Source organism: Lactuca saligna, chromosome 4 (assembly GCF_052625555.1).
Source record: "Lactuca saligna cultivar CGN05327 chromosome 4, ASM5262555v1, whole genome shotgun sequence".
Classification (NCBI taxonomy): domain Eukaryota; kingdom Viridiplantae; phylum Streptophyta; class Magnoliopsida; order Asterales; family Asteraceae; genus Lactuca; species Lactuca saligna.
The window spans coordinates 141,075,742-141,147,830 of record NC_136420.1 but is presented as its reverse complement, the minus strand read 5'-3'; the positions used below and the strand labels follow the sequence as shown (position 1 = coordinate 141,147,830).

The 72,089-nt window shown below is 35.6% G+C and overlaps 1 protein-coding gene, 2 long non-coding RNA genes and 1 other non-coding gene across 4 annotated transcripts; all 4 read right to left on the bottom strand.

The window, feature by feature from the left end:
• Positions 1 to 11,840: 11,840 nt before the first annotated feature.
• Positions 11,841 to 14,321, bottom strand: LOC145040211 (uncharacterized). Its single transcript, XM_078988170.1, has 6 exons — positions 14,214 to 14,321; positions 13,953 to 14,138; positions 13,380 to 13,619; positions 13,036 to 13,275; positions 12,694 to 12,933; positions 11,841 to 12,239 (listed from the first exon to the last, which is right to left on the bottom strand). The coding sequence occupies exons 1-6, from the start codon at positions 14,319 to 14,321 to the stop codon at positions 11,841 to 11,843; spliced, it is 1,413 nt and encodes a 470-aa protein (XP_078844296.1).
• A 19,753-nt stretch (positions 14,322 to 34,074) lies between these two features.
• Positions 34,075 to 34,181, bottom strand: LOC145044569 (small nucleolar RNA R71). The gene has a single exon (XR_013681518.1). It is a non-coding gene; the product is annotated as a small nucleolar RNA R71 (small nucleolar RNA).
• A 16,687-nt stretch (positions 34,182 to 50,868) lies between these two features.
• Positions 50,869 to 51,478, bottom strand: LOC145038838 (uncharacterized). Its single transcript, XR_013679593.1, has 3 exons — positions 51,319 to 51,478; positions 51,068 to 51,134; positions 50,869 to 50,978 (listed from the first exon to the last, which is right to left on the bottom strand). It is a non-coding gene; the product is annotated as an uncharacterized LOC145038838 (long non-coding RNA).
• A 1,437-nt stretch (positions 51,479 to 52,915) lies between these two features.
• On the bottom strand, positions 52,916 to 53,462 carry LOC145038837 (uncharacterized). The gene is made up of 4 exons (XR_013679592.1): positions 53,351 to 53,462; positions 53,224 to 53,265; positions 53,048 to 53,128; positions 52,916 to 52,966 (listed from the first exon to the last, which is right to left on the bottom strand). It is a non-coding gene; the product is annotated as an uncharacterized LOC145038837 (long non-coding RNA).
• Positions 53,463 to 72,089: the final 18,627 nt, after the last annotated feature.

Here is a 72,089-nt window from a genome sequence, read left to right as displayed (position 1 = left end):
AAGTTTCATAGGTTACATAAAAATGAAGAGTTTTTTTTCATTAAATATTATTATGACTCCATAACTTGTCCTCAAGTTATGGATGTTTAAGAGTCACTCCTTTGAAAGTGTTATTAAAGAATAAGAGGTTACATAAAAAATGAAGAGTCTTCATTTTAATGAACCATTAAACTCATAAGTTATGAATTGAAAAGTTTTGAATAGTATCAAAAACTTTCCCACAAGTTTTGGGATTTGTAAACTTTTTCCATGAATACTAAAATTCCAAGTTAATCCCTTAGAATTTTAAAAGTTAAAATTCAACCTTTATACTTTATAATATTATAAGTTAATAATATATATATATATATATATATATATATATATATATATAAGAGCAAGTCGTATTACCATTAGTAGGCCTCATTCACGAAGTCGGTCTATAAGGGGGGGGGGGGTATAAGGTTACTGCCTATAAAATGGCAGTTTAATGGGTGTCCACTCTCACCCACCGCTTCCTTGACTGGTGGAAGGTTGGTAACCGAATGGGTAGGACAAGGGCTACAATTCTCCCTTCATTAAAAGTATTAATAATAAATATAAAGTAACTAAATGTTTTTTTTATAATTCCCAATCTTAGTTACTTTAGGAAAATGAGAATAAGGTGCTAATCCATGAAATTACACTTTGCACTTTGTTTAAGTCAGTTAGTGGAGCGTGTGTGGTTAACCGACACACTAACTCATATTTAACAAGGTAGGCAAAGGGTAACTTAATGTTTATCATAGTATCGATGGAGCGTGTGCGGTTAGTTGATACATCGATTGAGGGGTAGACACTTAAGGGTACCAAGTAATTTCCATGGTTACTTCACACCTTGTTTTGTGATCCTCGACATCCCAGCCACAAAACCTGAAGGGCACACTCAAGATTGAAACATGCCATTGAAAAGTTCAATGAATCTCAAAAGATCTAGGAGTTTCAAATCCAATTAAAACCTAATAATACATTTCGTTTATCTTGGTGGAAATTGGTGAATCGTCATTTACCCACCTTCAAATATTCTATAGCTTGGATTACGACATCCCTCTTCCAAGTTATAAAAATAATTTTGTTGGGTTCTAGCCTTAATATTTCATATTGAGTGTTATATTAAGGACTTTAAATCAACTATCTTGAATATCTCCCGAAAGATGTCTAATTCATACATCTATGATCTTCCCAAATCTCTTGTAACTTCACTTCCTCCATATCCCCCAATTATTCTCCCTAACCCACAAGTTCAAGGTCACTCAAGTCCTATTGGCAAGCAAAGTCTATGTGTGCTCACATCTTGGAGATGAAGTCACATATTGACAAGCCGGGAGAGTTGGGTGTCAAATTCTTAAGAAAGTTGGACGTTCAATCACTTTCTAGGTCACATAGTGAGTTAACTTAGGGACTACTATGAAATAGACTATGACATGACCCTTAGTGATCTTATCTATTTACTTGGCACTGCTGAATTAGTAATGATTTGGAGCTTTGGTAAATCAAATTTGATTAGTAGATCAACTTCCCAAACCTTCAATGGACATTGATAATGGTTGCATTGGATACCCAGTAAAAGCTTTCTCTTCCCAATTGAAAGGGATTGGCCATAGTCAACTCGGTTGACCAAATGGTAAAGAGAAAGGCTAAGTCTGAGATTGTCTCATTTACCCTTCCCAAAGGGTCTATATGGTTCTATAGCCAAAAGGAAAGGGCATTGGTTGCGAAGCTACCAAATTTACCTGAAAGATCATAAGGCTGGTAAAGTCAATAAGTTTGACTCTACTTCAGGTAAACTCCACTATCTAACTGTATTAACTTTCTATTATGAGATTCTTGTTACATGATGCGACTGGGTCACATGCTTATGTTGTATGAATCAAAGAAACATGAAGAAACTTAAAGAAAGAGTATATTGAATCTGATCGCGTAGATGGATTTCTATCGCATAGTTTGAAGATCGGATTCTTGAGCTACTTCTTAGGAGTTATGATATATTGATTAGGAATAGATAACAACAAAGTTTTCATGTGCTTTTGCACTGTGAGGATAGTTTTTCCACAAAGTTTTTAAAATAAAAGAAAAACATTTTGATTTTGTTTATTTTTTAAAATATCCTTACAATGGCATTTGTGAAAAAAAAAATTGTTGCTTATATGATTCCATTAATAGCAAGAGTGGAAATATGAATTTTTTCTTTCGTTTGTGGTAGTGTCTAAATTTACTAAATAAGGAATGTTTCTCTTCACCCAAGTTTCAATTGGACCGAAACTTGAAATCATGTAAGTTGTATAGTATGATGAATGAGAACTTTCAAGCATTGGAAAATTAAGACTAATTACTTGTTCACATGGATAAGTGAATCAAGTGAAGGACTAAGGGATCGAGTACACACTCTTGTGCACTGATCAAGTCCACCACAAAAGATCTATAAGACTATTCATCATGGTTTACTAAAGTTTAGTAAATATGGTTACACTTACAAGTTTAAGTGTAATTCTGATACATTGGAAAGTTTTCGATGTATGGCAGAACGAATGAGAAGAATCAAAGTAGGCAGAAGGATAAAAGTTTCTCAAATCTGAAAAGATGGGAGAGTACTTTAGTATCATGTTACATGATCATCTTAATGATTAAGAGATCTTATCACAATTTATCCTCTATGTGCATTCAGATAGCTAAAAAGAGGAGCTATGAATTGTTGAAGTGATTAAATCAAGAAGATGATTCATACTTCGTTCCAAAAACAATTCTTAGAGTTATATTCCAAAGAATGTAATCTGAGTGACACATCTTAAAGAAGGTTTATTAACACTTGTCAAACGTATGAGTAAAATGTTTTCTACTCTTGTACATTTGAAATTGGTAAGTTGTATGTTTTGGATAAAACAAAGACCAACTTAGGCCAACTGTGTGAAGTGTTAGTCTTGATACAGAATCTGCACTATCTCTTGAATGTTTGACAAGAGAGTCTTATATGTCAAGAGGACAGTAGGAGTCTTAAAGATCCTGAAAAGAATTTCAAGATCTAATCAAGAATAAAAACCTGTAGTTTAACACTAGCACACAACGTGAGGTTTATAACCTATCGTGTTGACATATTTCTATATCTGTGCCTATTCCAGTTAAAGTTGGCTTTACATATGAGTTCTTAGAGTTCTCAATTGGTTGCATAACAACTTGGAAGCAATGGCAGACCCTTGAGCTGTCAGGTGGCAAGAAATTAAGATTGAGTTCGGTCTATATTAGTTTGGATTTGTCATTATCCCTGTCTTGTGACTAAGGTTATGACAATTCACATGGATAAGAACACATACACCATAAAATCTAAGGGTCATAAGGTTTCTCTCTGATTCATGAAAATGATGGTGAGGAAAGACTTCCACCAAGTAGATTTGAAGCAGATAGCAAAGATCTAAACAACTGAGACTATGATTACGACATCCCTTTTCATAGTTCTAAAATTTTTTAGATACTCCTGTAAGTTATCTAAGATAAAGTGTATGATTTTGATAAAGTCTTATCAAGGCAATCTCGTCTTACTAATTTGAACTTTGTAAAGAAAGTCAGTAAAGTATTGACTTTTAGAAGTCCAACTGATTTCTAAGTACATGTCAAAGCTAATGGGAGCATAAGTGTTATGCTAATAATCATCATGTTAGTGGGCGCATGATAATTATGATATAGTTTGTAAGTTAGCAATGTTAATTATAGAAAACAAAAGTTTCAATTCGTGAGGTTGCAAGGTTTGGAAAAGTTGTTTCGCTAAAATTAAGGGAGAGGAAATTATACTTCATCTCAAGTCTATAAGCTTCGATCGTGAGATTTTCATCAAATTTAGTCAAGTATATATATGAATGTTATGTTGGAATGGTTAAACATAAGGAAATTCTATATATGGATACATATTTGCGTTATAAAATTTGATTATGATTAAGACATCCCTTTTCATAATCTGAATTATGAGAACTTGGAAAATAGATATATTGTAGCAAAAGGTCTGGTCTAGTATCATGTCTTTGTGTGAGACATCATGAATCGATTCCCATTTGCTTCGGATATAGGATCGATTGCATGCGCTATAATATTCATTCTTTCTAAAACTTTCCAAATGCCTGGGGTGTTAAGGAGGGAAAAGGTCTAGAATTGGATATGACTAAAAGGATTAAGCAATTGTCAAGGACAATCTAAGGTTTACCAAAGATTGGTTGCTCAGGGATAGTTGGAAGTATAGTGTTAATTTTTGAAGGACCATATTGACATATTTTGAAAAGAGACAACTCTTGTTCAGAAGTGTTAGTCAAAATGGGAATATGGGAAGGTGCAAGTTGTGTACGATTAGGAAACTTAATGCAAGAAGGATGTTTCCATGGAATTGATCTCCATTGGAATACTCTGTAATGTCTTTTGACAAGTCTTTGTGACTTTGTGCATCATCATTACAAGAGGATCAATGCATATAAGTTTAAAATCTAACAACTTTCGATAAATGATAGGAATTTGGAATTCTTACATTTTCGATAAGGATTTGGGAGTGTGAAATTAGAATCATTGAAATTATTTTTAATTGGTTTATTTCACGAAGTAAGGATTATAGACAAACATAGAGTGCGTACTTAGTGTATGGCAAAGCTATTGTTTAGAAAAACATAGTGTACATGCTTGGAGCATGGGACAACTAGTGTTTTTAATTCAAGTATTAAGTTAATAAACCGAAACAATGAATAATGAGTAATCAGTATGGTGATAAATAAAAAGTGTTCTATTTATATTCATAGGTTTGATACCATACTATATTCAATAATACTTGTATTTCATTTTGCATGTTTTCACTTCCATAATAAACTAGGTCATTCTTCCCGAATGACTGAGTTATTCAAACCATCTACAGTCGGTCATATGTTGGAAATAGATATGAATCAAGACTGTCATGGGTTGGCTTGTAGAGGTCTAAGATGTTAGAGAAAGTGGTGCTACAACACTCATGAGTGATCATAAGTTCTGAGTATTGGATTCAACCCGCGCTCATTGGAATCACTTCATGGATTTTATCACGAGTGATAATGAGACGATAATATCTTATATTCTTCAAACGTAGAGATAGGAGTTGTTACTATGAGTTGGTTATACATTGATTTCACGAAACCGCATTGGTAACTCGATGTCATAAAACGTGCCTTTGTGTATGATTCAACAAGTAGTAGAACAAGCCATATGAGTCGAAGTTTATCCATTCCTTTTACCTTCAAGATAAAAGCGATATATGTGGGTCCCTCGATGATTTAATGATGATACATGTGAGTGCTTGGCCAAGCTAGGACTGATTTGATCTATTCAATCAGTCAGTCGTCATAAATCGGAAATCGGGAAACAACAAATGGACATAGAGAATGATTTATAATCCATGTCTTAGTCAATATGATATCTAGAATAGAGGAATATATGATCCCTTATCTAATGGACAATTCATTGACAAGATCATAGTTTAGTTAACACGTCAGAGTTCGACAGAAGCTTTTGAGAGCTACGATTGGTAGTTGGGTTTTAAAGTCATACTCAATAATAGTTTTAGACTTATCCAAGTGGGAGACTGTTGAATTAATGTCTAAGTCCATAACTATAGTTGGTAAGGCTTGACCAGACCCGACATAGTCCATTTGGGTTGCATGGCATCGGGACAATTGGATAGACAAGATGAGGAAAAAGGATATTAGTGATGTATATTAATATATTATAAGCTTTCATGGATAGTCCATGGAGTGTTTAACCCATGGATCATATGAAATGAAGGGTCATGGGTTTAACCCTAATCTCTACACTATATAAAGATGTCATTGGTTGGTGAATTAGACTAGTGTGTGTACACAAAAGGGCAAGGCCGAGTTCACTAGAGAGAACCAAAAGTATCCTTATTCTCAAGGTTATTCCAAGTGTTCATGGTGTTGTGTGAACCATTTGAGGTGTCACACTTGGGGCACTAGGCACTCAAGCTTCATGAAGACATTCTACATCAAAGAGGTATGTAATTCTAACTTGAGATATTCATATGAATCAATGTTTATATGCTAGTTAGGATGAATACCTTGGAAAGTTCATATTTGCATTTATAATAGAGAAAACATAGATCCAAGGTATTTAGGGTTGCATGTACACTTAGGAGTATTAGAATTCTCAAAACCCATCATGTTGAACATGCCCAAATCGAGTAATCAAAATATTAACAATATGCCCATATGACGCAACACTGTAATCCCAACATTATCCCCCTTTGCGTCAATAGAGGTGAGATCTTAGTTCGACTAAGAAAGAGCAGACTTCTTCACCGTCTTGAACACCTTCGGTATAATGGCGAAAAGAGTGTGATGAAAATGTATATACCACCAAAGCATGTCAGAAAAGTTTTTCTTGTCCGAATCACTATTGTGTTTACATCTGTGAGTGATATCAAGTACGTGCTCCAAGCAGGAAGTGGAGAACATATGTTTGTCAAGAAGATAGAAAAGGAATCTTTCACCTTCGCCTCTTGTGAACATGACAATGAGATGTGTCAGATCAATATTCCCCGTCTTCATCTTGTTGAGATCACTTGGCTTTCCAATGGGCTTAATAGTTGGTTTATTCCTCAAAAAATTTGCCACTTCCTGATCCATCTTAGCAACTTCATGGATATAGGAAGCCAATATTCTCTTTATGTGATCAAGGATCGGCTCATATTGTTCTTGACTAGTGAGCAAAATGTTGAACAACAGAATCCAGTCGTATGGGTTTAGATTTGGAAGATCAGCCAACAAAATCATATGCACCGAGTCATCAGAACCTCGGGTCACCCTGAACTTCACATTAATGGATTTCCTAGCAACAGTCGGTTCAAATACCTTCACAGAGTTTATCTTCTTACCACTCCATGTCAAGTATTGAGGCTGAGCAAATTCAAGATTATAATCAATTAAATATTGATCAAACTTCAGGTGAGGAGAAGGGACTTCAACTGTAGGATCAAAAGAATGGAACACAAATGCCCTACAAGTGATGGGCATGTCAAACTACGAGTTCCTCGTATTGTCGCAATCAAACGAGGTAACCGGTTCCAGCCAGTGGATGCTGGGAGACTCAATTGATTCTTTAGTTAATCTTTCCCTACTCCAGGTGGGAAAGAGAGCCTGCTTGCAAACCAGAGCATCATGAGCTTCTTTCTGTTTTCTCTCTCTCTCTCTTCTTCCTCTCTGGCTATTCTCAAATTTTCATCAAATTCATTTTCCCTTTTCTTCCTCTTTAACGCTTCAGCAATCGTCTCTTCCTCCTCCTCCTCCTCCTCCTCATCATCATCATCATCATCATCATCATCATTCACAACACCCTTTAATTTTTCATGACCAGAACCCGAAGCTACATTAACATTTAGTTCGGTTTGGATAATGATTTTGGATAGAGTTGGAGGATTTTGAGCTTCTTGGTGAGCCTTCATGTTGAACCTCCTCTTCTTCCTCAGCGGATTGCTCCTATTCATTCGAATCAGTAGGCGAAGGTACCTTTGGTCGTTTGGCCATCTTCTTGACCCTTTCTTTTTGGGAGCCGAAGGTGCAGCTTTTTCAGCCTTATGCTTTTTGGGAGATGAGGGACCTTCGGTCTAAGCTTTCTTAGATTCTAGTTTCTTCCCCTGCTTGGAAGGTTTATGAGCAGCATCCAAAGCACTATGCATCTCAGGAGTGAGTTGGCGCGGACCCGAAGGTGTCAATTTCTTGTAGTTGGCCATGACTTTGCTTTCACTTGAGATACATCAACTCATCGATTCAGGAATAGAACCAACATACATAAACTTTGTTGGATCAGAGAAAATGATTTTTGTAGTGTGAAACGTTGCAACAGAAGACATTAGAGCATCCATCATGTCTGGAATTTGAAAAGTCTCAATGGCCCTACGGGTGACTATCATCCAGAAACGACCGCATGAGATCTCATAATGTTTAGATGAGGAGTTGAGTCTCTGCACTAGCTGTGACCAGATTAAAGATCCATAATCCAAATGGATTCCATTGTAGAGACCATAAAGGATGGTCGTGAAACCTTTACTTACCCCATTGGATCCTACAACCCTTTTTGCTAACCCCTTGTAGAGTAGCGTGAACAGACCATTCTATTGTGGAGGTAAACACGGCTTCTTGAATTTCATCACTGTAGTAAGAACGTCTGTGTATCCCATCTCATAGAACATTGAAAACAGTTGAAATGTTGTGATAAAATCCGGAGAGATGACAGAATCATCAGTAGCAAGCCCTAGAAGAGAACAAAAGCGTGTTTTGGAAACAGAGGTCTTGTGACTAAAAATATCAAAAAAGATAGAGGTTTGGGGTGGAAGTGTGGAATCTGTGAAAATAGGTATGAAGACTAGAACTGTTGTGGGTGTTTGAGATGATACAATTGGGAAACGAGCAATGGTTATGGAGACATATGTAGTTGTTTTTGGAGAGGGAGGAGGAGAAGGAACAGAATCATTAATTAGTGAAGGTACCTTACACTCAGTGCAAACTGGTTCTTTTTCCTCTGTGTGAACGCATTCTCCTTCCATATTGCGAACAGGGGGATCCTTCTCAAAGCGAATCTCCGACTCAGTCTCAGAATTTGAGTTTTCACCTTCACTCTGAGAAGGAGATGGAGTGGGAGAATTTCGCCTTCTTGCATGTTGTTTCCTTCGCTTAGGTGCACTAGTAGAAGTCGAAGGAGATTTTCTCTTCTTAGATGGAGATTTCAGAATTGCAGAAGGTCCTTATTTCGTAGAATCTTTATTTGCATGTCTCTTAGACCCTTTCCCTCCTTTCTTTGGTTTATCAACCTTCGCCAAAATGGCTTCGAATTCATCAGTGAGAGGATGAGGTCTTGAAGGAGTAAGAGTACAATGTCCTTTGAGAATTTTGCTGGAAGGAGGAACAACACAAAACATTGCCTCCGGAATAGAACCGATAAAATCAAACTTGGACCTATCTGCCAGGCTAGTCCCTGTTGTATGAAATGTCGCAATAGAAGCCAATAGTGCATCAGTCATCACTGTGATCTTGAGCTAGTTAATAGCCCTGTTAACAACCACGGTCCAAAATCTCACGTAGGAGATTTCACTGTGACGAGTTATAGAGTGAGTAGTCTGGATTAATTGAGCCCACAGTATAGAATTGTAGTCGTTGCTTTCACCAGTGTAGAGGACATACATCAACCCCATGAAGAGTTTGCTTGCACAGTCGCTACCTATGACTCTTTTAGAAAATGATTTGAATAGAATCATGAAAAGAGCATTCCAAATCGGTGGAATATTGGGTTTCTTGAACTTGGATACAACATTGAGTGTCTCCTTGTATCCCATTTGATAGAACATTTCCAAGAGAGCTGCGTTGGAGATAGTTTCTTGATTTATCAGATTTTCAGATTGTGGAAGCCCTAGCAGAGTGCAAAAACGATTCTTGGAAATAAGTGTTGTGTGATTATGGACGTCGCAATAAATCATTTGCTCGTCCTTTACATAGTTGGCAGTGGTATATGCTTTGGAGAGAATCGAGAGAGGAACATTCTAAACTTGAGTCAGTGCAATAGTGAGAGGAGAGTACTTCAGACACTCGATCATAGGTAGAAGAAAAGCATCATACTTTAATGGATTTAAATCGATGATTAGGTTATGATGTTGCTTCACTGAAAGAGTGTGGAATGAACTGTTTGATCTTGCACAGACTGATTTTCAGATGATGCCGCCATTGAATGAAGCCTTTGAAGCCTTTGAAGAAGATGATTAGGTTCTGATGTTGCTTCACTGAAAGAGTGTGGAATGAACTGTTTGATCTTGCACAGGCTGATTTTCAAAGGATGCCGCCATTGAATGAAGCCTTTGAAGAAGATGAACAGTAGAAAGCCTTTGAATAGCCAAAATCTTTGAGAGAATTTTGAAAGTGGTAAGTAAACAATAATCCGTCAAAATCCTTTTACACTATTTGATTTGGCGAGTGAAATCTGGAGAGAGAATTTCGAGAACTAGACCGTCACCTGAAAAGGTGCAATTTGATAGTTATGATAAGTCAGAGGCATGTGTCAGGCGGTGTAAGAATAGTAGGCGGTTCAACGTTTCACGCACCTTTTTAAAATTTGATCCTTTTAGGATTGTCGCGTCAGCTTATCTTATTTCGCAGTAAGAAAATTACGTTGAGTGCATACTACTGCAAACCTAAAATTTAAACAGAACCATGAACAAGACTTTTGAAAATCCCAAGGATCTTCATGCGAGAGTGTTAAAGAAAAAGAAATAAAATAAGTTTTATCTGTGCGATGTTGTGATGTCATATAAATAACATAAAACTGTTGATCCTAGGCAAAGATCTCTTCCTTCACAGTTAAGAGAGACCGAGAAGTGTCTGTTCGGTTTCTTGTTGAATACGATCAGCTGTTTGATGAGAAACACTGAAAAAACATCTTTTAGATAAGGCTGGTATCAGATGTCTATCCATTAAACAAACTACGAACTCAACATAAGAACAAAGGTTGGAAAAGGTACTCGTGTGACCAGTTCAGTTAGTTGAACGAGTAGGTTAGGAATGTATTATAATTGACTTGGAATAATATTGAAATCTAGAAAAAATAAATTGGATCTTTTGGGAAGAAACGTCTTGGTGGTAGACAATTTCATAAAGATCATGGAAAAGTAAAATGATATTTAACAAGTAATAGCTTGAACATTTAAGCGTTCACCGTCAATACATTTAAGGTGTTGGATTTTCGGTCTCACTCAGTACGTGGTGAACGTATCTAAGATCATTAACACAGATGTTGTGTAACCATAAACCTCAGTGGTAATTGCTGAGACTATCAAGGGTTATGATTGTGGAATGAAATGAGATGAAGAAAATAGATAAGGTCGTTAAGGAACCGAAAGTACCTCTGCTATATACGAATGACAGAGCAGAAAACTCTTAACTCAATATGAGAAGCATAAGGTAGCTCATGACTTGAGTGAATTTAGCAGCCTAATTGGGAAGAAATTATTAGTGTCGATCGAATCATTAAGGCTTCACTCAGAGTCTTGGAGGCTTTAGTCCACAAAAATAAAACAAATAAATAAATTTTGGTTTTTGAAGCTTTTCTGAAAATAACGAAAAAACAAACTGATAGTGAACAGTGGACTGCGAAAGGCAACGAATGTTCACACCGATTCGCAGTAGTAAACAATTTATGAAAACGGAGATAAGATAAGAAAATAAAATAAAGAGATAAGCAAAGATACACAAAGAATACAAAAGGATATTAGAAATACCAAACCACGAACGAACAAATACCTGCGAACTGCTGCGAACATTCACATAGATTCGTGTTGATAAAATTGATTGTTAATGAACAGTGGACTGTGAATGCCTGCGAATGTTCGCACCAATTCGCAGTGATGGTTTTATGAATGCGATAGTGGATTTAGTACAGAATCAACTTCCATCATTCCCAGCCCTTGAATAATTCTATTGAATGTTGCTTCAGGTAGTGCCTTGGTGAATATATCAGCCAGTTGATCAGCGGATCTTACGAAATGAACCTCAATGTTGCCATCTTCCACATGATCCTTGATAAAGTGATATCTCAGTGCTATGTGTTTCGTTTTTAAGCATTGCATTGGGTTGTGACATATATGAATCGCACTTTCAGAGTCACAATAGAGTGGAATTCTTTTCATATTTAATCCATAGTCGCGAAGTTCACTTTGAATCCAAATGACTTGAGATGTATACAAAGTTGCAGCAATGTATTCAGCCTCAGCTATTCACAATGAAACGCATGTTTGCTTTTTTGATTTCCAACTAACCAACTTGCCATCAAGAAATTGACACCCTTCCTGTTGTGCTTTTTTGATCTAGACCACAACTCCCTAAATCAGCATCTGAAAATGCTTGTACGAAGAATCCTGATTTCGTAGAGTACCATAAACCAAGAGATGAGGTTCGCCTCAGATATCGAAAAATATTCTTTACAACCATCATGTGAGGTTCGCATGGATTAGCTTGAAACCTTGAACAATAACAAATAGAAAACATTATGTCTGGTCGACTAGCTGTTAAATACATCAAAGACCCTATCATTTGGTGATAGAGAGTCATGTCAGCAACCGGTTTTTCCAAAGAAGGTGTTAACTTCGTGCCAAACGCCATGGGAACCTTCACTTTTGATTTCCCCATCATTCCAAACTTGGCGAGTGGAGTTTTTGTGTAAGCCTCCTGATTAATGAAAAAACCTTCTGGTCACTGTCTAATGTTTAATCTAAGGAAAAAGTTAATTGGACCCATTGAGCTCATCTCAAATTTAGTTTCCATCAACTTTCGAAACTCAACTGTTAGACTGGGGTTAGTAGATCTGAAGATGATGTCATCAACATAAATTTGTACGATCATCAAGTGGTCACCATCTTTCTTGCGAAAGAAGGTTGGGTCAACCGAACCTTGCTTGAATTTTGGACATTTTAAGAAAACGAGTAGGAGTTTCATATCAGGCTCTTGGAGCTTGCTTTAAATGGTAAACCGCTTTGTCAATAATGTAATAGTGATTGGGATATTTTTCGTTTATGAACCCAAGTAGTTGCTCTACATAAAGAGCCTATTATAATTCGCCATTTAAGAATTCACACTTCACATCCATTTGAAAAACTTCAAAGTTTTTGTGTGCTGCATATGCCAAGAAGATGTGAAGGGATTCCAATCTAGCAACAGGTGAGAAAGTCTCTTCATAGTCAATCCCTTCTTCCTGGAAATAACCTTTGACTACCAGTCTAGCTTTGTTTCGGATCATGTTCCATTCTTTATCCATCTTGTTTCTGAAAACCCACTTCAATCCAACCACAGATGCATCCTTTGGTGTAGGAATCGGTCTCCATACTTTGTTTCGCTCAAATTCATTGAGTTCATCGTGCATTTCCTGTACCCAATTAGAGTGATCGAGTGCATATTTAATAGTCTTTGGTTTAACTTTGGAGAAAAATGAATTAAACATGCAAAATTCCACTTGAAAGAATAATGCAGTTTGTTTCGCTTTTAGTTGAGAACGTGTGAGAACTATTTCTGATGGTTCACCAACGATTTGGGTTTTTGGATGATCTTTTTTCCATTTAATAAGGGGAGGGTAATTTGGATCATAGGAGGGATCCAGTTTAGCATTTATTTCTTCTTCGAATTCTAACTGTGTATCATCATCTGCATCATTTGAATTAACATTCTCCCCGTCGAATGATGAAATACTTTCTGCTTCAGGCTCAGAATTCTACCCCTCGATGGGACATTCATTGGGTATGTTGGTTGATAAATTCTCCCCTGGAAAGTAGAATAAGAAAATCCACGTGAACTTGAAGGTTTGCTTTCCATTACTTTAGCAGCTTCGTCAGTTACCCTCTTGAAAGTATCACCAACGTTGTCAGTTTCTTTCGCTTCAGAGCGAACTATAGTCTCTGGTTCTTCAGAAATCTTCACATATTCTTCAATTAAGTTATAGATGGGAATCGAGACTTGACCAGTTTGAGGAAAGATTTCATCTATTGGTTCTTTGCTCGATGTGAGTTTCTTTACGTAGTTATCATCAAACGACACATAATATCTTTCTTCGATTTTCTAGGAATGTTTATTCAGAACCTTGTATGCTTTTGAGGTAAGCGAATATCCAAGAAAGATTCCTTCATCCACTTTCACATCAAACTTGTTTCGGTTTTCTTTAGAGTTGAAGATGAAGCATCTTTAACCGAACACATGGAAAAACTTGACGTTAGGCTTACGATTGTTCAAAATTTCATAAGGTGTTATTGTGAATCATTTGTTGAGAAAAGACCGGTTCTGGGTATAGCAAGCAGTGGCAATAACATCACCCCATAATTACAAGGGCAACGAAGCAAAACTGAGCATGGTTCGAGCTGCTTCACACAACGAGCGGTTTTGCCTTTTAATGACCCCATTTTGTTGTGGAGTGTAAGGAGCGGAGAAATTGTGTGACACTCCCTTTTCAGCAAGAAATTCGTCAAATGCTTGGTTTTTGAATTCAAGCCCATTGTCACTGTGAACATTGCGAACCAGCTTTCGTAGTTGAACTTCAATTTGTTTGATAAAATCTTTGAGCTTTGGAGTAGCATATGATTTCTATCTAAGAAAGAACACCCAAGTGAAATGATAGAAATCATCAACAGTTACAAGTATATACTTGCTACCACCTACGCTTTCAATAACTAAAGGACCGCAAAGGTCAATATGAAGAAGTTCCAATGGTTCTATAGCTTTCATGTTCACAATAGTTGGATGACTTTTTCTAGTTTGTTTTCCCATCTCACAGGCAGCACAGAAGTGTTCCTTATCAAACTTGAGAAGTGGAAGTCCTCGCACATGATCTCCAAGTACTAGTTTGTTGATGTCTTTGAATTTGAGGTGCGAGAGCCTTCGGTGGCATAGCCAACTTTCGTCTGAATTTGCTTTCGTTAGTAGGCATACAAATGGCTTCCCTCATATTGTATTAAGTTTCAATGGATACACTTCGCCTTTTCTTTGAGATTTCAATAGAACTTTCTTGGTCTTCTTTTCTATGATTTCTGAACCTTCATCATCAAATGAAACCTTCAATCCTTCTCCAACCACTAGTTGTGAGACACTTATGAGATTATGTTGTAAGCCCTCCACATATGCCACCTTTCTGATCGAGAATTCTCCATTTTTGATCATTCCATAGCCTTTTATTGTGCCAAAAGAATTTTTTCCATACTTGACACAACCACCATCCTTCAGAGCCCAAAACCCCCGTAGCTCTTCCCTTCTCCCCGTCATGTGATGTAAGCAGCCACTATCAATATACCATTCATCGTTGAAATGCTCGTCACGAATAACCTGCAAGATTCAAGCAGATTTAGGAACCCAAAGTTTCTTGGGTCCTTGTGAGCCTTTTACAAACTAGGGAATAGTAAGAGAAGAATAAAAAAAAAAGTTTGTTTTATTAAGGTGGTTTCATCTTTTTTTTTTTATTGTGAAAACTTTGATTTTGTTTGCTTTTGTTTCTTTATCTTCAAACTTTGGAATTGTACTCTTTTTGTTCACAACCTTTTGGTCCTTTTTACTAGAGCTAGCAGGTGTTTTCTTTGTCTTATTTTCATCTTCTGAGACTAGCTTTCCTTTTCCCTTTATATCCTCTTTAGGATTTCGCATTGAGTGAGGAAGATCAGTGTTAGGGGTGAAATCTAGCTTTCGGTTCTTGTCATCTGAAGATGGAGAGCTGAAACCACTTCTTTGGTTTTGTTTGCTTCCATTTTGGGAGCTGAAACTACTCTTTCGTTTCTCTTGACTGCAAGAATGGCATTGAATACAAGGAGTAGAGTTACGCTTTGATTTTGAGGCTCCTACAAAGCATGAAGATTTGTCTAAGTGAACATAATTACGGTTTTGGGACTTCCAAAACTGCTTCCTTTCGGATAGATTCTTCTTATATCTCCTATTACGTTGATGTTTCTTCTCTGTCCATTTCCTTGGAGTTTTATGGATATTAACTTTGGGTTTCGGCCTCTCATCGCGAGTTTCGCTCTTTAGCGAGGAGGTTTCGCTTGTAGCCTTGACCGGTTCTCTTGGAGCCTTTTTGGTACCACTTGTGCTTGGCACATCAAAATCCGTAGGCTTGTTGAGTGGTTTTGCCACATATCTGCCTTTGATTCTCCATGATGTTGTCTCAAATAAACCAACTGTTTCATCAGCATTATCGATTATAGCTGACCAGAAATACTCCTCACAACCGTTATAATTGTCGTTATTTACCATCGTTGTCAGCTCGGCTGCTTGCTGCGGTGTAACTCCTTTAACAACATAAAGTTGATTTGGTGTAGTTAGAACCTTTTGATATACCATAGCCTTTTCTTTCAGAATGTTGGACTTAGTTTGGGATAAGTGAGCAAACTCAACCGAATTTTCATAAATAAAATTTTTGACAGGTTCGGATTCACTTTTGACAAATTCAGAACAGTCCACCTCATCTTCTACAGATATTTCACTCAGATCATCATCCTCATTAAATTCAGAAGCATTTTCAATATCAATTTTGTTTTATGAACTTAACTTGGCATTCAATGAGTTAAACTTCTGCATAGTTTTGGTTTTAATTTTTAATTTGTCATTTTCGTCCAAAAGGTTCTTAAGCATGTCCTTGTGGTCTTTGGACTTGATGAAGGACTCTATTTTGTCAAGACCAATTTTGTATGCTAAAGAAATGTCATCAGAAGATACAATGGCTTCACAGTTATATGCATCAACGTCAATTTCGTCCTCCTTAAATTCAAGGAAGGGCAAAATCATACTATGAATTTTCTTGCCTATATCACAATTAAGATGCAATTGGGTAATATTCGAATATAAATGTTTAACAATTAAACAAAAAACATTTCTCTGTTTTAAAAGCTTTAAATTATCCCTTTTCACATAAATTGTCTCATCTTAAACTAGAAAATTTAGATTTTAGTTCTTTAATTTCCTTTTCATAGTCTATAATAGGGATTTTTAATAATTCGAAAATTGATTGTACTTTTTTGATCAATTGGTCACATACGTTGATCTATTCTCCAATTGGTTTCGCAGCGAAACACTGGTCTTCTCACTCCCTTGCTTCTCCTTTTGCTTCATCAAAACCCCCATCAGTAGTGTAGCCTCGCATCTCTGGTACTCCTACAGTCACCATTAAGCACTTACCTACACTTTCAACTTCATTTTCTTTCGCCACGAAAGTCGTGCCATGAGTGGGCTTACGTACTTCTTCGTCCTCAGATTCTCTGGACCAGACTTCCACACCATGAAACTCATCATCCACGAGATTTTCCTGCACCATTAAAGTATTCATAGTATTGTTAGCAACAACTTTCTTTTTCTTTATTTCTTCTAGCTTTCTCAGATATTAGGCTTCGTCATCTTCATTCTCGTTCTTTTCTGACATCTTTATCAAAACACAACCTTTAGCAAAGTGATTTTTGCCTTTACAGAAGTGACAATCAAATCCAGAGTCACCAACAGGCTTACTATCCTTCGTCCATTCTTCATGCTTAGGAGAGCTCTTTGGTTCCTCCTTATCCGAATTGTTTCCTTGCCAGTTTCTATTCTTGGAGTTTGGAAATTTTCTTTACACGAACTTCTTTAGATTAGAGACCATCAAAGCACACTCTTCATTGGTTAGATCAAATTCCGACAAATCTAAATTCTCTTCTTCTTCAGCCACATTCTTTCCTTTTGATATGAGAGCTAAAGATCCCATGCTTGAAACCGCATTCGTTTCTTTAGTCACATTACTTTCGTGTGATTTAAGAATCCCCACTAGCTTCACTAAGAAATAAGTTTTGAATTGTTCATGATCTTTTACTGTAGATACAACCACCATCTATTCGGTTCTTAGGCCATTCATGAAAGTGACCTTTTGCCTAATTACTTTCCTTTCTATGCCATGCTTTATCATTGTGCTGAGATGATGATTGAAACGATCAAAGGTTTGAATAAGCTTCTCTTCTGGTTTTTGCTTGAAGTCTCCAAACTCTGAAAGTAGTAAGGTTTGGATAGAATGCTCAAGATCTTCATCGGTGGAATATAACTCTTTCAATCTATCCCATATCTCTTTTTTCGTCTTGCATGAACTGACCAACCGGAATGTGCTAGATTGTAGGGCGAATCTGATCATTCTTAGCGCTTTAATTTTTCTTACAAACTTTTCCTTCTCGTCTTGAGGAACATCCTTTACATCTACCAAGAGTTGGTTGTACTCCTTTTGCGTCTTGATTGTTCTGTTTGTGCCAGAGTGAACCAACGGGCCTATAGTAATAGCTTCCCAAATCAAGTATCCATTATCTTCTGAACCAATCACATAGTCTTCAAAGTGATGTGTCCAAACTTCATAATCTTGAGTATACAAGATAGGAATCCTGGTGGTTGATCCGATATTGTTGGAGATGTTGATTGGGTTCGTTTGTGAATCTTCAAGAGACATGATAATTTTGATTTGAAACCTGTTCAAGATCAAACTAGTAAACAAGGTTAGGGTACGATCGAAGTCTAAGAACTGCATCAATGATGAATAACGGTTCTAGCAGAAAATGATAATAGCGGAAACCCTAAAACCTTCTGTAACGCCTAGGTTTCAGTGCTAAGCATTTTTAGACAATGTAATAATCTAGGTCGACTATCATATCTCTTTCTGAAATAATAAAAATGAAATATTTGAGTATTATGTGAATTATGTGTATTTATGTGCTTATTACTCATTTATAAATGTATAATAAATAAAGGATAAAAATAAGCATCAAAATTAAAATTTGAGATAAACCCTATATCTTTACATAAATTTGTAGTGGTCGAAACAAGGATTCTGGAGATATAAAGAACGGTGAAATCCGAGTTGTAACGAAGAAGTTATGACCCGTCGAAGTTTCGCGATGGAACTGGCACGATACCAGGAAGCGTAAATAGTGAATTTACGATAGAGCGAGTTTTAGCCTTAACAATCTAAACAAAATTTGTAGAATATGTTAAACCGAGAGCTTCCATAAAAAGAACGCCCAAATCTGACTTCGTATGAGGAAGTTATGATTTTTTGAAGTTTCGGCTTAGCAATGTACAGCCCGAAACTCGAATTTTAGATCGAGCGATTTTTGGCCTACGCGACCTAAATGAGAATTGAAGATCTCATTAATAGGAACTCAACGGTAAAAAGACAGACGAAAACAGAATCCGTATGTCGAAGTTATGAATTTTACGTGGACATTTAATAGTGTAATCTTCTCGTATTGTTAAATTTAATATCGGTCGAGAACTAGCCGATGGAGCCAAAATGAAAGTTATCGATCTTATTTTACCTACGCGTACATATAAAGAACGTCAGAAACGGAGCTCATATGTGAAAGTTACAGATTTTAGAAGTAGAAAGTATACTTGCGAAAATGGGTGATGTGGCACAATCTTGGCAATTGTTTTGTCCCCAATGCTTGCCACCAAATGGTGACATGTGGCACCAAGTTTAGCCACATTTCACCCTATAAATACCACCTCTCCCACCCTCATTCTCTTCACACCTTTCCCATTCTTTCTTCTCTTTACTCTCTCTCTAGAACCTCTCTCTAGCCCCGAAATCCCCCAAAAAGCCTAGGGAACCTCCCTAACATGAGGCGGATGCCCCAGAGTGCTTGACGGCTCCAAGAAGAAGAGCTTTTTGGCTTGGGAACGCTGCTCCGGTTTTCTATAAAACCCGCTGTAAGTGAGCTACGCCTACGCTATATTTAATATAGCTTTTATTTAATTATAGTAACGTTATTAACAACTTATAATAAATACTTGGGCTATTATTAATGGTTATATAAGTATTTTTTTAATGTTTATATAGTAGTAATAATAGCTAGACTATTAATTAGTCTCAGCGAATAATAGACTAAACTCTAGTGGTAATAATACTAGCTTTCGTCGAAGAAAATTATTTTTAAGAAGCGAAGCGCTGTCTGAGTTCGAAACCAACACCTTTTCAAGTGAGTGCATGGTCCCTTTCATCTTACACATAGATATGAATTATTTTATATAAACTATGTGTTATGTGTGTATATTATTTTTATACTTGCTATATATGCTAGATGAACGATTTTATACAAGTTTTATATGATTTAAATTGTATATGTATTTTATATCTACAAAAATGTTGGGTAAAACTGTTGGATTTTGAGCATTCTAACACTCCTATGGTGTACATGCAACCCTATAAACCTTGGATCTATGTTTTCTCTATTATACATGCAAATAAGATCTTTCCAAGGCTTTAATCCTAACTAGCATATTATGAAGTTCTTATACTACAATGTACTAGTTAGATGACATACCTTTTGATGTAGCTTGATGTCTTCAAGCTTTAAGAGTGTATACCCAATAGTGTGGAAGCCTCAAGTGGAATCACAAATCACCAAAACACCTTGGAAGACTTTAGAGAATATGGATACTTGGTTCTCTCTAGTGAAATCGGCTAGCCCTTCTTAGTGTACCACACTAGTGCCAATTTCACCAACCAATGACATCTTTATATAGTATGGAGACTAGGGTTAAACCCATGACCTTTCATTTCATATGATCCATGGGTTAAACACTCTATGGACTATCCATGAAAGCTTAGACTAACCTAAATGAACTTGGCCCATTCCATATATATAAGAGTCCATATTTAATTAGTTCATTTTGATCACTTAATTAATTCTAAATTAATTCTTGATCAATATTAATTAAATAATATGATTCCATATTAATATATTAGAACTTATAATATATTAATATTAATCATAAATATACTATTCTCAAAAGACTATCCATATAAATTGTGTCGGTGAAGTGCAACCCAAATGGACCATGCCGAGTCGGGTCAAGTACATACCAAATATAGTTATGAACTTAGACATTAATCCAACAGTCTCCCACTTGGATAAGTCTAAAACTATTATTGAGTATGACTTCAAAACCTAACTGGAAATCGTAGCTCTTAAAGCCGCTGTTGAACTCTGATCTTGTCAACGAACTTGTCCATTAGATAAGGGATCATATATTCCTCCATTCTAGATATCATATGGACTGAGACATGGATTATAGTCATTCTCTCTGTCCATTTGTTGTTTCCCGATTTCTGATTCATGACGACTGACTAATTGAACAAATCAAATCAGTCCTGCCTTGGCCAAGCACTCACATGTGTCATCATTAAATCATCGAGGGGCCCACTGATATTGCTTTTATCCCGAAGGTAAAAGGAATGGATCAACTTTGACTCATATGGCTTGTTCTGCTACTTGTTGAATCATACACAAAGGCACGTTTTATAACACCGAGTTACCGAATGCGTTTTCATGCAATCAATGTACCACCAACTCATAGTAACAACTCATATCTCTAGGTTTGAAGAATATAAGATATTATCGTCTCATGATCACTCGTGATAAAATCCATGAAGTGATTCCAATGAGTGCGGGTTGAATCCAATACTCAGAACTTATGAGCACTCATGAGTGTTGTAGCCCTTTATCCAACACCTTAGACCTCTACAAGCCAACCCATGACAGTCTTGATTCATATCTACTTCCAACATATGACCGACTGTGGATGGTTTGAATAACTTAGTCATTCTGGAGGAATAACCTAGTTTATTCTGGAAGTCAAAACATGCAAATTGAAACACAAGAATAAATGAATCAGATATGGTATCAAACCTTATGAATATAAACAAACACTTTTATTTATCACCATATTGATTACTCATTATTCATTGTTTCGGTTTTATCAACTTTATACTAGAATTAAAACACTAGTTGTACCATGCTCCAAGCATGTACACTATGTTTTCTGAACACTAGTCATGCCACACACCAAGTATGCATACTATGTTTCTCTATGATCTTTACTTTGTGAAATAGATCAATTGAGCATAACTCCGATGATCATCTTTTCACGGTCCCAAACCCTTACTGCAAATGCAAGAATTCTAAATTCATGCCATTTACTGAAATCTGTTAGATTCTAAACTTATATGCATTGATCCTCTTGTAATGATTATGCACAAATTCAACCAGACTTGGCAACAATCATTACAGAGTATTCCAATGGAGATCAACTCCTTGGAAACATCCTTCTTGCATTAAGTTTCCTAATCTTATAGATTGAATACTTTCTAACTTTGAACCATTTCCATATTCCATTTTAACTATCACTTCCGAATAAGAGTTGCCTCTTTTCAGACTACGTCAATATGGTCCTTCCAAAGTCAACACTATACTTCCAACTATCCTTGAGTAACCAATCCTTGTAAACCTTAGATTGTCCTCAACAATTGCTTAATCATTTTAATCATATCCAATTCTAGACCTTTTCCCTTCTTAATTCCCCAGGCATTTGGAAATTTTTTTAGAGAGGATGAATATAGCACATGTAATCGATCCTATATCCAAAGTATATGGGACACGATTCATGATGTCTCACATAGAGACTAAACCAATCTTTTGTTATAATATTTCCATTTCTATTTGCCCAGTTCTCATAATTCAGATTATGAAAAGGGATGCCGTAATCATAATCGAATTTTAGAACGCAAATAATGGACCCATATACAGAATTTCCTTATGTTGAGCCATTCCAACATGAAATTCATACATATATATATATATATATATATATATATATATATATATATATATATATATATATCCTTGACTAAATACGATTAAAACCTCAATCTAAACTTTTAGATTTGAGATGAAGTATAATTTCCTCTACCTTAATTATAGCAAAACAACTCTTTCACGATTGAAACTTTGTTTTCTATAATTAACATTGCTAACTTGCAATCTTTATCATAGTTATCATGCTCCCACTAACATGATGATTATGAGCATAACACTTATGCTCCCACTAGCTTTGACATGTACTCAGAAATCAACTGACTTTCTTACCAAAGATCAGATTTCTGATACTAGATTGTTTTGATACAACTTTATCAAAATCATACACCTTGCCTTAGATAGCACACTTGTGTGTCTGAACAATTTTAAGAACTATGAAAAGGGATGTCGTAATCATAGTCTCGATTGTTTAGACCTTTTCCACTTCTCACAAGTCCATGTTAGTGTGCCGGTAAACCACACACGCTCCACTAACGACTTTGAGAATGCAAATATTACAATTGCTATGTAGCTAAAATCTACATAGTGAAAGAGTTTCCTCACCATCATTCTCATGAATCGGAGAGAAACCTTATAACACTTAGATTTAATGGTGTATGTGTTCTTATCCATGTGAATTGTCAAAACCATAGTCACAAGACAAGGATAATGACAAATCCAAACTCATATGGACTGAACTCAATCTTTATTTCTTGCCACCTGTGACAACTGTCAAATTTTGGTCAAGTCAAAGACAACTAAAGTCAACAAGTCAAACCGTTTGACTCAATTTTCCCTTGGGTACTAGAATTTACATTATTAAATTTCTACACAACTCTCTATTCTAATGAGAGATCATAAATCAAAAAGTGCGAACGTCTAGATCTCCTTAACCTAAAACTGTGGTACGGGGCTAGCCAAACCGATAAAACAATGTTGCATACTCATCGAGAGTGTGTAAGATCCTTAAACAAGGCATAACAGTGTTTACGGACCTTGCATAGCGAAGCCGGACACTCACAAATGCCACACTCGAAACCTCTCTCAATCGTTTTCACTCTATCTCTCTCTATTTGAAATCTCTCCTAAATCTCTCCAAGTATGTGAAATCTCTCTCAAATATCTCTCTGTATGAGAAATCTCTCCAAGAATGTCAAATCTCTCCAAGTATGTGAAATCTCTCTCAAATATCTCTCTGTATGAGAAATCTCTCCAAGAATGTCAAATCTCCCAAATCTCTCCAAGTATGTGAAATCTCTCTCAAATACCTCTTTGTATGAGAAATCTCTCCAAGAATGTCAAATCTCTCTAAGTATGTGAAATCTCTCTAAAATATCTCTCTGTATGAGAAATCTCTCCAAGAATGTCAAATCTCTCCCAAATCTCTCCAAGTATGTGAAATCTCTCTCAAATATCTCTTTGTATGAGAAATCTCTCCAAGAATGTCAAATATCTCCCAAATCTCTCCAAGTATGGGAAATCTCTCCCAAATCTCTCTCCAAAGTTTCCCGTAACTTTTTAGAATCATTCGGGTCATTCCGACCCTTAACCGGGTCAAAAACAACTTAAAACGGGGAAAAACGAGAAAAATGGACATTAGGAACCGAAACCTCTTGAGAAGAGAGAAGCCTCTTAGGACCCGAAGGTCCTCTTAGGAACCGAGAGCAAGAAGGGCCGAATCCGAGAGCAAGGAACCGAACCCGAGCAAGGAAGAACCGAACCCGAGCCAGGAGGAACCGAACCTCGCTTAAAAGGAAGAACCGAACCCGAAGACACTGTTCACTACTGTTCATTCGGTTCATTTCGGGTCTTACATTTCGCCTCTCATCTCCGGACCGAACCCTCGCCTTCGCCTCTCACTTCCGGTTCGCACCTTCGCTTCCTCGCCTCCTTTCGCCTCCTCGCCCCTTCGTTTCCCTCTGTTCGTTTCCGGCTACAACCCCCAGCAAGGACCGAACCTCGGCCTAGGGACCGAGAGGTCTCGCTGGGAATGCTTTTCTTCCCGGTTTTCGCGTAGTTTTGCGTTTAAGGCCCATTTTTAATTATTTTAACGCGGGATTTTCACCCAAAATCATATTTTAACATAATAAACCTAAATATTCACAATTTAATCATATTTTCATAAAAAATTTTGTTTGAATAATAAAAGCAAGTGGGTAAAGTACAAAGAGGTAGAGTGTTAACTTTGCTTTACCTTATGACACAAGCAACCACTCCCACACCCACTCTATGACCAGCCACACCTCCCCATCTTACCTAGGTCACATCAATGTTGTTACCACTCAATTATCACTCTTTCCTACTTTTTTAGAGCTGAATATTCATCCTCTCTCCTCACTTCTCTCATTTGCTCTCATTTCACCAAGAAGATCAAACTCTTTCCTCTCTCACTTTCTCTCTCTAGAAATTCGAGATTCAAGGGCTGATCTTGGGTTTTTCCTCCACATTTGGTAAGCATAATCCATTCTCCTTGTGATTATTTCACTTGTTATACTCAAATCATGGATATCTTACACAAACTCCATGATAATTGTGTTAGAGCTTCGAATCTTCAAGTGATTCTTCAAGTGTTCTTGGGTTGAACACTTCTCTTCTTCAACACTTATCTACTGAAATCACTCAAGGTGAGTTCATACCCCTACATTTTCATGTTTTCTCAAGTTTTCAGGGGGGGGGGGGGGGAATACAAGTTAAAACACCAAAGAACATAACTAAATTTTTCTAACAGCCTTCATCAGAAAAGTATAACTCCATTCACGGACTGTTTTGGGCATCTTAAACATTTTTGTTTTCAAACCTGTACAAGGTGAAAATAGTTCAGGTTTTTAGCTTTAAAATGACTACTTGCACATCTCCATACAATTTTTCTACAATTTATGGTGATTTTTACAAAACTGTCTATCATTTCGAACAACAATCCGGACCAGTCTGTGATTATGGACTTTTTCACCTAAGTTGGAGGTCATTAAAAATCGTGATAAAACTTATGAGTAAACTAGACACATTTTTTGAACTCTCAGAATTTACGGATCTAGTTTTCGACTTCGTATGATTTTTCTATGATTTTTCCAAAACAGGGCAGAATGGCTAAAGTTAGCCAACAGCATGTAAATATCATAACACTTTGTATTATGTTGAGCAAAGTGTATAATCATAAGTTCTAATTATTGAATGTGTTTCTTTGTTAGTTATCATCATAAACTGAAACTAAGTCATTCGTAATAAATATTATGCATTCATTTTAGAACAAGTATAATAAACTATAAAAAGTATAGTTTAATAAATTCATAACACTAATACATTTCCATAAAAGAGTTCATACATATTACATACATTTTAGATAAACTATAATAGGTATAGATTATGATACATCACACAACACATTCGTACAGAAAGGGTACATTCATACAGAAAAGATTTATATTCACACATATTTCACGTAAACTTGTTAACCTATATTGTGAGACTCTCTCTCTCTCCCCCGTACGTCCGAGTGCGGGATATAATTCCAGGTAGTTATAATCAGAATATCCTTGAGGGAGAACGTGATACTTGTATATAGATCTATATTGGGTTTGACACCCCACACCTTGCTGCTAGCTACAGTGGGACCTGCAGATCTACGGGTGACAAATGTCATTTCAGTTTTCGCGACGCCTGAGAAACGTCGTGGCAGGTTCACATAGTCATAGTATGATTATAGCGACTCACATAGGGATATAACAATCCATAAGTTTACGGGATTTTATTTATAAAACCTAAATGAGTTTTATGTCGATTTAAAATCACTCTTTATCTCAATGAGTACAGATATTACTGTACACTTTTGGTTTTGGTAGTTACAACTACACATCATTTGAAACCACATTTATACCTTTAAGTATGGTCAATACTTGTTATTTCTCGGTCCTCGAATTTAGGACTACATATATATAAAGTATTAACAAACATGAGAACATACAGAAATTTCATTTAATTCAAACGCGTCCATGTCCATTTAAGTACATAACATTTTCTATTAATAAGAAAGGTTACTTATACATTTTGGTCTTCAGTCATAAGACTACATTACACAGATTTTAAAGAAAATATCGGATTTTCTGGATACATATTCTAACGTTTTTACAAGGAAAATGATTTACTTTTCTAACGAAATCTCTTATGAACTCACCAACCTTTGTGTTGACACTTTTCAAAACTACTTGTATTCTCAGGAATTCAGTGAAAACAGGAAATCAACAACGTTTTGAGGATGGGACGATAAATCGTCAAACAGTTCATTTTGTATCATAATGTAATTGATGTGAATCGTGTAAACATGTGCTTTGATGTAATGTTTTCAATTATATTTGTGATGGTTGTAATTACTTTGAGCACTATTATATTCATTGTTGTGATACTCTACATGAAGTCCTCCACCCCCGGACGTTTCCGCCATCCTTGGTTTGGGGGTGTGACACATTGGTATCAGATCATTGTTTATAGTGAACTCAGTATATCAAACCACATAAGATATACAAACTATAAATGCATTGGGACTAAGTCTCTGATTTAAAGTTTCAAAACAACTATACTTTTAGAAATAAATAGTTGCTTATTAAAGGTATACATGCATACATACATATTAAGGTCAGCACCACTCTAGAACAAAACAAAAGTAATGATTGTTGAATATCACAGGTAAGCTCGGGGATGTATGGTCAGTCTTGGGAATGGCATAGCCTGATCAACTATGCTGGTCCGAGGAGTGATTAGCACATGCCCAAGAATAGTTGTGATATGGAAACAAGTCTAAAAACTTACCAACACTACCACAATGAGAACATTAGAACAGAACATGAGTTTAAAATACTATAGGAGTATTTTGTAATATCATAACTTATATGAAAACTAAATAGATCCTTAATAATAGGTCTATAGTCCCTAAGTGGATACTTTAAGGTTATATATAACTTATAAATTATAGACTTAGAATTTGTGGTCATTAATTTACTTCCTTTTCCTTGTTTGGATGTGGACCTAGAGTGGGATCAATTATTCAAAGGTCTATCATATCTTGTTATATGTAATTAGTATGCACTATGTCATTAAAAAAGTAACTAATAAGGATCACCCCTATAAGTAAGTGATAATAGAGTTAGACGCATAGTACTTATCTCCTCCACTTCTATTCTCGCAAATACGGCATAGCAAAATCCTACTTACCGGACGACCCTTACTTTCCTAATCCGAACTCGAGGAATGGTGAATGGTTATGATAAGAATCATAAGTGGGACCGGAGGTAATCGATCCTCCATGCATAGCAAGGGTTCCGCGAACCGTTTCGACTATAACGAACCTGTGACCCGTTGGGCAATCATGATTGAGGGTTGAATGTCGACAACAATGACAACAACCACCATGTGGAGACCAACGAGGGTGCTATGACCTCAACCACGGGGGACTGACGGACAGAGCCCTCCCGGCAAAGACCCGGCGGATCGCGATCATCGGGGATTAAAACAGGAAGACTACAATCTGAGTTCAGAAAACTGCGCGCTACTATAGACCCCACCATCTCATGTACCGGTGACTCAGAATTATACTACTATTCCCGAGACCAACTCTCTTTTTAGGACCTTATCGCCTCTCGTGAAGAGGAAAGAGAGTAACAGGGTAGGACACACAGCATTCAAAGAAAGGAGGATTGTAGCCAAGCGTTGATTGGCAAAGCTACAAAATTGCATCGACCTTGCCTCAGGCATCACAAGGGATGGATCATCGTAAGTAGAGTTCATGCCGCTCACCAGACCTGGTAATTAGCTTCATAAGTATGCGCTGGTGCTACTCTATTGTAAGTAAAATCACAACACTACAAACTAAATGGTCATACTAATCGAGAAATCTATCTACTATCAAAACCCGCCCATGCACAAATGTGAAGTACACCTGCATCGAGGTCAAAATTTTCACTAAAATCATGATTACTAAAGTCATATTAACAAGATGGGCTTAGGATGTACTTAACAGACTCGAAGGACTATCTAGCCTTAATTATATAACTAAGCATACATCAATAGGTCGTGATAAGGACCTAGCTTGGGTCAAGTATAAGGTTTCACTTGGATACAGAGCTACTAAAATACATGAGTTTATTATACAAAGAATCTTGTTATAAATTGTTTTCAGAACACCCTAAACAACCGAACTTTGATACAAATCGATATGAGGTAAACCTAGTTAGAAAACTCGCGACATATAACCATTCTAAAAACTCATTATCGTCTCACCTTTAAACATTTGTTGAGAAGTTTCTTCTTCATAGACCTATGGAGTGCGAACGTTCCAGCACTAATGCACCGGATCCCATCAAAATTCCTCAGCCAAGTGTGTTCGGACAAACATGATTCTAAGAGGAGTAAAGCTTAACGTCCGTATGAAACCTACTCCTACCTACTGCCATAACTCCATCTCGGGAGCGTTAGCAGAAACACTAAGAATAGTACAGTAATGTGCAAAAATTTATATGCGTAAATATAAATTGTAAGGATGCACTTAAGACAATCATTTCCACTAACGAAGTCGTTTTTCGTCATGAAACAGAACTATGTCTTCACCAAGAGGCAACAAACCAACTAGCAAGGCGCCAACACTGCAGATAGACGCTGCTACTTTTCAAGCTGTAGTCACGGCAGCCGTGGCAGCCGTCATGGTGCATTTCAATACTAACAACGTCAGCAGGGGTGGAAACGGTACTAACAATACAAATTGTGGTAACAATCAGAGACACCAATGGGTACCTACCAACAAAAATACCTCAGGCCACGAACCTAGGAACAAGAAGAGAAAGTTTTGGAACATGAAAGAGCGCCACCAATCTCAAGGATACACTAAAAGACAACAACCTAGGGCCGCCCTACCATTACAACAGCAGTCATGACACATGCCTCGACACCAGCCTCGGGGTCTGCCACCCAAATGCCTGCCAGACCATATGAGGGATCATTCCCAAAGTGCAACAAATGTGGCTTTCATCACCATGGGGCTTGCCGGGAGATGCACTGTAAAAACTGCAACAAGAAAGGGCATACCGTCCGTTTCTGTAAGATCCCGACCCAGCACTTCCCTTCAATCACCTACACCAAGGTAGGCCCAGTATGCTACCTATGCGGTGAAACGGGAAACTTCACGAGAGAATGTCCAACTGAGAAGAATGACGAAGGGACAGGAGGAGTGTGATGAACACATCAACAGGAGCAGCAAGGAAACCATGTTAGGACTTTTGTAATGTTCCCAACGACAAAACGTTTAAGTACTATATGTTTGTAATGAAATTGGTATGCTTACTAAAGTAACCTTCCTTCTAAAAAGTAGCTAAAACGTTCTCTCTCATACAAATCAAACCAAAGACATTCATATGTGACCTTAGGAGCATTACCTATAAGTTGTGATGACCATGTCCATACATCGGGGTTAATTAAAATCAAAATACTAAAGTCTTGAAACAAATAATTCCATCCTGACTCCGATTCCATGTATAGTATTAAGGGTTGAGTGGGGTCACCCACTCGACAATTTCACGATATCAATTTACATACGACGATCATATACCGCTCGATCGTGAGGAGACCTGTCAGGAATCATGATATCAAATATCATTACTGGCTATCGAAAACACACGCACTACCAGTGCTAGACACTGTAGTATGAATAATCTACAATAATCATAACATCAAACAAAACGGAACACACAGAAAAGAAATACAAGACACTAGCTCTATCACTCTAGTGATCTCTTCCTTCGAATACAACTTATCTCATGTTATCTAAAAAGATAGTGTTGTCGTTATCCAATTTTGATTGATATTGCCCTCGTCTTCCCGATTAAACGACTACAAAAGGGCCTTTCGCCTAACCCCTGAATATCGAAACTATCGTCTCTCATAAACATCCAGCACGGACCTTTGGGTCATCTCTCGCTGTGGAACTCCAAAACACGCACCAGAGGAGTGTTATACTTCCCGAAGCCTTATCACATGTATTTACAGGAGACCTTCGGGAATGTCATGCATGTATCAGACAAGATTCAAGCATAGAAGCTTGGGAAAGATATAGTACGAGTCCCGCCATGAGCTTCGGGCTAAGGTTGCCCAGAAGGACGAGTAAATGTCCTACCATTCAAAAAGTCCTAGTCGCGTAAACCAAACCCACATGCTTCCTACCGAGCTACAAGAGCTGTCACGTCAAACCTGTCGAACTACTCAACAATGAAATTGAAGAACTAAGCTTCTCACCCTGAAAAGCTCTGGTCTTATTCGTCAAATAAAAAAGCAAATTACTCATAATTCCATCGATTTTAGAGGCCCCGACAACATCTCCAATAGAAACCTTTACTATCTGCCTCGCATAGACGAATAGGCCAACAAACCGCAAGGAACGAGGTATCCTTCAGGAATTGAACCTGAGATCTGAATATCACCATTCATGAGTATTGAAGAAGGATGTCCGAGAACAATCCTCCGATTTCGATGCGGATGCTGAAAGTTCGTAGTGATACCCTCGGATAGGATCAAACCCACTCGTAGGATTCATAAACGTAATAAATAGGATATGCCATTCTTGCTAGGATCAGTTCATCATCGTCATTACAAATGACTTACTTATCTAACCTCATAGTAAGAAGGAAACCAAGGAGAGCAGCTACAACAAACCACAGAAGCAATATGATCAGAGAAGTATTACCCGAAGTTCTCTAGATACGAGTTTTGGAATTGAGGAGTCCAATTCTCAAGACACATGATTATCAAGGTGGAAATTCATAAGGACCCTTTCAATTGATCAAAACCATTGAGAAACAGTCAGCACCGAAGGCGTTAGAAGGAATACGCCAAAATTCTGGGTCTCGCTGACCTACCGTCTTAGTTCCTCTGGAACTTCTCGTAAAATACGGACCCCCTCCCAACTTTGACCCTAAAGGGAGCAACCCTTGACAAGAAGAGAAGCAAGAGGAAGAAACCTTTAGAACGCCAGTATAACCGACCAAATTCCTCTAGAACCACTTACTCTGGGAAAACTTAGTACGCATCGGAAAGCATGGAAAGCTAATACCCCAAATAATTGTATCTTTCGAGATTCTTGTCAGAATCAGCCCTGTAACTCGCTACTTCAATCTACTTCCGCGAGCTTGGTAAAGCACACTCTACCCAACACGTCCCAAATTTACAAGAAGTATCTATCCGACGAGACTCTTGCAATTCCCCTCGACGAGATCGAGTTCCACAAGAGCCTCACCTTCTTGGAAGAACCATAGTGACCATGGACCGAGGTCAAGCGGAAGAAACAACGCCACTTCCCATTAGTGAAAGGTCGCTGGAATACTAACCAAGGACCTAGAGTCACATGGGAGCGCGTGAGTCAGTCGATTAGGAAGTATCCTCACTTCTGGGCTCGATTGTTGATATGTGCATAATTAGTTAATTATTTAGCATATATTCTTAGTTATTTTTAATTAATTATGTGAATAATGTGGACAAAAGGTACTTAAAATGTTGTAAAGTTTGTTTTCAGTCCAGAAGATATGCTTGGAAGTAAAAGGGAGCAAGGGGAAGCAATTGAAGATCAAAGAGTGAAAAAAGACCATCTACTCGGCGAGTAGGCGACTCTACTCAGCAAGTACACGAGGATGTTCCAGAAGATAACTACGATTCCTGATTCAAGACGGATAACTATGCACCTACTCGGCGAGTTGGTTCTACTACTCGCCGAGTACACCCTGTTTTGGGATATCTATAAAAGACGAATCCTTATCTAATGGGACAACACTCCTGGCGATTTTTGAAGGTTAAGCTGCGACTAAGAGCCCTGGAAGACGCTAAGGAACCCTAAGCTTCAATCTTTTAAAGAATTCAAGCAATTAGGTTAATTCTACCACTTAGATTTAGGAATTGACTATGTTTGATTTAGTAAACCTTGTTTTTATGTTTGTTTCTACTACAATTATGAACTAAATTCGTTTTTGTTTCTGTTTGGGGAATACCAAGGAACTCCTATGGTTTAATTATTAGTTTTTGTTTGATTGTTTATTGGTGATATATTAAATTAAGTTTGTTAAAGAACCTTATGTATTAATCACTACTATTTTCTGTTAATTGGAAGACAATTAGGTTGCATGAACATCTCTTAGTTGTTAACCTCATATGTCTATGTGAATACCAAACCATATGCTTAGAAGTAATGATTATGAAACTAAGATTAATAAGACAATAGGAAGATTAATGTGTGAGCTTGTTTGAGAAACCATCAAACAAGAGGTTAATTGAATTAATAACTTAATTGACCATTACAAATCTTATTTAATCCAAATCATTAATCTAGGGAATTAATTAGTTTAAACACTTGATCACCGCTTAAATTAGTTAATTGTCAAAGGGTTAGGAGTAATGAACATGAACCTAACTATTATAATTGGTAACCAATAGCAATTAATCTACCATAAATAAAAATAACCATAGGAGTGAATTGGTTGAACCTAAATAGAAACATCTTTATCAAATTTGGTGAATAGTTGTTGCTTTAGTTAATTAGTTAATTTAGTGTACCTAAGTGTCTAGTCTTGCAAAACTAGAGAAACCCCTTTACTTTTATTAGTTGTTTAGTTAAAATTAGTTATTAGTTTAATTTTCCGTTCCCTGAGTTCGACACCTTACTTACTAATCTATACCACTAAAAGACAGGTTCACTGCCTTTGTGTGTTCAATTTATTAATTAAAAGTAGGGATAAAACAAGTGCATTTTACACACATCAAGTTTTTGGCGCCGTTGTCGGGAAACGGTTCTAAATAATTAATCTAATTCCTAATTTTTTCGATCCTTTGTGTGAGTTTACTTGCATAGAGTTCATTTATTGCAATTTAGTAATTAGTAATTAGGTTTTAGTATCTGTTTTAGTTTAGTATTAAATTTATAATTTTTTTCAAAATACCACTGATACTCGCCGAGTGCAATCGCACCTACTCGGCGAGTAGCAGTTTATTTAGCAGTAAATTTTAATTTTTTTAGTACATTGTTTTTTGTTCTTTTTACGCTTTTATTCTATTTATTTCAGGACTTTCATAACCAGAGGATCAAACACACCACTGGTACCCCCGTTTGAAGATCCCGAATATGCATTGAAAAGGAACAAAGGAAAGGACGTGGAGAGTTCAAGTACACCAAAGAAATCACCTTTGTCCAACTTGAAGACAGTTTTTGGGAAAAAGAAGAGCAGTAAATCAGGAGCATCTAGCGCCTCTTTGATAATCGAGGAACCAATTCAAGAAGATATCGGGTACGAGACCGAGGAAGAAGAGGAGGCAACGTACGAGCAAGAAACAAAGTCGGAGGAAGAGTAAGCGTTCACAATGGCTAACATTGATGAAATCCCCATGGGAGAATGGAAGAAGAGGATGCGCGACGACAATGGCCCGGGACCGAGGAAGAAGAGGAGGCAACGTACGAGCAAGAAACAAAGTCGGAGGAAGAGTAAGCCTTCACAATGGCTAACATTGATGAAATCCCCATGGGAGAATGGAAGAAGAGGATGCGCGACGACAATGGCCCGGGACTTGTGCAACCCGCAATTCCCGCGACTGCTACCTTCAAGCTAAAGGGTCATATCCTAGCTTCACTCAAAGAAATACCTTTTTATGGGAAAGATCATGAAGATGCCTACAAGCACTTGGATGAAGTCAATGATGTAGCTGATTACTTCAATATTCCAAATGTAACCCGCGAAACTAAACTACTTCGTATGCTTCCGGTAACCTTCAAGGGTGCTGCTAAAGACTGGCTCAAGTCATTTCCCACCGGATCAGTCACTACTTGGGCCAAGATGAAGGAAGAATTCATTGATCACTTTTGACCACCTTCCAAGATAGCCAAGCTGAAGAAGGCCATTGCAAACTTTGAACAACAAGCTGGAGAGTCGCTATATGAAGCATGGGAGAGGTACAAGAGTCTGCTAAGAAACTGCCCACACCATGATCTAAACAGCCAGCAAGAAGTCTCCATCTTCTATGATGGAGTCAATGTCACAACCCGGCAGTTGCTAGACTCGCAAGGCCCACTTACAAAGATGCCGACCCCGGTGATTAAAGAATTGATTGAAGAATTCTCTAAACACTCTAGAGAATACCATAACCCTAGACATGATGTCACTAGGGGAGCCGCTTATGCTGCTACTGAAGACTTATCCGTGGTCATGGCTATACTAAAAACCATGGATAGGAGAATGGATAAAATGGATCAAACGATCCATGCTATTCGGGTGGGTTGTGAAAACTGCAATGGGCCTCACCTCACTAGAGACTGCAATTTGGATGAGAATGGCAACAAGAAGGCACAAGCGTGTTACTCAAGTGGAGACCGATATGATGAAGATTGGCACAAACAAAAGAAAGAGTGGCTTCCTTACGAAGAGTACAAGAAAGCCAAGGAGGAGAAGTATAGACAAAAAGGGAGAGGATTCTACCAAAAGGAGGAGCCGGTGCAAGAAAGGAAGCCAAGCTTGGAAGATATGCTTACTAAATTTGTAGCTGCTTCCGAAAAAAGGCACAGTGATCATGATGCTGCTATCCAAGAAACAAGAACCATGCTCAGGAACCAGCAAGCATCCATCCACAATATAGAAACGCAGCTTGGGCAACTTGCTCAACAACTTAACCAAAGGTCACCGGGTGAACTTCCTAGCAAAACCGAAAACAACCCACGAGGCGCACACATAAACATTGTCACAACAAGAAGTGGGAAGATCATCACTCCCCTGGCCCCCATTCGAACAGAAGCAACCAAGGACTCACAGAAGGTAGGAGCGGAAAAACAAGCAGAAAACCAAAAGTTACAATCTGAGAGTCCTACTCGCCAAGTAGGGTCGATGGACTCGGCGAGTACCTCATCAAAAACACGTGAACAATCTCCTGAAAAGCCTTACCAGCCTCCAATGCCATACCCAGCCCGAGCCAAGAAAGAGAAGCAGGAAGAGGAATATCAGAAGTTTCTAGACCACATTAAGACTCTTCAAATCAACATACCATTCATTGAAGTCGTCATGCAAATGCCCAAGTATGCAAAGTTCCTTAAGGAACTCCTCACCAATAGAAGAAAGATGGAAGAAGTGCAGAAGGTAGTGCTTAATGAGAACTGCTCCGCTGCAATGCTAAATAAGCTACCAAAGAAGAAGGGTGATCCGGGGAGCTTAACTTTACCTTGCCAATTTGGCAACTTGGCTGCAATTCATGCCTTAGCTGATTCTGGAGCAGGTGTGAATCTTATGCCATACTCATTCTTTAAGAAGCTAGACCTCCCGGAGCCAAGGCCAATTCGCATGGCAATTCATTTGGCAAACAAGACGGTCACCTTCCCAAGAGGCATATGCGAAGATTTACTAGTGAAAGTGGATAAATTTGTCTTTCCTGCTGATTTCATCATTCTAGACATGGAGGCGGATCCGCAAGTACCAATCATCCTTGGAAGGCCTTTCCTCAACACAGCCAGCGCTATAGTAGACATGAGAGACTCCAAGCTCACCTTGCGGGTCGGGGACGATTCAGTAACATTCGGGGTAGACCAAGCTATGAAGTACTCTAGGATCAGTGACGACACGACGTTCTCAATCGACATGCTTGACGAACTATTGGAGGAAGACAAACCTGAAAATTCCAGCAAGTTTGCAGCTTTAGATGAAGCATTTGATCCATAAAAGGATTAATTAGAAATTGAAAGACTGTTGGAAGAAACGGAGTATGAAGAAATAATGAAGCAATCTGACAGCCCTACTCGTCGAGTAGCGTCGATCTACTCGTCGAGTATATCTGAAGAGAAGACAGAATTCGTGAATGCAGCCACAAACTCGCCGAGTACCATACCTGCACTCGGCGAGTCCGTCCCTAAGAACCAACAAACAGAGCTTAAAATGTTACCCGACCATCTGGAGTATGCTTTTCTGGAAGAAGGCAATCAAAAGCCAGTAATCATAGCCTCGGATCTATCCAAATCGGAAAAGGTGGAACTAGTGCACATGTTGAAGAAACGGAAACGAGCCATAGCATGGAGCATCACCGACATCAAAGGAATAAGCCCATCCTATTGCTCTCACAAAATCAATCTAGAAGAAGGAGCAAAGCCGGTGGTGCAACACCAAAAAAGGTTGAACCCGAACATGCAAGAAGTAGTCAAGAAGGAGGTGGTGAAACTCTTAGATGCAGGAATCATTTACTCCATTTCCGATAACCCGTGGGTGAGTCCGGTCCAATTGGTGCCCAATAAAGGAGGAATGACGTTCATAACCAATGAAAAGAAACAGCTAATCCCGACGCGAACGGTAACCGGTTGGAGAGTGTGCATCGATTATCGAAAGCTAAACGATGCCACTCGTAAAGACCATTTTCCCCTACCTTTTATAGATCAAATGTTAGAGAGACTATCGGGACATAGCTATTATTGCTTTCTAGATGGGTTTTCGGGTTATTTTCAAATACCCATAGACCCAATGGACCAAGAAAAGACCACATTCACATGCCCAAGTGGGACTTTCGCGTATAGACGCATGCCTTTTGGGCTATGCAATGCACCTGCGATGTTTCAAAGGTGTATGACCGCAATATTCCACGATATGGTGGAAAAATTCATGGAAGTCTTTATGGATGACTTTTCCGTTTTCGGATCCTCTTTCCATGATCGTCTCACAAATCTTGACTCAATGCTTGCTAGGTGTGAGAAAACCGACTTGGTCCTCAATTGGGAAAAATGTCACTTCATGGTCAAGGAGGGTATAGTTTTGGGACACAAAGTTTCCAAAAAGGGAATTGAGGTGGATCGGGCAAAGATTGACACCATTGCCAAATTACTCCCCACCAACTAATGTGAAGGGCATTAGGAGTTTTTTAGGACACGCAGGTTTTTACCGGCGTTTTATAAAGGATTTTTCCAAAATAACTAAACCTCTAACACAATTATTACTCAAAGATGCACCATTTAATTTTACTAAAGAGTGTTTAGAGGCATTTGAATTTTTAAAGGAAAAATTAACTAATGCCCCGATCATTATTGCACCAAATTGGAACTTACCTTTTGAGATCATGTGTGATGCTAGTGACTATGCATTAGGAGCGGTCCTTGGTCAAAGGGTTAATAAGCACTTTCAACCCATATATTATGCTAGCAAGACTTTAAACCCAGCTCAAGAGAATTACACCACCACTGAAAAAGAATTGTTAGTTGTAGTGTATGCTTTTGACAAATTTCGCCCTTACTTGGTTTTATCTAAAACTACTGTTTTTACTGACCACTCGGCTATCAAGTATTTGTTTTCCAAACATGATGCTAAGCCAAGACTGATACGATGGGTGCTGCTTCTTCAAAAATTCGACATAGAAATACGAGACAAGAAGGGAATGGAGAATGTAGCGGCTAATCACTTGTCTAGGCTAGAGAACCCGCAATTGCAAGAAGACAAAGATGGAGACGACTTTCCGGACGAATACATTATGGTGTCAGTGGGAGAAGAGCCATGGTTCGCAGACATAGCTAACTATTTAGCTACAAATTACATCCCCAAGGATTATAGCAGTCAACAAAAGAAGAAATTCTTTGCGGAAATCAAATATTACTTTTGGGACGTCCCATACCTCTTCCAAAGCTGTGCGGATGGTATCATACGAAGATGTGTGTTCGGGAAGGAAAGCCGAAGAATATTATAACATTGCCATAGCGGGCCCACGGGAGGACATCATGGAGCACAATACACTGCAAAGAAGATCTATGACATTGGGTTTTATTCGCCTACAATCTTTAAAGATGCAGCCCAATTTGTCAAAGAATGTGATGCTCGTCAAAGAGTGGGAAACATTTCATCTCGAAATGAAATGCCACAACATAGTATCCAAGTGTGCGAGGTGTTTGACGTGTGGGGTATTGACTTCATGGGACCTTTTCCCACATCCAAAGGAAACAAGTACATACTAGTAGCGGTCGATTATGTATCAAAATGGGCGGAGGCACAAGCGTTACCAACAAATGACGGACGGGTAGTGGTGCGATTCTTGAAAAAGCTGTTCTCACGCTTTGGTGTTCCGAAGGCTTTAATCAGTGACCGAGGCACACATTTTTCCAATGATCAATTGGAAAAGGTGCTAAAGAAATATGGGGTTACCCATAAGTTCTCCACATCATACCATCCACAAACTAGTGGACAAACCGAAGTGACCAATCGAGCCTTGAAGCGAATTTTAGAGAAATCAGTGGGAAGCAACCGCAAGGAATGGTCGGATAAACTGGATGATGCGTTATGGGCATTTCGTACAGCTTTCAAAACACCTATTGGTACTACACCATATAGGTTAGTTTATGGAAAGCAATGCCATTTACCGGTTGAGATGGAGCATAAGGCGTATTGGGCTTTAAAGAGGTGCAACTTCGACATTGAAGAACTAAAGAGCAACCGGTTTATGCAAATGAATGCCCTTGAAGAGCTGAGGAATGATGCATATTCTAGTTCTTGGCTTTATAAAGAAAAGACCAAGAAATGGCATGATAAAAGGATCAAGAATAAAGAAATCCATGAAGGCCAAAAAGTATTGCTTTTCAATTCCCGATTAAAACTTTTCTCAGGAAAACTCAAATCAAGGTGGGATGGTCCTTTTCTGGTCAAGATGGTGTTTCCACATGGGGCTATAGAGTTGTTATCAAGAGACGGCACGCCATTCAAAGTCAATGGTCATAGAGTAAAAAAATATGAAGAAGGAGTCCCCCGGAATGAAGGATTGGAAGAGTTGCTGCTGGGCGGGATTGCAACTACGTAGAAGGGGAGGAGTCCAGCTAATGACTCCATAAAAAGAAGCGCTTCTCGGGAGGCAACCCGAGTCTCAAGTTTGCATTTTCTTTCCTTTTCTTTATTTTCACATTTTTTTTCATTCTTCTTCATCTATTTTATGCCTATAACTGCTTGAGGACAAGCCATGCTTAGAGTGTGGGGTGGATGGGCAAAAAACATGGATTAATACATTAATTTTTCTAAATACAATTTTTTTTTCAATCTGTGACATATACTCGCTGAGTAGAGTCGTGTACTCGGCGAGTAAATGCCCGATTCAGTCAAAAGTCAATCAAAAGCGCGTCTACTCGGTGAGTAGACCCATTCTACTCGGCGAGTAGCCAGTTCAAAACAAGTGAAATATAATCTGTAAAAAAAACGTTTTTTTCACCATTTCATCCCATTACTCGCCGTGTACTTCTCTCTCAGCCGTCTTTCAAAGAGTTTTCAAGATCTCTCCAATTTTCTACTTAATTCTCTTCATTCAAGCAAAAAGGTAACATCTTTACCCTTTAATTTCATGAAAGGTTGAATTTTTATCACAGATCTGCCCAGATTTGAAGTAATTTCGGATTTGGGGAGTTTTCCTCAAACTCTAGGGTTTTGATTTAGTCACGAATTAGATGATGTTAGGAGTATTTTCTTCAAGATCTATGGTTAGATAAGTAATTACAACAAAACCCTATGAAAAATTTGGACTTTTGCACAGATTACACAGGTCCGATCCCGATCTGTCATGGAGTTCATACTACTCGCCGAGTAGAGTCGTGTACTCGGCGAGTAGGTCGTAGTCAGATCAATATATTTTTGTTTTAATTGTTGGGTTTTGTTTGTTGTTGTGTTCTTGATATGTGTATACAGGTAGCATGGCAAAAAGGGGCCAATCTTCGCGTGGGGGAAGCCATGGTGATATGTCATGGCTATCTTTTCAACAAATTACATCCAAATCATCAAAAACACGAGCTCTAAACAGATTGGAGGCACTTAGGCAGAAGGAAATTCACCTTCCAAATGCAGTGGATTGGGGATGGATGGGAAATGTTCGTTTGGAAGAAGAACTCACCCCATACTTGGTAAAGGATTGCAATTTAGGATATGCCAACATCACTTGTGATGGTTGGTTGCAGTTGTTCAAAATCCAAGAGTCGGTTTACGCTGAGTTGTGCTGGGAATTCTTTGCTACCATCTCATTTCGAGGTGGTAGTGAGTTCTACAATCCTAACACAATCTCTTTCTCTTTGGGCGGGGAGCTGCGACAATGCAGCATGGTGGAGTTCTCATGGAGGTTGGGTGTTTATGACCAAGACATGGTGATGATGGATTATTTTGAAGCCTTCTTGGAAAATTGCTACAAAGAACTTCCCGAGGAGGTGGTGGCGTCTACATGGTGGAACACAATTGCCAACCGAGTCTACATTCCTTCCACCGCGCAAGAAGGTCACATTCGTTCTCCGATCCACCGACTCATTCACCGGTTTGTAGCAAGTACGATAAACATGCGGAAGGATGGGGACAAAGTTCCCACCCTTGATATCTTCTACTTGTGGAGCATCATCACTCCAGATGTTTTCTGCAACCTTCCTTACTACATTGCCAAATTTCTTGCTGAGGGGGCGGTCAAAGAGAAGATAAATTCAAAGATAAATGGAGGCATGTTTATTACCCGACGTGCCAAGTCATTTGGGATCTTGGATTTGCCACAAGCTCAAGCACTAACGGTTATCCATCCTCCACCATTCAACACTGCACTTTATAGGAGGGCACGGATCGTTGAAAAGTTTGGTGATTCCTTCACTATTCCAAATGAAGATGAGTCGGCGGTCCTCGAGGAGCCGGGAAGGCGGGTCCGACAAAGGTGCGAACGGGTGCGGGAAGATCCACCGGTTATTCCGGTGGAGGATAATGATGGTTGGAACCAAGTAGAGTACCGACACTACTTGGATGATATTGGGCAAGGGGTGAACTATACTAATCAATCTTTCGAGTACCTCTTTCAACAAATGCAAATTGCCCCGAGACCTGGACCCGGCTACCCCTATATCATGAATTGGGATGAGAGGATGCGAAGAAGAGATGGAGAGGGAGGAAGTGGAGCAGGAAGAGCTGGAATGGATGATGAAGATTGAAGACTTTTTTATTTATTTATTTATGATGTTTTGTTCTAAAACAATTGTTGACACTTTGGATTTTGGTGGTTGGATTATTAGTGTCACTGTTAGTTTTTCTTTTCAGGGATTGAAGATAGGGAAGCATACTAACTATTAAGGGTCAAGAGAGGAATGAGAGACTTTTGAGCAATTATGGAGTCTTGTCCTTAGGATTGAGTCCGTGCGAGTCGAGAGTCATATGGAGTGTTGCTGCTTAGGAATTTCGAGTGGGAGTAAATCTACATTTCCGTTTCAACACCAAAGTCGAGAGATGCAGCAACTAGAAGAGTTCTGGAAAAACACTCACTACTCGCCGACTGCACTAACTCTACTCGGCGAGTACATACGATTTTACACGATCTGGTTTTGCATCAAGTCCTACTCACCGAGTCTGCGGGCTTACTCACCGAGTAGCCTGCTACTTGTAGAGTTTCAGAATTGCTTTGACCATTTTCAATGCAACATTCATATACTCTTTATGAAGGATTACTACTGGAGATTTTCTAACGACCCTTTTCCATGGAATTTTCGAGCTATCAACCACACGAGACGTATGACACCCGTGCCATGGATGAGCTGTTCCCATGGCTAAAGTCAATAGAAGAAGGAGCTGAAGAGGAGAGTGTCAACCTAGCGACTGCTGCCCCAGGGGAGTTTGTTCCAATTTTCCCTATATTTGCACTTTTATTTTGCATAATATGCAATGAGGGCATTGCATAAAATAAGTGTGGGGTAGGGGGTTAGTCACATATTAGAAAACTTAGAATCTTAATTTAGACTAATTTTAAAAATTGTTGCATACCAAAAAACACGCTTAGGATTTAATTTAGGAAATTTTGGTAAAAAATTAGGATTCCATGTTAGAATTGTGTTGATAATTGCATGAAAACCCAAATGTTTAGTTGAGCCTATATACGTTCTAGTGCATTTGTGGCTTCCTTATTTCAGTGAAATCATGAGACAACAACACGACCTTGCTCAGCCTGAGGGATGTAATATGTTTAGCAGCCTAAACCTGAAATGTATCCAGGTAAATTTTTATCGTTAGCCAATAAAGGTTGAGATTGAGCGCCCCTGCTTAAGCATGTAGGGAATTGAGTGAAAAAAAAGTGAGGAATACATGTAAAAAAAAATGAGAGAATTACTAGAAAAGTTGTAAAAATTTTGGAGCAAATGAAGTGAAGATCTAAAGATCAAAATTCCAAGAAATCCAAAAAGTTGAAGATACCAAGAATCAATCAATACAAGGTGGTGAATTCAAAGATATCAAAGATCAAATTATCAAGGAAGTGAAGAATTCAAAGAGCTCCATAGTGGTATCGAAAAGTTGTAATTCTAGAATATGTATGCTTGCGTTGCTCAATTAAAAATACCTTGAGGGTAAAGAGGTTTTCTGAGGATGGATTCGGAGGTTTGCATAAAATGAGCATAGTTCGGGGTGAGTGGGCGAATGTTTTTGAGGATTGTGAGTATTTGAAGTATGGGGGGTTTTTAGGGAATTTTAGACACAAATGCATGCGTTGCGGTCTTGGCATAATGGCTGGGTTAGATTGGAGTTATTATATGTGATTCTAATATGTTTAAAATTTAGTTTTACTTGGGGGCAAACAAAAGTCAAGTGTGGGGTATTTTGATATGTGCATAATTAGTTAATTATTTGGCATATATTCTTAGTTATTTTTAATTAATTATGTGAATAATGTGGACAAAAGGTACTTAAAATGTTGTGAATTTTGTTTTCAGTCCAGAAGATATGCTTGGAAGTAAAAGGGAGCAAGGGGAAGCAATTGAAGATCAAAGAGTGAAAAAAGACCATCTACTCGGCGAGTACACGAGGATGTTCCAGAAGATAGCTACGATTCCTGATTCAAGACGGATAACTATGCACCTACTCGGCGAGTTGGTTCTGCTACTCGCCGAGTACACCCTGTTTTGGGATATCTATAAAAGACGAATCCTTATCTAATGGGACAACACTCCTGGCGATTTTTGAAGGTTAAGCTGCGACTAAGAGCCCTGGAAGACGCTAACGAACCCTAAGCTTCAATCTTTTGAAGAATTCAAGCAATTAGGTTAATTCTACCACTTAGATTTAGGAATTGACTATGTTTGATTTAGTAAACCTTGTTTTTATGTTTGTTTCTACTGCAATTATGAACTAAATTCGTTTTTGTTTCTGTTTGGGAATACCAAGGAACTCCTATGGTTTAATTATTAGTTTTTGTTTGATTGTTTATTGGTGATATATTAAATTAAGTTTGTTAAAGAACCTTATGTATTAATCACTACTATTTTCTGTTAATTGGAAGACAATTATGTTGCATGAACATCTCTTAGTTGTTAACCTCATATGTCTATGTGAATACCAAACCATATGCTTAGAAGTAATGATTATGAAACTAAGATTAATAAGACAATAGGAAGATTAATGTGTGAGCTTGTTTGAGAAACCATCAAAAAAGAGGTTAATTGAATTAATAACTTAATTGACCATTACAAATCTTATTTAATCCAAATCATTAATCTAGGGAATTAATTATTTTAAACACTTGATCACCGCTTAAATTAGTTAATTGTCAAAGGGTTAGGAGTAATGAACATGAACCTAACTATTATAATTGGTAACCAATAGCAATTAATCTACCATAAATATAAATAACCATAGGAGTGAATTGGTTGAACCTAAATAGAAACATCTTTATCAAATTTGGTGAATAGTTGTTGCTTTAGTTAATTAGTTAATTTAGTGTGCCTAAGTGTCTAGTCTTGCAAAACTAGAGAAACCCCTTTACTTTTATTAGTTGTTTAGTTAAAATTAGTTATTAGTTTAATTTTCCGTTCCCTGAGTTCGACACCTTACTTACTAATCTATACCACTAAAAGACAGGTTCACTGCCTTTGTGTGTTCAATTTATTAATTAAAAGTAGGGATAAAACAAGTGCATTTTACACACATCAATTGTTCAGGCCTACTCCTTGTCTAAATTCAAATTTCGGGATGAAATTCCCTCTAACGAGGGGATGATGTGACAACTGCCAAATTTCGGTCAAGTCAAAGTCAACTAAAGTCAACAAGTCAAACCGTTTGACTCAATTTGCCTTTGGGTACTAGAATTTACATTATGAAATTTCTATACAACTCTCTATTCTAATGAGAGATCATAAATCAAAAAGTGCGAACAGCTAGATCTCCTTAACCTAAAATTGTGGTACGTGGCTAGCCAAACCGATAAAACAATGTTGCATACTCATCGGGAGTGTGTAAGATCCTTAAACAAGGCTTAACAGTGTTTACGGACCTTGCATAGCGAAGCCGGACACTCACAAATGCCACACTCGAAACCTCTCTCAATCGTTTTCACTCTATCTCTCTCTATTTGAAATCTCTCCCAAATCTCTCCAAGTATGTGAAATCTCCCTCAAATATCTCTCTGTATAAGAAATCTCTCCAAGAATGTCAAATCTCTCCAAGTATGTGAAATCTCTCTCAAATATCTCTCTGTATGAGAAATCTCTCCAAGAATGTCAAATCTCTCCCAAATCTCTCTAAGTATGTGAAATCTCTCTCAAATATCTCTTTGTATGAGAAATCTCTCCAAGAATGTCAAATCTCTCCCAAATCTCTCCAAGTATGTGAAATCTCTCTCAAATATCTCTCTATATGAGAAATCTCTCCAAGTATGTGAAATCTCTCTCAAATATCTCTTTGTATGAGAAATCTCTCCAAGAATGTCAAATCTGTCCCAAATCTCTCGAAGTATGTGAAATCTCTCCCAAATCTCTCTCCAAAGTTTCCTGTAACTTTTTAGAATCATTCGGGTCATTCTGACCCTTAACCGGGTCAAAAACGGCTTAAAACGGGGTAAAAACGAGAAAAATGGACATTAGGAACCGAAACCTCTTGAGAAGAGAGAAGCCTCTTAGGACCCGAAGGTCCTCTTAGGGACCGAGAGCAAGAAGGGCCGAACCCGAGAGCAAGGAACCGAACCCGAGCAAGGAAGAACCGAACCCGAGCCAGGAGGAACCGAACCTCGCTTAAAAGGAAGAACCGAACCCGAAGACAATGTTCACTACTGTTCATTCGGTTCATTTCGGGTCTTACATTTCGCCTCTCATCTCCGGACCGAACCCTCGCCTTCGCCTCTCACTTCCGGTTCGCACCTTCACTTCCTCGCCCCCTCTCGCCTCCTCGCCCCTTTGTTTCCCTCTGTTCGTTTCCGGCTACAACCCCCAGCAAGGACCGAACCTCGGCCTAGGGACCCAGAGGTCTCGCTGGGAATGCTTTTCTTCCCGGTTTTCGCGTAGTTTTGCGTTTAAGGCGCATTTTTAATTATTTTAATGCGGGATTTTCACCCAAAATCATATTTTAACATAATAAACCCTAAATATTCACAATTTAATCATATTTTCATAAAAATTTTTATTTGAATAATAAAAGCAAGTGAGTAAAGTACAAAGAGGTGGAGTGTTAACTTTGCTTTACCTTATGACACAAGCAACCACTCCCACACCCACTCTATGACCAGCCACACCTCCCCACCTTACCTAGGTCACATGAATGTTCTTACCACTCAATTATCACTCTTTCCCACTTTTTTAGAGCTGAATATTCATCCTCTCTCCTCACTTCTCTCATTTGCTCTCATTTCACCAAGAAAATCAAACTCTTTCCTCTCTCACTTTCTCTCTCTAGAAATTCAAGATTCAAGGGCTGATCTTGGGTTTTTCCTCCACATTTGGTAAGCATAATCCATTCTCCTTATGATTATTTCACTTGTTATACTCAAATCATGGATATCTTACACAAACTCCATGATAATTGTGTTAGAGCTTCGAATCTTCAAGTGTTCTTAGGTTGAACACTTCTCTTCTTCAACACTTATCTACTGAAATCACTCAAGGTGAGTTCATACCCCTACATTTTCATGTTTTCTCAAGTTTTCAGGGGGGGGGGGGGGGGAATACAAGTTAAAACACCAAAGAATATAACTAAATTTTTCTAACACCCTTCATCAGAAAAATTCAACTCCATTCACGGACTGTTTTGGGCATCTTAAACATTTTTGTTTTCAAAACTGTACAAGGTGAAAATAGTTCAGGTTTTTAGCTTTAAAATGACTACTTGCACATCTCCATACAATTTTTCTACAATTTATGGTGATTTTTACAAAACTGTCTATCATTTCGAACAACAATCCGGACCAGTCTGTGATTATGGACTTTTTCACCCAAGTTGGAGGTCATTAAAAATCGTGATAAAAATTATGAGTAAACTAGACACATTTTGTGAACTCTCAGAATTTACGGATCTAGTTTTCGACTTCGTATGATTTTTCTATGATTTTTCCAAAACAGGGCAGAATGGCTAAAGTTAGCCAACAGCATGTAAATATCATAACACTTTGTATTATGTTGAGCAAAGTGTATAATCATAAGTTCTAATTATTGAATGTGTTTCTTTGTTAGTTATCATCATAAACTGAAACTAAGTCATTCGTAATAAATATTATGCATTCATTTTAGAACAAGTATAATAAACTATAAAAAGTATAGTTTAATAAATTCATAACACTAATACATTTCCATAAAAGAGTTCATACATATTACATACATTTTAGATAAACTATAATAGGTATAGATTATGATACATCACACAACACATTCGTACAGAAAGGGTACATTCATACAGAAAAGATTTATATTCACACATATTTCACGTAAACTTGTTAACCTATATTGTGAGACTCTCTCTCTCTCCCCGTACGTCTGAGTGCGGGATATAATTCCAGGTAGTTATAATCAGAATATCCTTGAGGGAGAACGTGATACTTGTATATAGATCTATATTGGGTTTGACACCCCACACCTTGCTGCTAGCTACAGTGGGACCTGCAGGTCTACGGGTGACAAATGTCATTTCAGTTTTCGCGACGCTTGTGAAACGTCGTGGCAGGTTCACATAGTCATAGTATGATTATAGCGACTCACATAGGGATATAACAATCCATAAGTTTACGGGATTTTATTTATAAAACCTAAATGAGTTTTATGTCGATTTAAAATCACTCTTTATCTCAATGAGTACAGATATTACTGTACACTTTTGGTTTTGGTAGTTACGACTACACATCATTTGAAACCACATTTATACCTTTAAGTATGGTAAATACTTGTTATTTCTCGGTCCTCGAATTTAGGACTACATATATATAAAGTATTAACAAACATGAGAACATACAGAAATTTCATTTAATTCAAACGCGTCCGTGTCCATTTAAGTACATAACATTTTCTATTAATAAGAAATGTTACTTATACATTTTGGTCTTCAGTCATAAGACTACATTACACAGATTTTAAAGAAAATATCGGATTTTCTGGATACATATTCTAACGCTTTTACAAGGAAAACGATTTACTTTTCTAACGAAATCTCTTATGAACTCACCAACCTTTGTGTTGACACTTTTCAAAACTACTTGTATTCTCAGGAATTCAGTGAAAACAGGAAATCAACAACGTTTTGAGGATGGGACAATAAATCGTTAAACAGTTCATTTTGTATCATAATGTAATTGATGTGAATCATGTAAACATGTGCTTTGATGTAACGTTTTAAATTATATTTGTGATGGTTGTAATTACTTTGAGCACTATTATATTCATTGTTGTGATACTCTACATGAAGTCCTCCACCCCCGGACGTTTCCGCCATCCTTGGTTTGGGGGTGTGACACCACCTGGCAGCTCAAGGTCCTGCCATTGCTTCCAAGTTGTTGCGCAACCAATTGAGAACTCTAAGAACTCATATGCAAAGCCAACTTTCCCTGGAATGGGCACAGAATATGTCAACATGATAGGTTATAAACCTCAAGTCGTGTGCTAGTGAAGAACTTCAGGTTTTATTCTTGATTAATTCTTGAGACTTTCCAGACCTTTAAGACTCCCACTGTCCTCTTGACCTATAAGACTCCCTTGTCAAACATCCAAGAGATAGTGCGGATTCTAATCAAGACACACACTTCACACAATTGGCCTTAGTTGGTCTTTGTTTTATCCAAAACATCACAACTTACCAATTTCAAATGTACAAGAGTAGGAAACCTTTACTCTTACATTTGACAAGTGTTTTAAACCTTCTTTAAGACATGTCACTCAAATTACAATCTTGGAGTATGACTCTAAGACTTATATTGGAACGAAGTATGACTCATCTTCTTGATTTGACCACTCAACAATTCATAGCACCTTTTTTTAGCTATTAGAATGCACTTAGAGGATGAATTTTGATCAGGTCTCAAAATCATTAAGATGATCTTAAACATGATACTAAAGTACTATCCCATCTTTTCAAATTTGAGAAACTTTTATCCTTCTGCCTAATTTGATTCTTCTTATTCGATCTGTCATACATTGAAAATCTTCCAATGTTTCAGAATTATACTTAAGCTTGTAAGTATAATCATATTTACTAAACCTTATTAAATCATGACGAATAGTCGTATCCATCTTTTGTAGTGGACTTTGACAAGTGCTTAAGAAAATGTACTTGATCCCTTAGTCCTTATCTTGACTCACACATCCATGTGAACAAGTAGTTAGTCTTAATTTTCCAATGCTCGAAAGTTCTCATTCATCATACTATCCAACTTGCATGATTCCAAGTTTCTATCCAACTGAAACTTGGGTGATGAGAATCTTTCCTTATTTGGTAAATTTAACACTACCACAAATGAAAGAATCAAATTCATATTTCCAATATTGCTATCAATGGAATCATATAAGCAACATCTTTTCCTTTTTCTACAAATGCCATTGTAAGGATATCTTAAAATAAACAAAATAAAAATTTTCTTTTCTTTTAAAACTTTGCGGAAAAACTAATCCTTACAATGAAAATGTATATGAAAACTTGTTGTTATCTATTCATAAGCAATCTATCATAACTCTCAAGCACATGCTCAAAATTCTGATCACCGAACCATGCGATCCATCTTCGCAATCAGAAGCTGCACATACTTCCTTTAAGTTTCTTTACTTTTCTTTGATTCTTAAGACATCAACATGTGACCTAGCCACATCATGTAATAAGAATCTCCAAGTAGGAACTTAATAGAGTTAGACAATGGAATTTACCTGAAAAAAGTCAAACTTATTGACTTTACCATCCTTAGGTAAGTTTGGCAGCTTCATAACCAAAGCTCATTTCCTTTGGCAATAGAAGCATATGGACCCTTAGGTAATAGCACATGGGACTATCTCAGACTTAGCTTTTCTCTTTACCATTTGGTCAACCAAGTTGACTATGGCCAATCCCTTTCCATTGGGAAGAGAATGCATTTCTAGATTTCCTATGTCACTATTGTCCCTGTCCATAAAGTTTTGGGAAGTTGATCTCCTAATCAAATTTGCTTTACTAGTACACTAAATCATTTATGATTTAGCAGCACCAAGCAAATAGATAAGATCATTAAGGGTCTTGTCATAGTCTGTTTCATAGGAGTTCTAAAGAAACTCACTATGTGACTTAGAAAGTGATTGAGCCACCAACTTTCGCAAGACTCACTACTAGAAAAACAACATTTTACGACGCTCATTGCGCGTCATAAAAGGCTCAGACGACGCGCAAATGCGCGTCAAGGAAGGCCCTGTCATAAAGAGAGACGACGCGCTTTTGCGTGTCGTCTATAGACGACGCGCATTTACGACACACATTTATGACGCGCAATTACGACGCGCGTTTACGACACTCAATGCGTATCAAGGAAGGCCTTGTCATAAAGGAAGACAACACGCATTCACGTGTCGTAACCTTACGACGCACATGTTAATGACACGCAATGCGTATCAAGAAAGGCCATGTCATAAATGAAGATGACACACATTTTTGCGTATCGTAAATTTATATGTTTAAAAAAAATAATTTATATATTTATTAATTTTTAAATTAAATTTGCATTTAATTTCTCATAATAGAAATAAAATACCATATACAAAAATACAATCCATTGCATAATATAAAATAAAATTTCATACTCAAAAAATAAAATAAATTGCACAAATTATAATGTCATACAAAGAATCATTCAAATGTTAAACAAAAATAATACATTGCTAACATGGGTTATACATTCCTGTAAAACTAAAAAGTAATCATACAACTCTGTTTCTTACAGGATAGGAATGCCAAACATGATTACAAGTCTCCCTTAATCTTGATTACTCACCTGCTTAAGTAGAATGCTATTGTTGAGAAGGTTACCTAGCAACAAAGAAAAACACAACACCTCTCCCACAATCACAACATCATTTACAGAAAAAGGGTTGTCAATTACTTTAATTAAGACTTTCATTCAATCAAAAAAATATTAAATAAAAGGGTGAAAAAGATAACTTACTTTTGATAAGTTGATCTCCCTTAGAGCAAACACACCTAAAGCATTGAACAAGACCCTAGGACCTTAACGTGTGGTGTGGTTTACAATTTTTTAAAGTACCTTCCCATGTGACTCTTAATTATGAGATTATTCTCCTCCCAAAACCTTTCCTTTTGCTTCTTCTTCTAATCGATGTTGCATGCACAAAATTCGTATCTAACTCGCGCCAATGGCGCGAGAAACTTCTACTAGTTTTATATATAAATATATATATATAAATATATATATATATATATATATATATATATATATATAAGATATAGTTTCATAATATAAAAAAGTTAGTTATGTGTACCTTACTAGAACGTAAAAAGAATACCTGCTCATTAAAAAAGTGTGTTGAAACAGAATTCAGTGAGTACGAGCTCAATTTATAATCTCTTTGCATAGCCTGCAGAAAATAAGATAATGAATCAAAACCTTATAGTTATCCCTACATATCAACTTACTTGTTCAATAAGATTTATTAGAAGAAATGACCTGAAGTAAATCAAACTGAACTCTCCTTTCCAATGTAACTTCTTTACTTTCCCTTGTACCATACTGTCTGCAACGCAAAACCAATATTAGAAAAATTCAACATCATGAAGACCTTTCTTTATCTTAATATAAAAAAAGTTAGTTATGTTTACAGATATAACTAAGCATATGAATGGAGAAATGAACTAACCAACTATAAATGTATCTAGTCTAACAAGATTTCAATGCTGAAGTTTAGCAATAAGCATAACCTCATTTTTGAACTCTTGCAAACCTTGTCCAGAGAGGCTTGACAACCTCTTCACTGCAATTTCTTTTCCTCCAGGAAGCTTACCCTATAATAAAGCACTTATAATTGGCTGTATTGCGACCTCTTGTGAAGAAAATTAAGTGAAAATAGGCCCAAAACCACCTTACCCAAAACCAGCTCAAAGTATGTGAAAAAGTTGATTACTTTAGTAAAGCTTATAGTTAACAGGGTATCAGGTAGGGAGTTTAAGCTTATGGGTTAGTGTGTACCTCAAGGATAAGTCAATATAAAGTCTCAAGAAGAAGGATAAAAAGGTAAATGTTGTGAAGGGTATATTGGTCAGAATGCTTTGAAGAAGGCCTCAAGGTTTGTAACTATGTCTCAGGGACATAATCAAAAGGATTTGGATTGCTTTTAGTGGTAACTATAAAAGTAAAAGAATAAGAATAAGCTCACTTAGGTGTAGACACATATATGAAATAGAAAGAGACAGGATCAGGTTTGTACACCTAGTAGGTCACCCTCACATTCTGCCCCCAATAGTTTCATGTCCAAATAGAAGGAAAAGTTCTTAAAAGTTACCGTGTTTCCATTTGTGTGAAGATATGTAGGATATTGGAATATATATATATATATATATATATATATATATATATATATATATATATATATATATATATATATATATATATATAGAGAGAGAGAGAGAGAGAAAGACTTACCCGGTCCTGATCCTTGATAAGCATAAGAAATGACGAAATTTCAGGGTAGAGGACCACATCGATCTTCTCTGGTCGTTCAACTATTGAATACTTGACCGCAACAACAACCGTTGCCCTGGTGAATGCAGCAGGACTAGTTGTTCCCTCCTAAAAAATTTATATTAAAAACAATTACATTTTATTAATTAATTTAAAAAATATTAAAGGAGGTTAATATATATATATATATATATATATATATATATATATATATATATATATATATATATATATATATGTATACCTTGAGGGCAGGAACGAGTTTTGAAGGCTTGATGAGGGCAATTTTTCATAACACTTTTGGTCCCTGAATCGACTAAATTTATGAAAATGACCATTTTGCCCTTGTATACTTTATCGCTTCTGCCTTTAATGGTCACGGTGTATAATTATACCCCAACAGCAATCCATCTCTTTTCTCGAGAAACCCTAACCAGATTCAACCAAATCCTATATAAATCAAACCAACCCAAAATCAAAGTTAAAGATCTAACACCAAAATTCAAAACCAAATCAAAATGTTCCTTTGTTTCGTCAAGTCTTAAGAGGCTACTCAATCTGAACCAAACAGCATAACCTAAAACCAAATCCATGCTTTTTTAATTTTTGTAACTCCAAAAATAAAATAAAAAATAGAAAGCTAACCTATTGCAGTTCCCTAGTTGAAAGCATTTCCAAGAGAAAAAGTTGTCAGCAGCACTCTCCTCGACTTTACAGAACTGCTAATCTGATATAACCACGACCCAACATATTAAAAAATTAAGTAAGCTTTAATCCAATCTTATAGTCACTGAATAGCTGCATAATTAAAGTCACATGTAATTACAAAGAACTTGCCTGTTCTACTGATAAATAAACAATGTTTAGCTTATCCCTAAGTTCTGAAACCTAAATTTGCAAAAAGAACAGTAAAGTTAAAATATGGTAAATATAAGAAAGTAGGAAATGCAAAGAATAGTATCTCCTGACCTGTGTACTAAACTGCAACTTATAAGAGTAAACTATGAGTTTAGCTTCCGAACGTGGAACTTTCATTAGCTCTAAGAAGATCTGTTACAAAATAGCAGATATTAAAATTTTAAATTTTGGTTCCCAACTTCACTGACATACTAATGATATAAATCCAGAAGACGGGTATTATGTACCTGTTCACAATTTCCAGAATTATCGGGTTCTCCTTCATATCCCTAAGAATATATATAAAACGTAAGTTATAGTATAAATAAAAGATGTGGGTATGTAATGTAATGTAGAAATGTAGAATGTAAATACGCCTTAATTATTTCGTGTTTCCTTCTGCAGTAGCACCACTTCCATTTAGCAACAGGTATGTCTCTTGTTTATCCTCCTTCTTGAACTTGGCAATAACATAAGTCCCATAAGAAGTTCTCCACAGCATGGGTCAGAGTACGAATCTTCATATATCAATGCAAGTGAATCATCACGCCAGCTTATTCCTCTGCTGATATTGAAAAAAAAATATGACTTTATGCCGAGGGAAAATAAAAAAGAAAAACTTACTCAAAGCGAAGATCAAGCATGTGAAAGATGTTTGGGTCTTCTTCACCTCCAGCAGCCTGTGTGTAAACTATGTCACGAGGAGAAACTTCTCCTTTGACATCACCTCCATCTTGTGTCTCCATCAGCAGCGTACCACAAATCAATCTGTTTGGGAAATCTTCCACATGGGACAGTAAAAGAGAGGGTCTATGAAATGAAGTAAGTAAATCAATCCCTTGTGCAGCTTTGATTTCTTTATGATGAATGTAAGCTCCCCGAATCAAACAACAAACAAACTCATAAAGACTCAACAAAACTAATGAATTTGAAAAACAATTGTCAAATTTAAAATGCCCAAAAAGTTTCAAACATATCCTCACCTTTACTCGGAGTTCCTTCATTAGGTGAGGAGTCAACAATGATCGGATTGTTGTATGAATTGACCCCTGCACATGCACATGCATTATATTTTAAACAAGAAAATAGCGTCATTCGTTCATATATTTATTAATTATAGTATACAAACAAAAAGTAACTCGAATGTAGCAACAAAGTGTTTGCACTTACCTGAAAGCCACAAACAATAATTTCATCTCCTTCATGAAGCACACCATTAACCAAAACCACATCAATGGTTGTTCCAAGGTCTTCTATCACTTTAACCTCCAATACCGCACACTACAAAGATTTTTCATTCCAAGAATCAGTAATCAGAACTCTCACAGATGGAATAAAGGTGGAATTGGAAAAAGGATATATATATATATATATATATATATATACACACACACACGCACACACACCTGAATATCACTGTTGTATGTAAGTTTTTCAATCATTGTCTTCTGAGCCCATTGGACAAGTAGCAACAACATCTCAGGTATGCCTTCACCACTGTTTTGCCCCAAAAAGAAAAGATTTTGTTCAAAGTTCAAAACCCAATATTCAAATGGTGTGTGAACAGTAGATCTCATAAAAAACTACCTGATAGCACTTGTGGGTACAATACTATAAGTATCCCCTCTGTCTTTGTTCTTGCTGTACAATTCGGTATTCAATCCTTGCTCCTTGAATTCTGTAATTATCTGAAGTCACAAAGCACAAATCATGAGAAAGCCAGCAAGAAAAGAAAATAGATGTCCGGTGTTGGCATCGATTATGTGAATTGCAGCACCCTGTTGGCCATTATGTCACAACATGTCAACTTTTCCATCCTTACCCATCTTATTACCTCCATCTTTACATAGCCAAAAGATGAAAGAAATTATTATCTTCACTCACTTGAGCATTTCATCAAACACCTCACGTGCACTCGATCATTTCACTTTAAATTAAAATAAAAACTGATAGAAATCCCACCAACAAGTAGATAACACAATCAGGTAAGTAAAGAGATGAATTTAGAAAAATCATTCCTGGGAATGATGAAGTCAAATGCGATGATCAGAATTCGTGGAAAGTAAATGAATAGATGTTGATATTGGAGTTTAAAAGAGAGTTGTACCTTGGAATGTTGAGCATAGATGAAAACAGATTGATATAGGAAGATGATAACATTTATTTGAAGGAGTTGATAATTCTTCCAGCCTTGATCACATGTCAATCGGAGTTGAGGGCTTTAAGAACTGGAATCGGACCATATTTTGTCTGACATTTGTGTGCATAATACTCGAAATTCAAAAACCCTAGATGTATAAACCATGCTTCGTGAACCCCATAGAATCGAACCTATCAGTTGTTGTAGAGGAAAAGGGGAGGGGGGGAGAACGAACTAGGGTTAGAATCGAACCTATCAATTGTTGTTACCGATTTTAGGGTTTCACATAGAACAAGAAAGAGGTGGTGATGGAGAAGATGGTAGGGCGGCGATGGATGGTAGGAATGGTGGTTATGGTCGATTGTGTTGAGGTTGCAGGTGGTGAGATGTAGCTATGACAACCATGGTGGTGGTATGGAGGTGAACTGTAGAGAGAGAGAGAGAGAGAGATAGAGAGAGAGATGGTGGTGAGTCTGATGAGGTGAGCATTCCCGTGGAAGGAGGAGACGCAAGCGGGGTTTTTAATTTTTTGGATTTCATTCCCCCCAAAAAATGAAAACACGCGCTAATAGACTAAAATTATAAAGCGACAAGGTAACACGGCGCGCTTTTTAGGATAGGTGCCCTCCGTGTTTTTAAATTTTTTTGTTGGACACTAATTTTAAGGCGCTCAAAAATGCGTTTCCTCTATCCTTCAAATTTTCCAGAGCTGACATTATTTTTTAGGGCACGCACAAATGCGTATCCTCTATTAGCGCGCGTCATTGTTTGCGCGTCATTAAAGGGCAGTTTTCTAGTAGTGACTTTGACACCTAACTCTCCCGGCTTGTCAATATGTGACTACATATCCAAGATGTGACCACACCTAGACCTTACCTTGCCAATAGGGCTTGAGTGACCTTGAACTTGTGGGTTAGGGAGAATAATTGGAGGAGGTGAAAGAAGTATGATTTCCAAAGGAGATCATCTTTATTTAAGAAAGCTTGTTTCAAGAGATTTTGGAAGATCATAAATGTCTAAACCTGACATCTTCTGGGAGATATTCAAGATAGTTTATCTTAAGTCCTTAATATGACACCTAATATGTAATATTAAGGCTAGGACCCAACAAACTATTTTATAACTTATAAGAGGGATGCCGTAATCCAAGCTATAAAATATTTGAAGGTAGGTGAATGACGATTCACCAATTTCCACCAAGATAAACGAAATGAATTATTAGGTTTTAATTGGATTTGAACCTCCTAGATCTTTGAGATTCATTGAACTATTCAATGGCATGTTTCAATCTCGATTGTGCCCTTCAGGTTGTGTGACTGGGATGCCGAGGATCACAAAACAAGGTGTGAAGTAACCATGCAAATTACTTGGTACCCTTAAGTGTTTACCCCTCAATTGATGTGCCGGTTAACCACACATGCTCCATCGATACTATGATAAACATTAAGTTACCCTTTGCCTACCTTGTTAAATACGAGTTAGTGTGTCGGTTAACCACACACGCTCCACTAACCGACTTAAACAAAGTGCAAAGTGTAATTTCATGGATTATCACCTTATTCACATTTTCCTAAGTAACTAAGATTGGGTATTATTAAGAGTTTAGTTACTTAGTATTTATCATTAATACTTTTAATGAAGGGAGAATTATAGTCCTGTCAAACCCGTTCGGCTAACGACCCTCCACCGGTCAAGGAAGCGGTGGGTGAGAGTGGACACCCATTAAACTGCCATTTTATAGGCAGTAACCTTATACCCCCCCCCCCTATATACCAGCTTCGTGAATGAGGCCTACTAACGGTAAGACTGACTTTACTCTTATACATATATATAAATATTATTAACTTATAATATTATAAATTATAAGGGTTGAATTTTAACTTTGAAAATTCTAAGGGCTAACTTGGAATTAAAGTATTAATAAGAGAACACTTTTCAAATTCCAAAACTTGAGGGCAAGTTTTGAAATTATTCAAAACTAATTAATTTCATAACTTATGTGTTTAAAGTAGTTTTAATCCAAAAACTCTTCAAGTTCCATAACTTGAGGACAAGTTATGGAAGACTTTAAACTAATAAAAGAATTAACTTATCTTTATTTTATAACTTATGGAATTAATTAAGGTTATACATTTTATTACTTAATGAAGTGGCTCTTGAACTTCCATAACTTGAGGACAAGTTATGGAGTCATAAAACCATTCAATGAGACAAGACTCTTCATTTTTGTAACCTTTGCCAACTTTTATGAGTTTTATGAAACTTAAATGTGACTTTTCATATAACTTGAGGACAAGTTACAAAAACACATTTTAGAATCAACTCTTAGATTAATTTGGATTGAAAACAACTATTTCACTCAACTTTTCTATTAATCTAAGCAACTCATAAGAACAAGATAATTCAAATCAAACTTTTTCATGTAATTAGCCTAAACCTTAAACTAATACAAAACATGAATCTATTGACAATTATCTTTGAAATTGGATTAGCATGAACACTACCACATCAAAAACAAGTTTATAAGTCCAAAAACATCTTAGGGTAATGTTCCTAGTCCAATTCCAGCCAAAAAAGTCGAATTTATGCTGTCTGGGGGTCCAACTCGTCGAGTGCATGAACCAACTCGGTGATTTGGATCGATTTGATCACTTTTTATGCATGGACTCGCCGAGTCTCCTGATGGACTCGCCGAGTCTGATGATCAGACAGCAAACAACTTCGATTTTTTAAGCAATTTTGCAAGTATAACAAGAAAACAAACCTGGCTCTGATACCACTGTTGGATTTTGAGCATTCTAACACTCCTATGGTGTACATGAAACCCTATAAACCTTGGATCTATATTTTCCTATTATACATGCAAATAAGATCTTTCCAAGGCTTTAATCCTAACTAGCATATTATGAAGTTCTTATACTACAAAGTACTAGTTAGATGACATACCTTTTGATGTAGCTTGATGTCTTCAAGCTTTAAGAGCATATCCCCAATAGTGTGGAAGCCTCAAGTGGAATCACAAATCACCAAAACACCTTGGAAGACTTTAGAGAATATGGATACTTTGTTCTCTCCAGTGAAATCAGCTAGCCCTTCTTAGTGTACCACACTAGTGCCAATTCCACCAACCAATGACATCTTTATATAGTATGGAGACTAGGGTTAAACCCATGACCTTTCAATTCATATGATCCTTGGGTTAAACACTCCATCGACTATCCATGAAAGCTTAACCCAACCTAAATGAACTTGGCCCATTCCATATATATATAAGAGTCCATATTTAATTAGTTCATTTTGATCACTTAATTAATTCTAAATTAATTCTTGATCAATACTAATTAAATAATATGATTTCATATTAATATATTAGAACTTATAATATATTAATATTAATCATAAATATACTATTCTCAAAAGACTATCCATATAAATTGTGTCAGTGAAGTGCAACCCAAATGGACCATGTCAGATCGGGTCAAGTACATACCAAATATAGTTATGGACTTAGACATTAATCCAACAAAAACATGGGTAGATGTAATAGGTGATGTGTGATAAAATGATGATAGGCCTTGATGTTGTTGTTGTTGATCCAGTCATCTAGTGGAGTATAGATGACGACCACGGACTCTTCTAAACAGTCCAATGAAACGCTGGCAGGCTCGCAACCTGTAGGTGTTTTGAACGATGTGTTCACCAGTGTAATCCATCCCCATCATGGTTGCCTTTAGGAAATTTATTGATGAGGAACCCCCTTAGCAGTAGTTTCCATTCCGATGATGATCCTTAGGATAGGTCCTTTATGATAGGTGTTTAGGGACGTAATGTGAGGATAACGGGAACGGGTAATCGGGTTATTGTTGGTCGATGAAATTAATAAACTTATTTATTGTGGGTTGAAAACCCTATGTGCTCACCAGGCTCCCAAGCCTGACCCACTTAGTTTTATGTATTACAGGTAGTAGCGCTCGAGCATAGTTGTGATGTGTTGGGATGAGGGATTACGGATATAGGCCTGTAGATATGAAATAATGTAGTAAGGATTATATTGTATTGTTTATACTTATGTACTGTATCGAACATGACATCCCGAGTATTTTAATGAAATACATTTCTAAGGAAATGCTTTTGATAACTCTTTATCATATTATTGTTTTGGGACAAATTCTGCAACTCTTTTATTAAAAGGTTACTCTGATTTTGAAATAAAGTATAAACAAAAACCGGTCTTTTCTGGCTGTGATTTTGGGGATGTTACACCTTCTTCAACAGAAAAGATGCGTATGGATTACACAATCTCCTGTTCTGATACCAATTGATGAGATATAAACTATTTAGATCGATTATATCTTTAATATGTAAATAAATAAGAATGAAAAACACAAGAACACGCAATAAATCAATCCGTATGTCGAATGATTAAAATATAGTCACACTTTAGAAGAGCTCGATTAAGAACATCCTCTGTAGAGTTGTGCTAGGGTTTGCAATACAATTAATATGATAATTATAAAAAGCGTACTCGATAAGGATGCATGAGTGCACCTTATATACTAAACCCTAAAAAGACAAAAACGGTTGGACAAGCCCAAACCGTGAGTACAAAACAGACTAAATAACATGGGCCCAATAACGCAACATAATATCTTCAGTAGTTATCAGATAAGTACAAGTAAAGCTAAAAGCATTCACCTTCCTCTCAGTTACACTCAAGGAAAATACGACAGGTAGCTATCGAACCTTCTTCTACATCTTCATCTATTACATCAACAGAACTCGCAGCACACAATGATGGGAACGACGATGACGATGATTCAGAATCAATGTGTTGGTGACTCGGAAGCAGATGATCTAAATCGCTAGGGTTTTCCAAACCCCTCGCTTCTAGCTCTAATTCTCCAATCATTTAACAACTTGTAACCTGATCAAAAGTAAGAAAGCCCTAGTAATATCAAAGGAAAAATACAATTTGTAAATGATCGTTTCCTACTTCTTCCACAGAGGCTGTGATGGAGGCACTGTCATCGAAACCTATATCAGGGAAGACACAAAATCGAGAAATCGAGGTTTGACGAAAACCACAGAAAATATGGAACAAAGATAGAGGTAAATTGGAGGGTGAAAACCATGTACAGTTAATGGTAAGCAGGTGGAATAGGTGATAGAAAAACGTGTGGTATGTATGATGACTGTGGAATTCTTTTATTGTGGGCAAACTTTGAGAGAGAGGCTGGAACTAAAATGGACAATCTCAATAAATTATTGTGGTCAATATCTAAAGTTAAAAGGGACTAAAATTCCCAACAGCTAAAAATAAGCTAAAAATAATATGGTCAAACTCTTAAGTCTAAAAAAGTTATTATATATATATATATATATATATATATATATATATATATATATATATATATATATATATATATATATATATATATATATATATATATATATATATATATATATATATATCCAATTTTCCACATGACACTTCACAGATCGTTTTTCATCAAATATGAATTAAGTTTAAAAAAGTTATTATTCATACCTCCTTCCATATATATATATATATATATATATATATATATATATATATATATATATATATATATATATATATATATATATATATATATATATATATATATATATATATATATATCAGAATCCAATTGTCCGCATGACACTTCACATATCGTTTTTCATCAAATATGAATTTACACTGTTATCTTTCATTCCTTTTAATTTCTGGTTATTCTGCCCTTTAATTTATATAGCATTTATTTCGATTCAATTTATTTAGCAATTGATAAGTTACTTATCTTTATTTTTGAACTTCCGGTTATAAATGATTTAGTTTTGTAAGCTAATCACACTACAAACAAACCATATATTAATTCATATTATATTGAATGTCCATATTGGATATTCAAAAAAATATATATTTTAATTTTAAATAATCAATATAATAGTTTAAAAAAAAAACTTATATCCTATTATCTTAATAAAAAATTTAAAATTTTTTATCAGTAGTTTCTACGGTTTGTAAGATAGTGTGTGTGGTTATATATATATATATATATATATATATATATATATATATATATATATATATATATATATATATATATATATATATATATATAGAGAGAGAGAGAGAGAGAGAGAGAGAAAATGAGATGAAAAAGGTAGTAATTATATAATCAAACATCTCATACTATAATATCTTATATTTTGTTGAGTTTAGTTAGGATTCAATCAGGACCGTTTCAAATATATTTTGGATCAGAGAGAGAAAAAAATAGATCTTTAAAATATACAAATATCATCAATTTTTTATAATAAATCAATAATTAAAAGAAAATTATTTGTACTATCATCTAAATATAAGGATTTCCATTAAAAAAAATTGAATTTCTTTAAAAGATAGGTTCTGGACGATCGTCCATATCGTTCACCTTCTGGGACGAGCCTGTATTCAATTGAATTTGATTTCTCCCTCAAAGCGAATTATCAATATTTTAGCATATTATGTTTTTTACAGTGTGCTTCGCTTTCTCTCTAATGTGTGATTGTTTGCTAATTAGTCAATTTTAGATTGAAATCAACAGTTAACACATACAAGCTTTAGAATATTTCACATGAAAGATGCACTTGACTCTAATGAAGAATTTTTTTTATCTTGCCAAGTGAAAAAAAAGATTTGTTTTGCTCCCTTATGTCCCTTGAAAAATGAGACACACATGGTACATATGTTTCACACTTGATTATATATTTTATACCACTTCAAAAAACAAGTGCATTACAAAGTATACCAGAGTGTGTTAAAAGAACGAAATTGTATTGCACCCGATGACATGCAAAAGCTGTATATATTATTGTTTTAGCTATTATTTTTCTTATTTAAATAAATATTTTAATAATATTTTAAGTTTGCCTTAAAAGAGGATGTTACAAATGCATGTCATGTCTAAAACTGTGATTTTACCAGACTTTAGTAGCAACTAACATAAAGTAGACCTATAAATGATGGGCTTGGTTAAAAAGACACTTCATTTTACCATATAGACAAACTAATTTAATTTTGAAATAATTTTATTGGTTGAAATTGCATTGTTTTCCGAAAAAGTTGATTAGAAATAGTTAATTATAAGTTGACTTTTTAAAAAGTGATCAATGGGGTGTCCAAAGGATGTCTTATTAGCAACAACCATAAATAACATGTATATACGAGGCGAATACCCGTAGGTTGAAGAATATAATAATATATTTGAAATCGTTGTGTGTGTATATATATATATATATATATATATATATATATATATATATATATATATATATATATAAATTATGTTGTTGTTAGCTTTTATATAATAAATCATATAATAAGTTGATATAAATATAATTTGTTTTGAATTATATGATATTACAGATATCTTTTAAAATTCTATAATCTTAATTGTTTCAATAGACTTTACATGCAGGTTAGTCATTAATAAAATCAAATATAATATATGATTTAATGATATTTATAGTTATTATAATTAATTAATTTTAAAAAGCTTATTTTTTAAGATTTTAATTTCTATCATTATAATTATTTAAACATCAAACATCGTTTTTATTTAATGTAACAATATAATGTTTGTATATAATATTACTTTTAACTATTGTTGTTATAAGTTATTTAAAATAACATATTTGAAAACTCTTAACTATTATAATTTGATTTCAGAAATTTAATATTTTTAAAATTTATTTGATGAATATTGTTAGTTTATTTGATTGTAATTATTTAAAACAACAAACATTGTTTTTAGAGAAAATCACACAAATGCCCTACGAACTTTCTAGGGTTTACCATTTGAGTCCCAAAAGTTTTTTTTGGGCTTTATGGGTCCCTAAACTAGGATATAACATGCTCTTTTAGTATCTGTCAACATATAATAGCCAATTCAATGACCTTTTAGACCAAAAAAACTCACATTGTACCCCTATAAAGCCAAAAAAATAAGTTCGGGGATCAATTAGAATAAAAAAACTCTCATTTTCTTCTAAAGTTGATTCACACTCAATTTGTATTGATCCCCGAACTTGTTTTTTTGGCTTTATAGAAGCACAATGTGAGTTTTTTTGGTCTAAAAGGTCACTGAACCGGCTATTATAGGTTGACAGTGACTAAAATAACAGATCATATCCTAGTTTAGGGACCTATAAAGTCCAAAAAAACTTTAAGGACTCAATGGATAAACCCTAGATAGTTCGTAGGGCATTTATGTCATTTCCCCTTGTTTTTAAAGATAACATTATAATTTTTTATATAATATTACTTTTAACTATTTTTATTATAATTTATTTTTAAACTACTTATTTGAAAATTCTTAATGATTATAAAAAACAGTTTCATGTTTTTTTTGTTAACGTAAGATTACAATTTATGTTTAACACTATAATTTATAACTTTTAAATATTTATAAAATAGTCTTTCGATTTTTTTCAAGTTTAACTGAAATTTTGATTTAAGTTAACCGTTTATATTAAAATTTATAATTTAACTATTTTGCATACAATCATAAATTAACAATTGTACACATACGACAACATATCTACCCTAATAAATAAGAGTAATTTTGTCACATGTTCTCTTCTCTTTCGTTTTGACACTTGTCATTTTTAGATTTTTTGAATTATTTAATATCCACTTATCATTTATATAGTTTTTTTCTTTTTTTATTCAAATCTCAAATGCCACTTCATATTAATTAATTTTATAAATATATTCATTAATATACATAATTACTTTCTATTTTTGAATTCATTTTTCTTTTAATATGTTAATTAATGTATATGTATATTAATGTAGATAGTACATTGCATTTGTGAATTCATATTAATTAACTTTATTAGTATAGATTAATTAAGACCAAATTATATAAATAGTACATGCGGTTACCAAAATGTCACAAACTCAATCGCTACTTATTATTATTATTATTATTATTTTTATGAAAATGGTCTTTGTGGTTACCAATTTTTTTTTTAATAAACTCGTGTAATACACAGGTTTCACACCTAATACTTTATAGTTAATTTATTAGTTTTAAATATGTTGTTGTATTTGAAAATTTTGGTAACCACAAAGACCATTTTCATAAAAAAAAAAAATAATAATAAGTAGCGATTGAGTTTGTGACATTTTGGTAAACTGCATGCACTATTTATATAATTTGGTCTTAATTAATCTATACTAATAAAATTAATTAATATGAATTCATAAATGCAATGTACTATCTACATTAATATACATATACATTAATTAATATATTAATAGAAAAAGGAATTCAAAAATAGAAAGTAATTATGTATATTAATGAATATATTTATAAAATTAATTAATATGAGGTGGCATTTGAGATTTGAATAAAAAAGAAAAAAAATTATAAAAATGACAAGTGGATATTAAATAATTCAAAAAAATCTAAAATAACAAGTGTCAAAACGAAGGAGAAGTGAACACGTGGCAAAATTATAATTTATTTTTAAACTACTTATTTGAAAATTCTTAATGATTATAAAAAACATTTTCATGTTTTTTTTGTTAACGTAAGATTACAATTTATGTTTAACACTATAATTTATAACTTTTAAATATTTATAAAACAGTCTCTCGATTTTTTTCAAGTTTAACTGAAATTTTGATTTAAGTTAACCATTTATATTAAAATTTATAATCTAACTATTTTGCATACAATCATAAATTGACAATTGTACACATACGACAACATATCTACCCTAATAAATAAGAATAATTTTGTCACATGTTCTCTTCTCTTTCGTTTTGACACTTGTCATTTTTAGATTTTTTTTTGAATTATTTAATATCCACTTGTCATTTATATAGTTTTTTTTCTTTTTTTATTCAAATCTCAAATGCCACCTCATATTAATTAATTTTATAAATATATTCATTAATATACATAATTACTTTCTATTTTTGAATTCATTTTTCTTTTAATATATTAATTAATGTATATGTATATTAATGTAGATAGTACATTGCATTTGTGAATTCATATTAATTAACTTTATTAGTATAGATTAATTAAGACCAAATTATATAAATAGTACATGCGGTTTACAAAAATGTCACAAACTCAATCGTTACTTATTATTTTTTTTTTATGAAAATGGTCTTTGTGGTTACCAATTTTTTTTTAATAAACTCGTGTAATACACGAGTTTCACACCCAATACTTTATAGTTAATTTATTAGTTTTAAATATGTTGTCGTATTTGAAAATTTTGGTAACCGCAAAGACCATTTTCTTAAAAAAAAATAATAATAATAATAAGTAGCGATTGAGTTTGTGACATTTTGGTAAACTGCATGTACTATTTATATAATTTGGTCTTAATTAATCTATACTAATAAAATTAATTAATATGAATTCACAAATGCAATGTACTATCTACATTAATATACATATACATTAATTAATATATTAATAGAAAAAGGAATTCAAAAATAGAAAGTAATTATGTATATTAATGAATATATTTATAAAATTAATTAATATGAGGTGGCATTTGAGATTTGAATAAAAAAGAAAAAAATTATAAAAATGACAAGTGGATATTAAATAATTCAAAAAAATCTAAAAATGACAAGTATCAAAACGAAGGAGAAGTGAACATGTGGCAAAATTATTCTTATTTATTATGGTAGATTAAAAAGTTAAAATTATAATTTTTTAAATTGAAGTAAAATATAATATCTTAATATTATAGTTTAGTTATTTTATGATTAGAAATTAGTTTTTACTTTAATTTAACATTATTAATCAATTTATAATAATTATTAGAAAAACATTATAATGTCATGGAGGTTTCAAATATATATGGCACAAATAAAAATATCTTTTTTTATAAGTATAGATAAATAGATAGATAAATAAATAAATTTTATTTTATTAAAAAAGAAGATAATCTTTAGATTTCACCTTAATATTTTCTACATCGTTTTCAGACCTATGAATATTTTCCTTTGAGCTAATAATGCAACACCCTACGTTTATGGGTACTTTTTAAATTTAGTTAAATTAGATAAACAAATAAGTCTAACTATAAATAATAATCATTAACGATTAAGTTTAATAACGTTACTTGTTAAAATAGAAGTTGTTTTAAAAAAATGTTAAAATATGAAAACTTAGTCAAAGTCTAGAAAATTAAGAGTTGAATTAATTCCATTTTGGATTTAATTTGTCAATAAATGAGTTAATAAGGGTTGATTTTGTAAATATAATAGCTAAGTCATTAGTTAATGTCATTTTGGTGCCAAGCGATGAAAAGATGGAATTGAGGGACTATATGTGCCAATATACCAAAGATAAGAAGATAAACCTCAAACTCCCTCCCCTATTCCTTGGATACAATTTGGAGGATATAAGAAGATATAAGGTTATTTGGTAGTATCTGAATTTTTTAAGATGATATAGAATTTTAAGATTTTGAATGTTTTATTTGTTGTTTGGTTGGGACTTCTGAATTTCTATGCAATAAAAATTATCATTTTACCCTTCTATTTTATTTTTTATTGAATTCAAGTGTCTGTTTATAAAATAACCTAATTAGTTTTTTAACATAATTATAAAAAAATATATATATAAACCTCATATACAATCCAAATTTGGCATAAATTAAAATTAAACACAAATCCAAATCAAACATAAATATTTTTAAACCCAAAAAATCATACTTAAATCCAAATAAAATCCTACAATTTAATTTGATCCCAATTGATTTTCAATATGGTCACTCAAATTAGCCATGTATTCGCATTCTCGTCCATTAACATATCTGATTTCAACATCAACATTTCAGTATAACATCAACAACAAATCTAATTTCCACCAACCAAAACATAAAAACAATTTGATTTGAACATAAAAATCGACAAAATCATACCACATTTGAAAAAAAAAAAAAAAAAAACCCTAACATATTGAATTCAATTTTTAGATGAAGAAGAAAAGAAAAATCTAATACTCGATTTTAATGGGGATGCACCATCGATTTGTAGAACAAACAATTCATAAAAATAGTAAACTTATCAAGTTTGGGAGGAAAGAAGGAAGAAACTCACCTGAAACATCGAAGACGAAGGCGGCATCATCGTTTGAGGAGGCGACAACGGTGTTGGGGTGCGGCGGTGTCATCGGAGAACCTAGTGAAGGGAAGAACCTCACACACTGAATGAAGAGGAAGAGGATGCGCTAGTTTGGTGAAGGTGTTTGTCGATTGTTTAGGGCACAATAGCAAAGCTTGTGTTTTTTTAAAATTTAGACTTAGTTTAATATCTGAAAATTTAAGAGGCATTTAGAACTTGAAGAAGTAAAAAATAAGATGCAAACAAACAATATGAATATGAATTTTTAAGATATTTCTTCTTAATTTTGCACTTAAAAGGTAAAAAACTCGGGCCTTAGAGTGGGGTTTTTTAAGGTTGGAAATGAATATGATGTATACTTGAAGATATCTTGAAAGATTTGAAATTAGAGCATCAAAGGAAGTTACAAAAATAACGATACTTAACCATCTTCTGCACTTTAACATCCTATGATTTGGATTCAATTCTTCTAATCCAAATTCTTAAGATGATTAATGAGTTATAATTTGTTTCTAGATAAATGGTAACGGTACAATATTTTAGGTTATAATTAATAATAATTTATCTAATAAATATATTATTTATTTTCATATCTATTTTATAACTTTTAGTGTGTGACCCATTTAGCTCATTTATAATTAGACAATTAGTAGTACAATAAATTGATTGTATCTTGCACATTATATCCAACACATCATCCTCGCCACCACTGGTACCACCTATATCCGTTTCATTATATATATATATATATATATATATATATATATATATATATATATATATATATATATATATATATATATATATATATATATATATATATATATATATGTCTATACATATAATTCTACATCATATCTTAATATTTCTAATTATTTTTATGTCCTTTATAGAACAAAAGATACTTAATTTGCTATGTATTGTGTTGTATGGGTAAAAGACATGTTTGGAACGAAAAGGAAGTTGGAAGCTGGAAGCTAGGAGTTTGAATGAAGATTTAAAAGAAGAAGAAGAAGAAGAAGAAGAAGAAGAAGAAAAATGCACTCTCCACGTCGTGGTGACTTTTCCACGACATGACAATTTGGACTTTCCCAATTGATTAAGGAGTCTTGTTGAATACAGGATAACAAAGAAGACCACGACGTGGTGATCTGTTTTGGGGGAAACTATATATACATGCCATTCTCCTCCGAAATTAAAATATTTTCTAGAAGATACTTTCGACTTTTAAACGCCAAGGATCTATTCTAAAGCTTGGAAGTGAAGAAATAGACTATATCTTGGGAATTGGGAGTATTAAGACAATATAACTCAAAATTACGACTTTCTACTTCGGTTTAATTATGTCTATTATAATGTCTTTCGTTTTTATGTGTTTGATTGCTAAAATCATGGGCGAAAACCCTATAACTTTATTTTAGTGTAGGGTTGCTTGACTTATTATGGTTTGATTTAGCTTTATTGGTTATTTGTTGATTTAGCTTATTAAATAACCTTCTATGCTTATGATAACTTGTTTCTCTATTTATTGTTGAGTTTAATTAAGTTTGTGTGACCGTGTTTCTTAATTGAACTTGAATCTTACGACTTTTGTATGAATTGAAAATTTGTAGAAGTAGAGTTTTGAACAAAACCTAGGGTTAGATAAAAAAAGTGGGTAAATAATTTTAGGAGCTAATATATGAAGACCAATCATATATTGAATTGAGCTAATAAACCAAATTAATCAATTTGTTATAAGTCTAAATTAACTCAAACCGAATACTAGTAAGCTTGTTAGTTTATCCACCAAATCACTGTATGAATAAGTTTGTTTGCTAAAGGATTAGAATTAGTGAACATTAACCTAGTCATTTTAGGAATCAGTAACCAATGAAACGATAATCCATTGCACTTCAATAAATCAACGATAATAGCAAGTAAATCCGAAGCTAAATGAAATTCTCTCAATTACCTTGGTTTAATTCGTCTTTTGTGCTTCTTGCTTTAGTTTAATATTTGGCTTAATAGTTGATAGTTAGTTTAGTTGTGTTAATTAAGTTTATAGTCTTTCAAAACTAACGCTTTTTCTTAAAGTATTAGTAATTTAGTTAGTAAGAGATAAAAATTAGCTAAACATTTTGTTCCCTGTGTTCGATACATGTCTATTTGTCACACCACCGAACCACACGGCGGAAACGTCCGAGGGATCGCGTGACTTAAATTGAAATGTCATCATAATGAATATACATGAAACATAACATAAACATCACCATGCATTAATACATATCCAAAGCATAAGTTGTTTGAGAGTTTTCATGGTTAAATCCTTTTGAGAGTTTTCACATCAATTACATTGTTTAAATATTACATATCCAAAGCATAAGTTGTTTGAGAGTTTTCAAAACATAACATTCTAACACACTTGTTATTGCCCTTCGGTTTATCTATTACCTGAGCATACAAGTTATTTTGAAAAAAGTCAGCAAATAGAATGTTGGTGAGTTCATAAACAGGTTTGGTATGAAAATGCTTTGTGTAGTTTATAAAACCCAGAAAATCTGATATTTTCTGAAACGACAATTGTTTATACAAAAGTGTGAAGATCCATATGTTTATGCATGAATGATTTAAAAACGTGTATATATGAGAAGTTTTACATTATAGTTATTGAAAGTACAAATGAAAAAAAAAATGTTGATTTCCCCGAAAAACCCATGTTTTCCGATAAAAATAGTATGATTATTTCGAATTATTATACTGTCACAACGAATAATTATGAATTCCCTTGATTACTTAGATAGTATTGGATTTATTTTGTGAGTCGTTATAACAATGCATGATAATGACTAGTTTGTCTGTCTTGGAATTATTTTGAACGCCGGAAATTGATCTTAAATTTTTGTCACCCTAGACTGGCCGAGTCTAACTATAGCGAACAGCTGAGGTGTGGGGGAGTCACCCCCTTATAGATCTATATACAAACTCTCGCTCTCCCTCCAGGAGACTTTGATTATAACTACAGACTACGACCAACACTTATTGGTGTCGCCCGTTATTACTCACTTAATCCAAATGAATTTGATTAACCTTGATTATGGACCTGGTTTTTGTTTACTTGAATAGACAGTAAGCCTAACAGACGAGGAGAAGAGGACCATGAGGTCCTACTAATCACGTTTGTTATATAAGGCTGTCGAGTATACGAAGGACACGTTGGCCTATTTCGCATATGATTTATTTGGACCTTACTAGCAATACTAGTAGGCCACTAAGGCCCAACAACATGTAGTTGTCATTGAGAGTCCCTTAAGCATGTAATTGGGTTACAGGAGGCACAAATAAGATTTGAGTTCATTAAAGCTATTTGGATTTGTTATGGCCTAATAAGGCCCATTAAAGATAAACTAGTCCATTTTAGGCTTATAAGGCCCAAAAAGGTTATGTCTCATGAAAGTGGGTCCAACTAGAGCCTATTTAAGAGTTATAATCCCAATATAGTTAAATTGGAAGCTTATTGGCCCATTACGCCCAATAAGGAAATCCTAGTCCATATTGGACTTAAATCGGGATTTCTAGGGTTTCCAACCTTGTGTCGACTATTTGAGTGTTGTATATAGTGTTTGATGGAATTTTTTTGTCATTGCATAAACATCATACATGTTTTCAAGTTTCAATCACGTTGTTATCATTGTTCAATGTTTACAAAGCATCAGAATTCCTAGTTGTGACATCATCCCCCCGTTAGAGAGAATTTCGTCCCGAAATTCTTCTTGAAGCTAGATTTGAGAATGTGAGAATAGGTGAGGGTACTTATGCTTCATTTGGTCTTCGCGTTCCCAGGTGAATTCCGGTCGATGTTTCGCGTTCCATTTAACCTTCACTATTGGAATGCGACTTTGCTTAGTACGCTTCACCTCCCTGTCCATGATCTCGATGGGTTCTTCCACGAACATGAGATTCTTGTTGATTTCGATCTCTTCCAACGGGATGACGAGAGTCTCTTCAGATAAACACTTCTTCAAATTGGAAACATGGAACACGAGGTGTACACTACTGAGCTCAGCAGGTAGCTGCAGTCTATAAGCCACTGGACCGATTCGAGCAAGCATCTCGAAGGGTCCAATGTATCATGGGTTTAATTTTACCCGTTTCCCAAAACAAATCACTCATTTCCAGGGAGATACTTTTAACAACATCCGATCCCCGACTTGAAATTCCAAGGGCTTTTTCCGTTTATCAGCGTAGCTCTTCTGTCGGTCTCGTGATGCTTGCAGTCGAGCTCTGATCTGAATTATCTTCTCTGTAGTTTCGTGTAATATTTCCGGTCTTGTTAATGCATTGCTTGGGGTCTTTCCTTTGGCTAGATGAGTGTCACCTACCTCAGCCCAACACAACAGTGATCTATATTTACGCCCATATAATGCCTCGAAATGGAGCAACTTTGATGCTTGAGTGATAACTATTGTTGTATGAGAACTCGATTAAAGGAAAGTGGGTATCCCACGACCTTCCAAAATCTATCACACATGCACGAAGCATATCTTCAAGTGTTTGAATGGTTCGCTCGCTTTGGCCATCGTTTTTGGGTGGTAAGCAGTGCTCATGTCAAGTTGTGTTCCCATAGCTTTCTGAAGCGATTGCCAAAAGCGTGAAGTAAACCTACTATCTTTATCTGAGATGATAGATATTGGTACTCCATGGAGTCTCACGATTTTCTTGATATAGGTTCTTGTCAGTCGTTCCATCTTGTATGACTCTTTTATTTGCAGGAAATGAGCGGTTTTTGTCAACCTGTCAACTATTACCCATATGGTATCTAAACC

Coding starts and splice junctions, on each gene's coding strand:
- LOC145040211 (XM_078988170.1), bottom strand. CDS start 14,321: ATGGGAAAACAAACTAGAAAAAGTCATCCAACTATTGTGAACATGAAA. Junction 13,276..13,379: donor TAACTGACGAAGCTGCTAAA/GTAATGGAAAGC, acceptor ATCGAGGGGTAG/AATTCTGAGCCTGAAGCAGA. Junction 12,934..13,035: donor AACTAAAAGCGAAACAAACT/GCATTATTCTTT, acceptor AATTGGGTACAG/GAAATGCACGATGAACTCAA.